Consider the following 70926-nt stretch of genomic DNA (forward strand, 5'->3'; position numbering starts at 1 on the left):
AAACTCCCTTTACCAACATGAATCTATTAGAAGACAGTTTTTCCCCATCAAAGCAAAAACTATTAAACTAAGTAAAAGGCCACAGTGTCATTTCAGTCCTGAAAGTCAGAGACCACCCTTCACTTATTTCATTTCCAGTCAAAATGGCCATTATGTTGTATGTATTTTTCTGCATCAAGGGAAAAAAGATGAAAACATATATATTTAACAGAAATTTACACAGAAGCCTCAACAACTAAGTATATTTGTTCAGTATTTAGTGTGTCCACTCTGCCTTTAATACAGATTCTATTCTTTTCAGGAGACTCACTTTCAGCTTTTCAAAAAAATCTGGAAGGATATTTTTCTACCCCTTCAAAGTTCAGTCTTAGAAGTTGGGTGCATTTTCTAATTCTCACGATCCAAGTAATACCAAACGCATTCAGTGATGTTGAGGTCTGGACTGACTGAGGTGGTCAGTCCATTGCTCTGAGAATACGAGTAGTTTTGTTTAGTTTGCAAATGTTCTTTTTTATCTATTTCTTTTCTCAGAAACAGCTTCTTGACAGCTAGTTATCCTTTCAGATCCACTACATCTGTATTTTTTTAGGTCTGAAGCAAGAGCTCGATTTTCTCCAATTTCTTAAAGATGAAAGTAGTGTTTCTCTAATGGTGACAGTTGTGGTGGTCTTACACAGTTGTTAAGACTCATTTTCTCTATATCTTTAAAGAATTTTTGAACTCCAGTTTTGGAAACATTTTTATCTTCCTTATGTAAGTGGATGACCTCCTAACTAATCTCCTCAGAAGTATCTCCTTAAAAATGAATAGCTTACACTTAAGGCTGTTCAGACTGGAAATGAAACATTTTACATAATATTTTGACATATTCTGCTTGGCATAATGTCCATTCATAATATTTAGGGTTTAATTTTGGGGGAAAAAATCATTTTTTTCACAATCATGGGCTCAGAGTTCATATCAGGGTTTATAGCTGTTTGGATAAAAAACTAATGAAGTTTGCTCCATTACCCAGTAAACAAATAAAACAACATAAGACAAGAACATAAAAATCAGGTATACAAAAAAGAAAGTACTGAGATAAACTGGTGAAAAAAGCTCAAAGCTACAGAAAGTCCATTGCAGTCCACAGGCAAAGATCCTTTCATTCAAGTGATCCTTCTCATTAAAAAGGTTTTCTTCAGCTTCCTCTTCGTTCAGTGCTCATCATTAGGTGCTGATCGGGGGGGGTGATAGAAGGCAACACTTGGCTGGTTCATTGGCACACCTTTCCCTCTTGCCCGGACCCCATCACCACTGCTCTACAGCAGTGTATCTACGTTGGTCCTGGAACACCACTGCCCTGCACGTTTTAGTGTTTTCCTGCTCTCTCTTTACCCCCCACAACTCAGGAAGGGCTTGATAATTAGCTGATTATTTGGATAAGGACCAGGAAAACTCCAAAACATGAAAACAGGGCTACTCCAGGATCCAGGACTGAATGTCTGCTCTAGACTGTGGCCTCTATCTCTTGTGGATCGTCGCCCTCTAGCAGGCTGTAGGAGGCATGACTTTGGAAAGGCCTTTGCAGCGGGTGGCAGAGCAGCTTTGCCATACAGTTGTAAAGCTCGATGGCAGGGCCACAGAGCGACACTTCAAAGCGGTAGCACATCCCTTTAGAGTCCAGATTAGAGAAGGATGCATATATATCCTGCAGAGATGACACACAGTCAGAGTATGAAGAAGAAAAATTAACTATTAAATTACCAAACATGTCCATTTGAGAATTAATGATGCATTTATAACTCTACTATCTGTTGCCTAGTAAGTTTTAAGCAAAACAAAGTTGATGCTGCAGAGAAATTTGAAATAAATTACCCTCCAGCTGTTGTCGTCCACTTGTTCATCTGCTCCATTATGAAGGTAAATGACATCAAAGAAGAAATAAGGGGAGCGCAGCATTTTCTGGAGAAAAAAAAAGAATAAGACATATAGTTTAGATGCAGGTAAGCCAAACAATATCAAAAAATGAGAAGATCATGACACAAGACAAGCTCACTTACACTGACGGCATCTGACGGGTTGAACTGTAGCTGGCCTGCATGCCGACTGTAGATGAGGAGAGTACGAACCACAAAAGGAGGCGGAATCGTCTGAACGTTGTCCATCAGTGGAAGCTCAATCTTCTGGAGACTATAAGCAGAAGTTTAAGAGCATGCAATAACACTTATTTAAGAGCCATGAGGGTCTAATTGTCCTAGCTTTAATGAGGTTATAGTACATACAACAAAACTTACATTACATTGAGAAGATCTTCCAGGTCTAGATTAAAATGTTAAGGGATCAGCAGTTTACAGTAGGTTGACACATCTTATTTCTCCAACATGCAGTATTATGCCTTTCCATTTTGTTCAGCTTAAACTCCAATGGCACAGTTAGTATCAGAGTTAACATGAAAAGGATACTGAAGGATTCACAGACATTTGTTTCCAGGTCATACAAACAGCTGCATAACTCCCGTGGATCAGAGGTGAAGCCTGATAACTACAATAAAAAACACTATTTTTAAAATCTCAAACTAGCAGGTCACGGTTTGGCTCTGCACTTGCTCTGAAACATATAACGATAGTTGTCATACTTTCTGTTGGTTCACAGAGTCACTGCAGCTTTAACAAAAAGACCACTCAATTGTCAATGTACCAATGATCCTTCAATTAACAACACTCTGATAAGCATCTCTCTGGCATATAAGGCAATGCAAGTTTAACTACATGTTCTGCTGACATCTGACTTGGTAAAAAAAGCATCATACTGTAAAAACACACAAATCACATTGGAACTCTTATATTGAGTATTTTATTTTACTGGTATTATCCTGTCCTAATTTTATCCAGTTTAACCTACAGTTGGTACACAGTTTTGTCAGACTAGATTCAGTTTTGTCAGACTAGATTCCATGCTAGAATACTCACCCATAAGGCATCATCATTGACCACCACCAAGGCAAACTCGTGTCTTTTGTCTATTTTATGCTTCGTTCTCACAAACATCTCAATCATCTTCTGGGAGATATTGAGGGCATTTGTCTTGGATCTGAAGATGAAAAACAAAGAGTTGTAATGAACATAACCAAACTGGAACCACACGAACTTGAAACATACAGATTTCCATAGGACTGGGAAAAAAGATGGGTTGAAACCAGACTGAAGCATATTACCCATTGAAGGATTCCAGTTTCTGCAGTGACATCTCCTCCGATAAATCCAAACAGATGATCTAATTAAGAGAAATAATACACCCCATCAAATAATACACCTCATCAAAAACACTCACAGCTTTCTTGGGTGCTTCAAAATGTACTCATCAGTGTTAAGTACTATTTAGACAGGTTTTCCAGAAGTTTGTGAGCAGTCATGGGCTGGTGGTTAGGAAACCAGCCCTGTGATGGGAAGGCCACCGGTTCGATCACCTGAGCCGACAATATGTGACAGAAGTGCCCTTGAGCAACGCACCTAACCCCCAACTGCTCCCAGGGCGCTGTGGATAGGGCTGCCCACCGCTCCGGGCAAGTGTGCTCACTGCCCCCTAGTGTGTGTGTTCACTAGTGCGTATGTGGTGTTTCACTGCACGGATAGGTTAAACGTGGAGGTGAAATTTCCCCATTGTGGGACTAATAAGGGTCACTTCATAATAATAATAAAGTTACCACAGGATGTCTGTTATGTTCATGACTGAGCACAATTCAATCCTGTGAAAAATCCTGGATTTTAATGTTTGGAGCTGTATTTTAGGACAGTGCATGCTGGCTTGGTTTGGGCCACAGAGAATGCAAGTAATTGCTTCCTTTGGTGCTCTAAATACTTTAGAACAATACAAAAACTCCTCTACCACAGCACAGGACAATATTTTCCAACACGTCTGAGAATGATAGAATCTGGGATTAATATACAGTTCATTTCATTTTACAGCCACATCCGAATAGAGTACTAAACTCTGGTAATAATTATGTTACCACATCTCATCATGTAAAACTAATCCTGTCCAATTAGTGCTTATCATTTACCACTTTTTCAGGGCAGTTGACTCTTGGTGCTCGTATCTGGAGCTCTGCAGGTGGAGGGATCTGGGGTGGCACAGAAGGCTGGGTGGTTTTAGGCCTGTCTTTTGCTGCAGACACTGGAGCGGTCACGCTGGCTGTAGTGGTGGCCGTAGCGGCCGCAGTCGGGGCAGGGACGGTCGTGGTGATGGTGGATGTGGAACTTGGAGCACCATCAGTGCTGGAGGCCTCTCCCTCACCCTCTACTCGACTGCCCACTGCAGGCTGGGGCGGCGGAGTGCTGTTTAAACTGCCGTTGCTGCTGCGCCTGTCCTCCGCTCCCTCAGGGTTGGAGCGGGTCCTGGGCCGCTCCTCTCCATCTGCTGGGCCTGAATCTGAAGTCTCCATAGTGCCCAGCTACTGGTCATATGCATAAAAAAACCACCACAGGTGGGTTACATGTGCTTAGTTCCACACACTTAGGTACGTATTGATCGTAATTTGAGGATTTTCTGAATGAAATAAAAATACTTTTATTTACTTTCAGTTTTTATACTTTGAGTTCATAATTCATTTGTGGGGTTGAATTTTATTCTGTTCTGTTGGTTCAGCATCTGTAAGGCTTTGCTGTAGCTCATGTGTTTCATGTTTGAGCTTCGAAAGGAAAAAAACAGCACCACGCGAACTTAGAGGCATTCATTTCTAAAACTATTTTTTGTCATGCTAGTTTGTAGCGCAGCATTGTATCCTTCAGCCTCATCGGTTTGACAGAATTCACAATTTTGTGCCATTTCTTTGTTTACTTTTACCCATCAGTGGTGTCTCACTACACTACCCAGCATGCATAATGCAAACACATTGTACAACCACTGGGAATTCCTACAACACTCAACAAGCCTGACTGATAGCCTGGCCTCTGATCTCGGTTTACAGCTGTGGAGCTTAATAACATTAGTGATGTAGCACTAATCTCAAACTTTTTTCTTGGTCAAAGGAGAAAAAAAATTCAGCCCACCACCAACTTTCCACCCCAAGGTTATTGTAAAATTGTACTTCCACCTTCAAGATACATCATCCGAAGGAATGTCACACTAGAGACTACTGCAGCCCCACTGTACGAGGTGAGTAGGCATATTTACAACAGATGCAGTCACAGCAAAGTTTTCATTTTGCTGTAGTATCCCTTTATGTTCCTGCCTTCATAAATACTGGCTGTACTGTGTGTTATATAGAGGACACTCCGTACTTGATGTTTTTTGGCCTGCTACGTTTTAATAACACTCATACTGTTTTGCACCTGTTCTTGTTGTTGGCTCATCATGTTTTGAAGTAATAATAATATTGACAATACTGCATTACGTTTGCTTGAGAAAGGTTCTAGGCTCCTCCCTCTTGTACGAGCTACCAAGACATGAAAACCACATTCCATTCAACTTGACTACACTCTTAAAAAAAAGGTTCTTCAAGGGTTCTTTTGTAAAGACAATGGTTCTACATAGAACCACAAACACTCTAAGAACAATTTGCATACATTAAATGGTGCTTTGCATAGTGAAATGGTTCTTAAAGGGGAATTCCACCAATTTTTCAAACTTTCTGAATAATTCAGTCCTTGAGATGTAAACAGTTTCATCCAGTGTGGTTTAATGTGAAGGGGTTCATTTGTAGACAAACTTACAGAAACAAATTTCTTTACAGTGGTGGTGATAGGAACCAGGGATCATGATATCAATAGCATAAATACAGCCATTTTATCTACTATCCAAAACCACCGGTGAACCTACGCATGTATTCTGAGTTTTTATATACAGTGTTCATGATGGTAAAATAGTCATAAATCTGAAAAAATAAGTTTTCTTTGGGGACTATTTTGCCTCACAACGACCTGCAACTACCCCTGCGCCATGAACGGATTAAAATAAAATACATTCTAAGCCATAACATCATAATAAAACTATTATAAAATAATGTGTCAAACATCAGGCAGTGTTTATCTAACCATTTCATGTAATAACTTCCTGTGAAGCAACTTTCACAGGCATTAAACTCGTCAGACGTGTGGTTCCTATCACCACCACTGTGAACAATTCTGATTTGACTGTGAGTTTCTCTAGAATACAGCATTTCACACCAAACCACTCTGAATAACTATGTTTACATCTGAAACATTTAGTTATGCAGAATGTTTGAAAAATTGGTGGTGTTCCCCTTTAAAACTGATGGGCATTGTGTTGTATATGGTTTTACATAGGACCAAAAGAACAGAACAGAACAGAACCTTTTCAAAAAGGCTCTATATAGAACCATATATAAAACACATCATCTCCATCAATCTGAAGAACGCTTTTACCATGCAAAGAACCATTTAAGCATGCAAATGGTTCTTTGAGTGTTCATGATTCTACATAGAACCATTTTCTTTATCCTTGAAGAACCATCTATTTTAAGAGTGTATCACACTGGATGTAGTATGAATAAACAAATCAATAAACCCTTCATATATTATTATTGCAAATTCTGCATAGCATGATTTTAAAAGTGCATGTCCCGTGTCACTGGCTGTCTTGTCAGTGACAGACATAAGCAACAAACAGGGGGATCTCCACCCATGTTTCAAAATTTCTGGATAATTAATTGGTTGAGATGTAAACAGTCACTCAGAGTGGTTTGGTGTGAAATGCTCTGTTTAAGAAAAACTTAAGAGTCAGAACTGTTCGCAGTGGTGCTGATAGGAACCAAACGTTTGAAGCATTAAGCCCTCTACAAGCTCCCTTACTAAAGGTTATTAAGCTACTTCAAATAGTTATGGACACACTGCCTGACGTCTGAGACGTTGTTTTACGATAGTTTTGAGAAGATTTTGGTTCTAAAGCATATAATTTTTAAATCCATTCCTGGCGGAGGGGTACATACAGCGAGTTGTGAGGCAAAACAGTCCCCAAAGAAAATGTATTTTTTCAGATTTAACGTTACCACTATTTTATCGTCATCAACGTTAACCTACATGGTAGTTTGGGACAGTAAATAAAACTGCTATATTTGTGTTGTAGACACGGTGAGTCTCTACAATGAACCATTTCACACAAAACCACTCTGAATGACTCTTAAGATTTCAGCAACCGAATTAAACAGAAATTTCGAAAAATCTCTTTGGAATCTGAATGGATACAAAACAAGCTAACGTTAGCTAAATATTGCCAAATATCGTTTCAAAGCGGCTGGACATGGCAGAGAATAAAGTCCAAAATCTGCACGAAGTCAAACTGATAAATTACCTCGGATTTTTTTCTGAGTAAAGCAGAAATTCACACCAAAACAGTGATAAACACCGGCTAACTGGGTTAACTAGCCTCGGTGCGCTAAGCTGACAAGCCGGGAGCCACAGTGCTGTGATATGAGCTGTCAGGAGCTTCTGACTAAGAGCAGCACGACAAAACAAGAACAAACTACTGACCACAAAGTGATTCCAAGAATATTCATTTCTACAGCTTACCTAAGCCTTTAAATCGCTCTTAGCTTCAGGAAAGATCAATTTCCACAACACTTCCTCATCAGAGTCTACTTCACTGATTCACTCAGAGGTTGAGGAGACAGATTAGAGCAGCTGCTCCACCTACAGGCCCAGAGTCCGCATTACAGCTCAGCCTGCATCAAACCAGCGCCTTCTCACAGCCACACATCCACATCTACATCACCTCTCCTCTCCTTAGCGCTCTCACGCTGTTAAAGTGAACATACAACCTGGGATGGATACCCATTCCCACTAGGCAGAAAAGGAAATTTTGACTTATTATATCGAAACACTTATTACTCTAAAATTCTGACTTGTGTAGAAATAATGACGTATTTTCTCAAAACATTGACTTCACATGTCGAAAGAATGACTCATATTCCCAATATTAATGGCTTACTTTCACAAAATTTTTACCGACTTATTATCCTGTAATAACTTTGTTCTTAAAATGTCATAACTCATCATTTTGCTACATCAACCTTTTTCTTAATTAATTAAAATCTTGAAAAATTAGGTCATTTATTTTGAGACAAAAAAAAACAATATTTTGAGAAAATAAGTCATTATTTTGAGATATTAAATCAAACCTTTGACATATTGCCATGTTGATGTTTTTTCTTGTCTACACTCTTAAAAAGATGGTTCTTCAATGTGAAAAAGTGGTTCTATATAGAATTGTGAACACTCAAAGAACCCTTTGTATGATTAAAGGGTTCTTTGCATCATGAAAGCGTTCTTCAGATTGATGGAAAACATGCATGAATGAGCTATAGATGGTTCTATATAGAATTTTTTTGAAAAGGGTTCTAGATAGCACCCTTTTCTTCTATTGTTACAAGCTTTTATGAGCAGGACTGGTAAATTATTTTTTGTCTGAAGCACTCAGGGATCAAGATTACATCAGTGATTCTTCTTCTTTCTTGTACTTGAGTATGGTGTATCTATCTTATGCAATGAGTAATTATACCTTTAAGAGAAAAGGACATCTCACTTCTCCAGTTCCTGTTTAATGTGGATTTTTATGTATTTTGCATACATAACCGGTCATATTTTAGAATAGTGATTAGTCATATTAGTCAAATTAGTCATAACTTTCAAGACAAGAGCTTTTATAAGCTGTAACTAAAAATGTTCATGAAAATAAACCAAAAACAGGCCTTGCTTTGAACGAATGCCTAGAATCAGGCTTTTTGTGTAGGTTACCTCAGTCTGAAGATTGTGCCATGCTGCTATATCTAAAACTGTACACGACAAAACTTCAAACTTGAATTTTTCTCAGTCTTTTTTTTTAGCTTTTCCCACCCTCTTCGATCCTACCTTCACCAGAGACAAGCCTTAAGCAAAACAGGAAAAGACAGCACAAGAGCATGGGTGGGGGTTGTAATCATGGCTACCATTAGCAAGATACCAGATGTCTTTATCACAATGTGAGGGGAAAGTAAACCTCTGTGGATTTATTACAAAGCTCAAAGCTGCAACTGGCTAGCAAAGAGGTGGGTTGGTCTGACAGCAGCGCATGCCAAGAGACAGGCACAGTGTGGAACTACTCAAGGCTATAATCACACAGAGCAAAAGGACAGCAGCTCCTGTTCACAAGCCTGAGGCTCTACATCTGTGTTCTCGAGCAAGGAGACAGAGTTAAACTGGCGAGAGATCAGCACAATGACAGAGGTGAGTGTCGCTTTGCGTGCCGACCTTTGGGTGACTGATGTGAATTATACTACTCAGGGCTCTCAACAGTCTATTTTTAACCTCCTTTTATTCACAATGAAGCTCATCTGGTAAAAGCAAGAGATTTCATAGAAGTCAAGGCTACACGTAGCAGCTTCGAAACCACAGCTTGAAGCTGAATGTTAGTCATAAAGCTCTTTCGCACATTCATATCAGAATGGTTACTGTGGTGTGATTGCACTGTATGATTTCAGTGTGTTTTTTTCCACCTGCCGTGCGGTGATCACCTTAAATCCGTGAGAAATTCAGCACTGTTAGAGCGCTTTATTTAGAAGTGAAACGTTTAAACTGCATGTGGCCTGTATGTGGGCCCACACTCCAATTCCTCATTTTATAACCACAAACTTAGTCACTGGAGACTTTATACTAAAAATAAGACACGTAAAATTATTCACTGAGTGATGAGCCTTCAGTTAAAGCTTCAGTGATTAAACCATAGTTCAACACATGTTTGTAGGATTGTAAAGTAGTAAAGTGAAGGTCAAGAATTTAGCATTTTCTCAAGTTTAATTTTTGTGGCTACAGAAGCAGGAAGTGGGGTTGCAGGATGTGTCTGTTTCCTCCGCTTCCTCCTCTCAAAACAACAGGCTGCTGAACAGTCTACCATCACATGTGAACTGTCTATGGCTTGTTTTCATAAACACTGTGCTGTATATATACAGACTGTCCAAATTGAGAGAGATACAAGTTTTGTACATGACTTACAACACAAGCCATTTTACCACAAGCTCCCACCATATAAGTGCACTTTGTAGGTTACAGTTACAGACTGTAGCCCATCTGTCATCAGCCACCCTCTACCCCATCCATCAATGAAAAGGAACCACCACAGAGCCACTACTGACTCGATATTACTTGAGTGTTGAACCATTCTCAGCAGAGCAGTGACGCCAACATGGTAGTAGCATGTTACAATGGTTGAGGGCTGATGAGGAATCAGGCGCAGCAGTGTCCACCACCTGAGTAGTGGTCACTTTCCATAGACGGATAAGCTAGCAGCAACAGATGGGCTACAGTCAGGAAATCTAAACAGTGCACCTATATGGTAGTTGTTTCGGATAAAATGGCCACATAGTGTAGGTACTAGGTAGGTGTACCTAATAAACATGTATTTAAAATGTTGAATTTTGTCCCACAGAAGAATGACAGACTGGCGTCTGCTGACTCAGAGCTGGCTCAGTGCGAGGCAGAGGTGGGCACTTTACTCCGAATTATAGCTGAGCTCAATGTGAAGATGGGTGCCCTGCAAATACCACGGTAATCACACAGTGAATGCCAGATTTTGCTTAGATTACACTCTTAACAAGGGCATGAACAGTACCATGCAGATGTCAGAGACCGCCCTTCTTTTAGTTAATGTTCAGTCAAGATGGCCATTAAGTATTAAGTGTTTCATTTTTAGGACCATGAAAAAAGCAGAAAGCATATATTTAATAGAAAATTATACAGAAGCCAACTAAACTACTAAAGATGTCATTTTTTCAGTATTGAGTGTGTCCATTCATTCCCTTTATAACAGCTTCCTTTCAAGAAACTTGCTTTCAGTTTTTCAAAGAAATCAACAGGAATATTTTCCACACCTCTAAGTTCAGTCTTCGAAGTTGGTTGCATTTTCTGCATCAAAATAATTGTAAACACATCCAGTGATGTTGAGGTCTGGTCCCTGGGGTGGTCAGTCCATTGCTCTGAGAACACCAGCAGCTTCTTTGTTTGATTCGCAAGTTTGCTTCTCTCAGAAACCGCTTCTTGACAGCTGCACATCCTTTCAGACCCATAGCCTTGAGTTATCTTCTCACAGTGGAAGGACAGAGAGAAACACCTGGGAGAATTGGGATAATTCCTGGTGGGTGGTAGTGCTTTAGGCCAGTTACTGTGAACTATGTATTAATTCATATCAAATCCAAGTGTATATTTGTAGTAACTTAGGGGTTAAATCAGCGGCCCCCACCTAAACCAATCGGACCCCGCTTAGCAAACTGTATCTGAGACTCGTACAGTGGATAGAGATTCCCTGAAACTGAAGTTTCTTATTCTCATTTACCGTTCCACCTTAAATGAAGTAGCAGTTATGTTCAGGTGCCTGTACTGGTGCTAGCCTGTAATGGCTGCACAATTTAAGGTGGAACAGAAATTCCACTATGAAGCTAACTTCAGCCTTGAAAGATTACTGTACCAAATACAACGCAACTGTGTGAATCTGGTACTGGCTGACACAGCAGACAGAGCTCTACAGAGATTATTATGTTTTTTATATTACTACGACAGATTGATCCCAGGCTTAACCAATTAAATTGGGAAAGAATATTTATTATGCTGAATTTTTAATGATAATGAAATTTGGTTCATAGAGTCGTTGTATTATGGGCATCAAATTATTATGCTAAACCAATATGCATTATCCACCAAGCTCTGCCTTATTTTCCTCAGTCCTCAGCCCTGCTTAGCAACCGTTGCTACCCACCATTGCTTCAAGCCAGTTTGTTATCACACACCAATTTTTGAATTTGAGGCTCCAGTTGTTTAAAAAAATGTAAGTTTGCTAGCTAACTAGGGATGTCTATCTGTCACCTTAAAGTATGTCATTTTCTACCAGTCCAGAGCTGAAAACTTCATTTGAAGCAAGACTAGAGCTTGATTTTCTGCTGCCTCTTAAAGATAAAAGCTTTAAATACTGTTTGTCTTATAGTAACAGTTTTGGTGGTCTTTCAGGTTTTACACAGTTGTTAGAAATCACAATCCAGTAACTTCAACTAAAAGCTTCACATGAAATCATGAGCTAAATGAAAAAAATTCTGATAACTGAAAAGACACAGTGGACTTACCCTGTGTTTTTTTCATAGATCCTCAGAAAATAGGTCAAAGGAAGTCAAGTGATGTCATCAGTGTGATTTTTATTTCAAAACAGATGAGAGACATTGAGATTTTTTAGTTGTGTAACACTAGTGACACAACTCCAGGGGACAACAACTTTCATTATATAGTTTATAATATTTATTTGGCATTAGTTTTCTTTTTATGCTGTTTAATTTATATATTCCATAGTCATGTATATTAAAATAACATTGTTTTATTTGAAAATGTAAAAGAAATTGTAACCCTAACATGTTTTTTTTTTAAGTGTAATATATTTGTAAACGCTAGGGACACAAAAGGGGACGTTTCTGTAGAATGACCCATCTGCTGAAAATGACTTGTACTTAATGGCTGTTTTGCCTGGAAATTAAATAAATGAAGGCTGCTCTCTGACTTTTGTACATTACTGTAGTGTTATTGATGAGAAACACTGCTCTTATGAAACATCAAAATTTATTGACTGTGTTTTGCAGCCCCTTGTGGTGAATCTTTTGCTTGCTAAATGTGAGTAAGTGAGTTACAAACTAGTTCTATGAAGAACTTTACATCTAAAACCTAAGGTGAAAAAGTTGCTCTTGGCAGTGATGCCAAAGAAAAAAAGTGCATTTTTGGTTCCCCAAAAAACAGACGATGTATTTTAAAGAACTGTTTTTGTAAACAAGATTGTGAGTGTGAAGAACCTTTTTATGCTTTTTAATCTTCTGCACAATGTGAACATTCTATAACAGTTAAAGGGTTTTTTAGGACCATTCTTTCAGCTAAAGAACCAAAGAACCAGGGATGCTTTCTTTTTTCCAGAGTGTATGTGTGAAGACCTAAAGCTGAGAATTTCTCTCCACCAGGGAAGCAAAAAATTATGAGTCACAGGGACAGGCCTGCACAGCTGTTTCAAGCCTGAACTCGAGTCCGCCAGCACCACAGCCGAGCCCAGTGGTGGACACTGGCACAGCATCTGTGGAGTCAGTAGCCAAACAAGGCCAGCTATCTGAAGGCATGTTTTATTTAAGTCTCAGCATCAATCACACTAAACTGTACATTAGAAAGGGCAGGGTACACTTTAAATCGCACCCTGACTGACATTCCTGTGCATAGTTTTCAGCTATGCAGTTTTCTGCTATGGATTATTATATATGAATATGAAACTCATATCTTGCAAATTTTCAGAAGTTGTTATTCATTTAATTAAATCCTAAAATATTTCCACATTCAGTGAATTTAGTAATACCATTTATTAACTAATTACATATGCTTCATACTGCACTTGTACAAGTATAGGTGGCAGTGGAGAGCTATGGATAAGGCTCCAGCAAGTTTTGTCCAGTCTGGAGTCTTCGGCCAGCAGGGGGAGAACACTGGTCGAGCCCTACGTTCATGATGATGGAAAAACCCAGGCAGAACATATTACCGCAGCGCGTGAGAGCTGGGTTCAGGCCACACAAGTAAGCTTCCATCCTGCTCTCTCAGGATGAGACACATCAGCCCTAAAAGAACTGCTACCCATTACTTTGCTTAAGGAAATAATTCTAACATTGGTAATAATGAAGAAAAATAGTAGTCGTTAATATGATGTCAATTAGATCGTTCCAGTAGTGACCCCAAAAGCACTTTTAGTATCTTAAACAGTGCTATAAACCCCATAAGAAAGTCTATGTGAGATTAGTTAACAATGCAGTTTGTTCAATGCTAATATGGTGGTTAAAAGCTCCTGTTAGTTGTTAGCTACTTTAGCCTCATAGCTTCAGTTTAAAACTAGTTAAGCAAACTTCAGATACCAAACACCTCAGCTGATCAACTACATTTGGGATAGTGGTGTACATTTGATTTTTAACTAAACTATTGTTTTGTTTTTAGGTTAAGCACTCTTAATAATAATAATAATAATAATAATAATGATAATACACCTTTATGTATATATCACTTTTCATTTTAGTTACAAATTTAAAACATTGCAAAGAAAAACACACAATGCTCTAAATGAGAACAACAAACATGAATGGCCGTTTTTTAGATTTTTAGGTAAAAATAAAATAATCCTCCTTTACAGTAAAATAAAGCTCTGCTGGTCGTTCTAACACAGTTTTAACAATAAATGGTCTTAAACACTGGAGTTAATGTAATTCTGCTAATTCACCCTTTAACCCTGAAAAGAGGCAAAGAGGAAGATTTAAGATGAACATCAATGGTTTAGAGACGAATGGACTTATTTGCATCTATAATCACTCAGCTGGCGAATGAGGAGCTGACTTCAGCCTCATAAAAAATCGAACGTTATGAGACATTTTACAAGAAACTATTCTACTTTTTCAGAAAAGTTTCCTGCTGGAGATGCGAGAAAAGCAGCTATAGCTGGCATAAAGCTTAAAGCAGAGCAAAGTATGTCTGCGTTTTTGTTTATGTTACATATTTTTTAGCCTTTACTAGGACATTATCACATACTGAGACATGTTCACAGCCAAGACAGTAAAACATTACTTCAAATGGACATAAAATGTTGTGGTTTGATTTTTGTTGAAAGGACAAAATGGCTCTTCTTCTCTACCGACCCCTGTTCTAGGCTTATGGTAACCTAAACAAAGATATTTTAATCGGGATTTAAATATACCCATCAGTCTTGCATTGCTAATATTCTCTGGAATGCTATTTCAGAGTAATGGAGCTAAGAAAATGATCTTCCACCAACTGAGCTATAAGTAATCCTAGGAGTTTTAAAATCTGCTTCAGGTGTTGGAGGAAATGGAGAGGGAGCTTGGAATCTCTTACACATCTGCATTGCCTTCTGAGGAGCGTCAGCGCTATCAAAAAGATGTGCTCTCGCTGGATAAACTCAACCGAGACCTCAGCGCCAACATACAGAGTCATCAGGATGAACTGAAGAGTGCAGAGGGGGCCATTCTGGAGATGGAGGAGGAGAAGAAAAAGCTTCGAGAACAGGTAAGAAGACACTTCAGACAGTAAGAAATGTCCATTGACTATGTTCACCTAAAACATATCTTTTGTCAACAGCTGGAGGAGCTCAAAAGAAAATGGCTGATTTGGGCAAGTCCTTCCCCACCCAGGAGTCCATCCTTGTCCTCTAGTAGGACCCCGAGCCCCTGCTGGTCCTCTCCTGCGTTTCCTGGGTCTCCCCTGCTGTCACGCAGGCTGCCTGTCTCACCTCCTGCCTCCCCATCCCTGCCACCCCGAGTCCATCCCTCCAGCTCCATGCTGGAGACGGAGACTGAGCGGCTCCAGAGGTGAGGCACAGGCCTGATACAGTGCCTTACAAAAGTATTCAATCCCCTACAAGTTATCACCATTCTAAATGGATGGATTCTAAATGGATGGACTCTAAACATACACTTACACATATTTTTCCTATCAGTGTTTTTATTCTGAATTCATTTTAAAGCCAAATTAAGTTCTGCGGATATTTTAAAGAATGATTTTCTTAAGAAGAAAATGTGGCCACAGATAAAAGATAGTTAAGTCTAAGTAAGAGTTTGGTCTGAATACTTAAATATAACTAATTTTGGTTTGAAAAAGTAATGTTACAGTTTCAAAATGCTGATTGAAAAGTCAATGTTTTCAGAAATTCAAAACCAATTTGGTTGCAGATAAATGTATAAAACAATTCAAAAATGCATCGTCCTAGTTTCAAACTATTAGATGATTAGACAAATATTTAGTCAACTGAATGTGTCCAGAGTGATGAATGATGAAGAGAATTATCTAGTTTGATGTTATAATAGAATATTTAGGAATGCATCATATTTTAAAAGTGGTGATCAAATCTAGAGGCAAATATATTGAAAAAATAATATAAATAGACAATTTCAGTACTTTCAGTAATTATCATTTATACCTCATAGTGCAAAATCTTATTCTATTAACTTCCATTCAAAGTCAAGAAAGTTTTTTTTTCTTCTCTGATACAGTAGATAAAAGATTAATAATACTCTGTCATGATTACTCTATTAAAAATTAATCAGTTAAAATTTACATTCTTAGTAATCATCTTAGTGATTACTGTGCAATTAAAATGATAAACAGGGTATCCTCTGCTTATTATAAAGCTGTGTTCAGCAGTTTAAACATTCTTTTTTAAATCGCTATTGTGTGCATCACTGAAAGAGAGGAAACCCACACCAGCAAATTAGCACCAATGTGGGCATTTTTGTAATTTGTAGTTACAAATTTCATGTATATGAAGTAACATTAAATGTTTGCTGTTATAAATTTGTTTATATGGTTATTCAATTAATCATCGAAATAATCTCTACTTCAGAACTTCCAAGGGGGATGAATACTTTTGTAAGGAACTGTGTCTTACTGGCTTAACACCACCAAAGGTTCTCTTCCCCATCAAACATTTCTCTGCACCGAGTGCGGTATGGAGTACGTTGTCACAGATGGTGTTGTGAACAGGTGCCTGGACAGGCTGAAAGCAAGGAACGAGCGTCTGACGGCAGCTCTGGACAGACGGAAGAGTGAGCAGGAGCAGGTCAGCATGGCTCTCAGCCGCCACGAGGCCGACTGCTCCGCGCTGAATATGGCTCTGGCTTACTGGTGCGCTGCTGTGTTCTCTGCTTCAATAGTATGTATATGGTGCCAACCAAGAGAGAGTTAAACTATTGTTCAAAAGTTTGGAATCAATGTTTTTTAATGATCTAAAACTAAACAATAAAATGATAAGAACTTGATAGGCCTGTGCATCTTCCCAGCTTCATATGTTTAATTAATTAGACAACTTGAATGCAATGTGTCCAGAGTAATGAATGCTGAGGAAGATACAAAAATGACTGAAAAATCTGTACAGTATCTAGACTGATGTTATAATAAAATATATAGAATGCCTCATATTTCAAAAGTGGTGATCAAATTTAGAGGCAAACAGCTTAAGAAAATTACTTTAAACATAAATGAAGTTTATTATTTAGCATTTAATGTGGTTGTTCATTCTTGAAAGATTGAATAAAGCATCTAAACATAACTTTTGTTGCCTAATTTATAATGTTTAAATCTACATATCAGTGCTCTCAGAACAAAACTTTCTATCTCCACTTTTGTTGATTTTATTTTGTTACAGAATTTACAGAAAATCTATTAAAATTTTATTTGGACCAATAAAAATTATCCAAAATAACTTGGAAAAAAATCTTGTTTCATTAACTGCCTTTCAAAGTTAAGAAAGTTTTTTCCTTCTCTTGTAAAGTTACCATTTTGGAGATTTTTGTCATGACAATGATGATATTTTATTATAAGATTATAATAAGTTATTGTTGCAATAAAATATGAGTTTTGAACAATACATTGAATAGTAAGAATAATAAATAATAAGTTATTCCAAACTTTTGAATGAAGGTGTGCAGGTTCTCTTTGTTAGATACTATTTGCAACAGTTTCTTTAACCTTACATTGCCTTGAAATGTTTTTCTTATGTCTTGGCTCAACTGTAACAGTGTGAAAGGTCTCTGAAGAGGTATGGGCAATGTGTGTGTGTGAGTGTGTGTGTGTGAGAGAGAAAGGGAGAGAGAAAGAGAGAGAGAGAGAGAGAGACTAACTCTGACTTGTTGACTGACAGTGAAGAGTGTGAAGAGGCCTACGGTGATCTATTGTCCCTGTATGAAGCCAGGAAACAACAGAGTGCTGCGTTGGCAGGTGCCGTACACACTCTGCATTAGTTATCTGTGTCACATGCCACACACACACACACACACACACACACACACACACATGCACACACACACACACACACCACAAACACATTTTTTCTGTTTGTCTCAGTCTCACACACCCCACATGTTTGTTTTTCTGCCTTCTCAGGATGTGGGGTCATATATAATTTACCTTATGTATAACAGGTATATCGACTCTGTAGCAACAAAACCTCTATCACCAAAATCATAAAACATTCTTAACTTTAATGAAGGAGTTCAGGAAACAAGGTGTTTTTCCAAGCAATCTTGGAGCGTTTCCAAACCTATATCTATATCTACATGTATCTATCTATATGTAATAATATTACTTATATATATCCTTTATGTATTATGTGTATTTAACTACCTTTATATATATATATATATATATATATATATATATATATATATATATTTATACACACACACACACACACACATATATATATATATATATATATCACTGTCTCTTTGCCTCTGTCTCCTTTTCTGACTGTGGCCTTTCTCTCATTACAGCACCATCTCCCCCAGAAAAGCCTGAGTGTTTGATTTCTGTTCAAGAAGAGTCAGTCTGTACACAGGTGGACACTGCAGAGTCCACACAGTCCAGGTCTGTATGCAGCTGCTTATTTATTTTCACTATAAATAAAACTGTAATTATTTAAATCTGTCAAATTCCATCCTTCTTCAACCTCTCCAGACATCCAGATTTCAGCACTGCTGTTTTTGCTATGGGATGTCATAGAAGAAGCATTTCTTGGTTCCCTAAAGAACTTTCAGTGGATGGTTCTTTAGAGAGCTGCTTTTGTAAAAGAGATTAGTGCGAAAAACTAATAATTATCAAAGAAGAAATTAATTATCAAAGATATTATTTTTTAATCGGTATTGCCAGATATAGGTTTTTGGTCATGTTTGTGCAAATTATAAGCAAATTTTAAAATTAAACATATATTTGCATGTTATAAATGCATATTTGGATATTCTATGCACATACAGTGCAAAACATGGCGTTCATTGATACTGTTTTTTTTTAATTGACATAATTAGCTACTTTCATAGTCTTTTATGTAGAAATACAGGGGATTGTATTACTGTAAGTGTACAGCAGAATACAGGTACATCACAGTAATCCTGTTTTACAGTAAACTACTAGTAGCCAGTGATTTACTGTAATTTTACAGTGGAATGTTATATAGTGCAGTTCAGTAACTACATACCTTATTTTGCTAGTTTGCCAGCAGAGGAGTTTGAAGATAAGACTGGAGTGATTCGGCAGAGGATCACCCGGCTGAAACAGGACAGGGCAGCAGTGTGTATTCCAGAGCAGACAAGGACAGGAGAAGGAAAGCTAAGCCCTGATACAGGCACGCTGGCTGGAGCCAGGAGAAACAGCAGTGCCTCCTCAAATAACCCCAAAGGAGAGAAAGCCGCACTGCTGTATGAGCTGGTCACTGTCAGGGTGAGATATCATTATGCACTATTGTTGAAATTTGGCTCAGGGTCCATAAGAACTTCAGTTTACATTTCTGATGGCTGGAGAGAAATATACAGGAAGAATAAAGTACTAACGTGGTATTTTTAAAAGGAATAAAGAGCTTTTGCACTGTGATCACTTTTATTAACACTCATTTTTAATTTATGTTCATTCACCAACATCTATCATTTAACTTAGAAATTTGCTTGTAAATAGTCTTTCTCTCAGAATATTTCAACAAAATATTTGAGCGACTTGCTCATCTATAGTGACCTCGCTGTTCATACATGCTGCTTTAGTTATGCCTTGAAAACTGAACATAATAGGGATCTGCCTGATACGTCATTTGGCCAATAAAACTGGCTAATATTGAAGTTCCACAGATTTATTAGCATCAACAGAAATCCTGCCAATAAAGCACTGATAATGTCTCCTTATAGGTTACATAAGAAAACCATATTCAAGAATATGAGGCTATTTTGAAAAAACACACGGTAATGGAAACGCAGCATTTTGATGGTTTATGTTATTTACACTCATATGCAAAAGTTTGAACACCCCGGGTCAAATTACACATTTTCTTAATGTTCTAAGTGAAAATAAGTTCACCCATCCTTTACAGAGAACAAAGTTAAAAATGGCATTTTTCTGCATATGTCAGTGTTAAGGTCTATTTATTGACATATTGAAAAAATAAAACATAAAATATGAAATGTACCATAAGACACAGCACAGGCCACATTTTATTATTATTTTTTTTCCAATAATGAAGAATAACTGTGCATTAAAGTGTACAGAAGTGTGTTCTCTGTAGAGGATGTGTGAACTTTCACTTAGAAAATCAACAAAATGTCATTTGACCATGGTGCACAAACTTTTGCACGGCTGTACTGAATGTTAAGATATAGAGTTATGTATAGGTGGCTTGTTTTACGTGTGTTATTTAAGATTTTGTGAGTGTTTATTTAAGTTTAAGAAATTTAAAAACTAATAGTAATCGGCTTTAGCTCCTTTAAAATTGGTATTGGCATTGCTGACAAAACTGTCAGGCCTTAGTACTACTGGAGTCTACACACAGTGTCTGAACTGTCTGGTTTCCCCGGGCTGATTGGCAGGAGGAGATGTCAGAGCTGCGGGGGCTCATCAGACTGAAGGAGAAGGAGAGACGCTGTCTGGAGTTCTCTTTGATGGCCCATAGGTGTCAGGACGCTGCCGGGTCTGCGATAGCAGAGAGCCTGCGAGAGGAGCTGGAGGACAGGAGAGCAGAGCAGCAGGTGCTCCATTAACTTTTGCTAAGGAAAATTAGGACATGGCATGGTCCAGGTGATTCAAACCCATCCTGCCCATGGACCTGAATAATTTTTGAAGTTGGGGTACATAACATTTTTAAGAGAAATTACTTATTCATTCACTACAGATGTACTTTAACCTCTTAGACTCTAAGGGCCTTGACACACAAGCTGATGTTAAAGAGCTACTGCCAACAAAGGCCAACACAAGACTGCTTTCACGTCTTCTGTGAAAAGCTATACGACACACCACAGTGACTATGGCTGACGGACAACATGCATGTACGGTTTGAAATAACTCTCCATACCAGGAGGTGGAAGGAGCCTCTAGCTAGTTTGCCTACTGTTGTTTGCCTTATTGTGCACTGATCAACAGCCAATCGGACAACCTCTCACTGCTGGCCTCAAAGACCTATCAACCTTATTCCTACATCTCATAATGCTTTGAGTGGCTTATGGACAGTGGCTTATGGACAAAGCTTGGATGCTTTTATGCCAATCTTAGCAATCGATCTGTCAAGAAACATGAAACTGCATGAAAGAAACGCTGTAGTCAGAGGATTCTGTTCATTGCCAACACAAATTACGTTAGTAAAATCATTTCAACTTTTTAATTTTGTTCACACTGTCAAGTACAGGCATAAAGCCAAAAAGCAATGCCATTACGATACATAGCATTGTTTAATGTAGAAATCTGTTAATTTTTACTTTATGCTCTATGCTTTACTTTGTATGCCTCAGTTTAAGGAACTTCTGTGAAGGATTGATTGGTCTTTTATAATTGGAGTGTTAGCCGGTTAGCTTTCTGCTAACTTGTTTAGCCTACTCTAGTGAGAGCAGAATATTTCCACTTACAGAAAATATAATGTGTAAACCGGTCTGTTAGCAGCAACCAGTTCTGTTCAACTGGCAATTCTTTATTTGGTCGGATTTTATGGGCACAGATTTCATTAATAACAACAGTGCAGCAGTAGCAGTGATTGTTAAGCCACGTTCATATGTCCCCTGAAGTATGGCATTTCTTGAGAGGTTTATGTCTGTCAGATTCCTGTTCTTGCTGTACTTTCAATTTCACTCAGCTGTTTCGACAGATGCAAATTGAATGCCCTCCCGGAAATGCTTTAGAGACATGGGACATGAAACAATAACATAAAAAGTAAGCACACGTTCCTTAACTTAGCTAAAACAGTACTGAGCAACACTTCCATTCCCCAGCTAGATTTTGACCATAACCTCAAAACATAGCAGTCACATGAAAAATAAGGTGGATAGATCTGAAGTTATGTCATTATTCTGTAGTATATATGTAGAAAAAAAACACATTTTTCTTTACCACAGTATGCGATTTTCAAAAACGGTAAAAATTTTCTCATAGAGAAAAACTTCTTAGAAACGAGTTCTTTATATGGACTCACAACGTCAGAGCTTTATTCAAACAAGTTCAAACAGGTCAAACAGGGCACTGTCCAACTGTCCAATGACCAGCCAATGCCAACATTGCCAACACTCTGTACGGCCAGCAGTCAGTTTGGTGTGTCAGGACCCTAAGAACCTATCGGTGTGTTCAGACTTCCATTCCTCAATCATGTGGCTACATACCTTGTATTGTAGTTTCATAGTAGTTACTGAATACATCATAGTTGTTGCTGGATAAATACACCTTAATATTTATAATTAAAAAATGTGCCAACAGTCTAAGGGATTAATTTGCCCATTTAATAACAGCACTCTGCTGCAGCTGTAGGAGTGCTGGTGCTCATGGTTTATGAGATCTTAAAAGGGCAAATGTCACACCAGTTGGAACCGAGTCTTTGTTTCTTTGTTTTAGAGGATAGATGAGAATCGGGCCAAGCTGGAAAGCGGAGGGGGAATTCCTGGGCCACGGAATCACGCCATCATGAGAGAACTCAGAGCAGCCCTGCTAAGGTGAAAAAAGGGGTCAGAGGCTACAGCCATTTGAAGAGTTCTCAAAAATTCTATAGTGAAAGAAAACGGAAAATCAGCCAGTGCTGTAAGACATAAAAAGAGGATTCTTTCATTACTTTTGGTGAAATGCTACATTTTTGCCACTGTTGTTGAATTTTTTTTAAAGATTAAGAAAGTATGTACTGATGGATTGAAATCTCTTTTCTGTTCTCTTCTGCAGAGAGCAGACACTAAAGAGGAGAGTGACGTCTTTACGAGATTCTCTGGACTCTGCCCTCTTAGACTGCACCACCCAGAGAAGAGTTAGCAAGGAAGAAGTTGCCCGCCTCTCTCTCTGTAACAAGTACAGTATCATGGTTTCTTTTAGAACATGGAGAGAATATTGCAGTGAGCATTAAAGAGCTGGATGATGCTGAGGGTTTAGAGTTTAGAATTAAAGGGCAGAGCTTCTGGGCATTAGCTGCTGCAAGTAGCAAAGCAATGCAGTTAGGCCTACTAAATATAATATTAAGCGTAGCTAACTTCTTTGGAACTGTTTCATGAGAAAGAAATAATGGCACTGTTACTGAGTAGCTATAGGACAACCATCAAATGGATGCTGCACACCTAAATGTAAGGTGAAAACTTGCTGCCTGTAGCTTAATAATATGAATAATAGATATAATAAAAAAATACTTCCAAATTTAATGTAACAAATAATTTTCTGAAGTTACTCTACCACTTAAAAGTAACTGAAGGCTTAAAGCTATAATACGCAAGATTTGGGGATTTGGAGACTGCTCTAGTGGCAATATGAACTTGCATGCAATGTGCAGAAGAACATTCTGTAATATGGGTTGTGATTTGGACCCCTTCCCTGAATGGATGAATCTGATGATTGCAAGTGCATTGAAAGAGTTATCAAAGAGAATGTAGTCAAAACTTGGTAAAGGATGTGTCTTTTGAGGATATAAGTGAATCATCTACTATTGTCATCATATCTTCATCAGTGTGATGTTGATTTAATATTTGAGACCTAAACATCAAGCTGGGCTTTCTTTTTGAGCCTGTGTGTATGATGGGGTCCAAAAATTCCTGTGAAATCCAACCTGACGCCTTGGACTTATAACTGACTATTTCAGTCATTACAGGGCGACTTTCAGCAGCACAAGCATGTTTTGTCCTTATTCAGTAATGATACTTCTTTCAATTTTACCAATTAAAAACTTACACAGTGCAGCTTTAATAAAATAGTTAACATATTCCATTGAATATTTACCACACTGTTCTGTGATAACCACAATTTACACCTTACCTCATTGTAATCGATTAGCTATGACACTTAGTGTCTGACGTTTGATTCTTTTGTCTTGCCCTGGAGTTACAGGGCTAATGTAGCTAACAAATAATGGAAGCATATGTACGTCATACATCATCATGCATTACATTACAAGTTGTTAAGCAATCTCACATAGACTTGCCTGTGTGGATTCTGACATGTTTGACATAAAAATGGACAAAAGTAGACACAATTCAGGTTTCAAGATGTAGCTTATAGGTAATGAAAAATGTTCACCCTATGTGAACTGCTGTCATGTTGGGATAAGGGGGAAATTATGTAAATCTGATTTTTTGCTGAATATTCTATCGCCTGAAAGCTCATAACACTGAATAAATGGATTATGGATGGTTGAATTAATCTCAGGCATTTCTTTCCTCAGTAAAGCCATGAGTGCGTACAGGAACGCACGCAAGAAGCACCACGAGCAGCTGTGGAGGTTAGAGCGGCAAATGACGGCCATGACAGAGCGTCACGCTGCCCAACTGGCTGAGCTCAAAGCTACACTGGAGGCACTGGAGTGGAAAAGGGAGGAAACTGTGCTCTGAAAGACACTGTGGAATGAGTGTGCAAGAACATTTCTGTGCAAAAGCACACATTTACAGACTAACTGTTTGATGAGACATTAAAAGGACATTTAAAAACATTGAAAAACATAATGATTTTGGCTCCTGTTTTACGCTGCAAAAAGGTTTCTTTGAAAGGTTTTTCTAATAAGAAATATTAAGAGAAAATCTAATTTGCACAGTTCTCAGTTTATCTAAGATATGGATCATTCTACCAAACCGGTTCTAAGTCAGAGTTCAAGTGACCTTATATCTTAATTATGTTTATTTCATTGAAACAAATGATTGAAAAACATGTCACTAATACAACAGTAAAAACACCACCTAATCTTTACCAAATGCTTAAGTAGTGACTGTTTTGTTAGTGAAAAATTCAACTCAAAAAAGCTAACCAGTACATGACTAGCAAACACAGCTTTAAACAGTTGTACACACATAAAATCATCATATTTTCCATTAAAACATAGAAAGGTTTGATTTAAGTATATGTAAGTATAATTTTCACAAGAGGAAATGTTTGGGACAGCTATCTTCCAATAGAAAGTACTACATAAATGATGATTTTGTATACACTTCGCTTATGACTATCTCTATTAATGCCTTGAGTTTAAGTAGATCATAACATAATCCTTGTACATATCTAGGGTATGAATACTTGATTGTTTTTGTAAATAATTTTTTTTTACTGTGGGATAACAATTTGAACTAATTTGGATGAATTAAAAAGGTCTATATATTCAATTTGAAAACTGTTTTTAAAATTATTCAATTTGTAGCTAACAGGTAATGACAGCTAATCTCCCATGTGAACTTTCAGGCTTCAAGACAGCTGCTATCCTGTTTTTAGCTATGCAACACACTTATATCCATTTTATAGATATAATACAGCGTCAAAAACCACATCAGCAAGACTATTTGAGATTACTAATTGACTACATTTGAAAGAAAAAAAAATTGACTATACCTTTAAGATGTTTAGTCAAAACAGTTTGCTAGACTTTAAAAATCCCTTTAAAAGTCTCTGTTTAGACAGCCTAATTGCTGATGAGTGCTCTTTTCTCAAATCCTGTCACTATATTATTAGAGGCATATAATCCTGCTCATTTAAAGAAGTCTTTGAGGAAACACTAACAAGAACACTGATCACGGGTAAGGGGAGCAGCGTTTACCAGAGGTCATGTATTTTTCTTTCCTTCATGCAAAAGCCACGTTCCCCGTGAAGATGTGGCTCTTCAGTCCGGCCAAACAAAAGAAGGACAAAAGAGGCCGAGGCCGGAGGATTCAGCTTGGCCATTTATGTCCTCCTCTTACTGAATCCACCTTTTCTCAGGGCCCCCCAGCCTCGGGCCGTCGGCTGCAGCTGTGAGCGCTGGTCAGAAGGTTGAGGCAAAGGTTGAGTGTCACACCCCCAGGGGTCAAAGGACGGCCTGCGCTGTTGTTGAAGCGTGTGAATGCAGGGGTTAGGAGGGTGTGCTGAACTGCGGCACTAGCCTGAGCTTGCCCTGCCTGATAAAGCAGATCAGAGGGTTGGGCGAGCTGTTTGGCTGCATGTAGAGCACTGATCATCATGATCCTCGATGGCTGAATCCTCAGCACACAGCAATTATTCTCAATGATCAGAAATTATGTCAAATAGGCTCACGCATACAGCGAGAAATAACAGAATAACAGTCAATATAATTGCAAGTGTATGATAATTCCAACTAAACTCATTAAAAAAGTATAATTATATAAAAGAAAAATATTTCAAATGTGACAGTGTTTATATTATGTGGAGGTCATTTAACCCTCCTGTTATGTTGTGGGTCAATTTGACCTCTTTCCACCTTTTGAGTTTACCCTCTGCTTTTCTCCATTAACTTTTCCTTATTTAGGGTCATGAAGTACAATCAGACTGATCTGTGTTGTGGAAGGTCTATACAAAATCCGTATACAAAGATGATGTTGTGGGTCATTTTGACCCTCATGCTTTCAGGTACAGATGGTTTCACAGACCTAAATTAAAAACATGTCTTTGATATATTCTGTTGTTATGACTGGTTCTGATTGTCCTGAGACGATAACATGATTGACGTATTCTTTTTTTCAACACAATATGAGGGTTAAAACTTTTGAACACTCACATTTATACTGAATGATAAAACGCAGCACATTTTACTGAGAAAAAAAATACTAAAACCCTGCAAAAAACAGGGTGGGTTGAGAGACAGAATTCCCATATTAGTATCTGGTGTGACCACCAAGAGCCTGTAGCAGTGTGACGCATTTCTAGGAAAAAATTCTGGATTTTTTTTGGTCAAACTATTGCAAAATGGGAGCATTTAGATTTTTGTTCAGTATACAAAGATCTCTTCTAAGAATCATCTAGTGCATCTAGTGAACATCATTTAGTATATTTATTACTTTTGGAATCAGCTAACTAACTCTTCATAAACTCACTGTTTTTCAGCTGTGAGGTATGAAGTGGCTAATAATATCAGATGAGGTAAAAACAGATGATTAAAATGTGTCTGTTTGTCTTAAATGCTTAAGATTGGCTGCCTTTCTTGGTGTAAATTTCTGGGTCTGGGTTTAATACAGTACAGTAGTATTGAAATGCTAAGTGGCAATGCTGAGTGGTAGCCTTAGATTCCTATGCTTCTTCTTTTTTTTTGTGTTGGGGTATTATTTGAATATTTTTTGAATAATGTCAAATTTGAATATTACTAAAACATGCGTTTAAATGTATTTGTCTTCTCTGAAAATTGAAGTAAATTGAATAAAAAAATGTTAGCATGTTTGCCAATAATAAAAAAAGTTTTTACTTCTGTATCAAAACTATATTGTATTATAGTGTAAACTCCACAATACATATTGTACCATGAAATTGTTGTATCATTACATGCCTTATGAATATATATGTAATACATCTATGAAAATAAGTTAACACATCCTCTACAGAGAACACAACTACTGCTTATTTGATGAATTTAACATATTGGGGAAAAAATAAAACACAATATCTGGCCTGTGCAAAAGTTATGGCACCTTTTGTATTTTATGTTCAGCTCAGCAAATTAATAGAAATTGTGCAATAAAATTTGCAGAAAAATGCTATAAGTTTGTTCTATGTAGGAGATGTCAACATATTTTCACCTAGAAAATCAACAAAACATAAGTGGCCAGGAAATATTAAATTTTTTGCATACAACTGCATATAATACATGCATATGTTTGAGGTAAAGAATACAGCCCAAGTGCATGAGTAAGCTAAGCAAGGGAGCAAATTGAAAAAGAGTGCTGGGAAAACGAGGTGCCATAAAGCTCCAGCATCTGTTGAATGTGAGGAGTTTGGTGATTCTCAAATGCCTGGGAAAAATCCTCAGTGTTGGGAAACAATGACAGAGGCTGTCAATCACAGGGTGGGCAATGGATTAATACGGACCCCCTGGTTCTAAAGCATACTTACTCTCTCTCTCTTTCAAACACACACACACACACACAAACAGGGCACTGACCCACAGGGTTAAGGTCAACTCATTTACTCCAAACATCCGTTTCTCATTTAAATACGTTGCCCCCACGAGTCGTATAAAGAGATCATGCTCTGGCCCTTCACTCTCTTTTTTTCTCACAGATGTCAATACAGCCTGTTTCATCTCTTCCTCCTCTTTTCTCTCGTCTCCCTCCCTCCATTTTATTAATCTCTCACACTCATCCTTTACATTCACCTTTGCACCTCTCGCATTCTCCATTCAGAAGAAAAGTGCTGTTATTGAGATAAAAAGATAAAAAGAGGTTTGACCTCCATCAAGCGACCAAACATGCCTTGTCATTCTTACACACTCACTATCCTGCATACAATGGTGTCCGTCCCATAACCCTAACACCAACACATCAATGCAACAGTGTAGAACACAGCATGAGAACTCCAAGGCCCATTTGTGTCCTCAATTAGCTCAAGCCTGAATACAAGGCCTTCACTGCCTTTAACCACAGAGAGGCGGATTAGCAGACTTTAAAAGTAAAGGGTAGGAGAGGTTGTGTTACTGCTGTTGGAAACAGCTCTCCAATCCATTTATCTAAAGAGATATCTTCATTAGAGTCCATTAGAGCCCGAGTGTAGAACCTCAGCTGACCCGTGAACTCGGCCTTAACCACAGCCGCATCCTCAGATTGTGTAGTGATACACATTCACAGTTTACTTCAATGGTTTATGGGAAAAGGAAGGCCTTCAGTGAGTCGCGACCTAAATGAGTCAAGACAACTGAAAGTGCAACAGAAAAAAATATTTCACAGTTCTGCTTATAATGAGAACAATTTGCATTCAGCATTTATTTTGTTATATATGATAACATATCCTGCTTTTTATCCACTTATTCCATCTGTGTGGGTTTATGTAACAAAAACAGTCATCATTCATTTTTACATGACCATTTTCCAACATCTCTTTATACTTTAGAATTACACAGACTGTGCCTTTAGGACTGATACAGTCAAATGCAAAGGTGTGGGCACCCCGGTCAAATGACATGTTTTGTTGTTTTTCTAAGTGAAAATAAGTGAGTACATCCTCTACAAAGAACACATTTCTGCACACTGTAATGCACAGCTACTGCTTGTTTAATGAATTTAACATATTACAGAAAAACAAAAGTTATGGCACATTTTACATTTATTTTTTCCAATATGTTAAATTCAGTAAATATATAGATATTATGCACTAAAACATGCCATATTTAATTCTGTTCCCCATTTCCCACATGTAATTTGAACGGGTGTGTTCAAACGTTTGCATATGACTGTATATATAAATCAGCTCTGGTTGTATTGTACCTCATTCAAAATGTTGTGCAGGCTGAAACACTCTTTATAACTTCAGCAAGAATGCTGTAGGCTCAACAGGTAAATGTGTAAACACATTGGTTTTCATGACTGCTTAGCTTCCATATATAGACTGAAGAGTGAATGTACAAACTTGTTTTTCCATGATATGGAGCCTAATTTACACAAACTTTTTAAAATTCATGCTTATTATGTCATTATTACTATAAATTATTCAGCAAACAGTGTAAGTTATTACACTGAGGAACTGAAATGTGGGCCACATATGGCTTAAGGGGTCAATAAAGAAGTACTGTAAAACTCTAAAACAAAATGCTTTTTGCAAAAGGGAGAACTTTATAATGTACTTATATCATGAAAAGCCTGACTGTAATTTACTTTAAAATTACACAAACTAACAATGTCTTGTAAAACTTTACCAAAAAGTCATTGTAAATAACAGCAAAATCTGTCTTTAACTCATTCAGTTTTCCTTTTCAAATCAGATCCTCAATTCATATCAGATCCCGATCAGCTCATTTAAATAACAATCACTGGAGTGTGACTTTCCCACCAGGCGAGTGCATGTTTGATTTGGAGTTAAAGGTGATATTGATCGTCTTTGCTCTGTCGACACCCCAGCAGATGTTTGGTTTCAGCCTGTTGCAGTGCACTGTTTATTTCCTGCTCCTCGTCCATTCTCTTGAGGTCAGAGGGCCTCCAGAGCGGAGAAGAGGACAGCCAGAGCCTCATGTTGCACAGGCGAGTGGCTCATGAGCCCATGAAATGGTTAAAGTTTAAACACATTGGCTGCATTCTTCCACACCTGAAGCAGCAGTGACATTATGGCTGTTGTGCTCCGTTAACTTTTACTAGGCATGGCTTCCTCTGCCTCGCTGCTCTTGTAAGGTGAAATGTTGACTTTGTTGTTTTTTGAAATATGTAGCAGAACAACATGCTGTTATTCTAGGCAACCTTAAGTTCAGCATGACAAGACTTTATGTTCCAATGGGTAGATATCAGGAGAAACTGATGTGACCCCATTAAAACCCCTTAAACTGCAGTTATTATTCAGTTAGTAGTAAAGGTAAAAAGCACTGATATATTGGTGCATCAATCTGAGGGGGATAATCAGATCATAATCAATTATAATAATATTCAGTAAAGTATGTGCTCAATTTTGTCGGTCAAAATAAAGGTAAAAATCCAAAAACAAAGGCTTTTATTGTTTTTATTGTCTATATTCCACTGCTGTATAAATAATTCCTCCACTCACATTTGTGTATTCAGTCCATTTTTAAAAGTTATTCTCCTTTGTTTTAAAATGTTCAAATCTGTGGTGAAATTTCAGATTTCATGATGCTTTGATTAATTTCCTAAATAATCACAATTAAATCAATTCTTGTGATGTCAGAAAGTTATACCACTACTTATTAAATGAATGATTTGGTGAAAAATCAAATGTACACAATTTTCCACTTTCTTCAAATGCTTTTGATCAGTCAAGACATGTTTGGTGTCCAAATTTTGTTTCTTTAGTTTAGTGCTGCACTTACAACGCTAATGTTGCTAACAAACACTAAAAGTCAATAGTCATCCAAATCTTTTCTTTTAGTACATGTCCAAAACTTCTCTCAACCTGCTCAAGCCTCATCCAGATCTTTGATAAGGTTGCACAGATTTATCAGTGTGGTTTAGAGACCCAGTAAATGCAAAATATTCGGATGCATCAAAACTATACACAAGTTGCAAACCATTTTTTTTTGGAATTTTGCCAAATTCGAACAGAGGGTGAATAAAAAAATTTTGCTTATTCGCTATGTGAAAAATCGCGTTTACTGTGCAAGATACTGTCAGTTATACATATGTTCAAAATAATTTCATTTACTGTCGCCTGAATAAATCACACAAATAAATTGCGCTGTGTAAAGGCCTTTACTGTGAGCTGTGAAAATAAACTTAGCCTTTTAGGTCCAGTTTAAAACTAAAAAAGCAAAATTTGGACACCAATAATGCCTTGGCTGTTTGCATCAGGAAATCGTGTAAATTAGATTTTTAGCCAAATCATTCCTTTAATCTTAAGCCATATTATTTAATAACTACTATGTCTTATTTGCCAACTATCATAAAATTTGTATGTACATTATGCTATTATGAGAGTGAAGGACTGCAGTGTGAACGTATACAGGTCCTCATAGTTTACGAGGTTAATTAGTTAGCATAAAGTGTTTGCTGGGGTTGGTCCAGAAAGCATGGACTACTGTACGAAACTTTGGTGTACATAAACCGTTTGGTGCACCATACAAAAAGGGTCAACTCAGTACCAGTAGAGTGACGATTCCTTTTGCCAGTAAGTGACTGCTCACTGTGTAAGAATGCAAGAATGCACAAATCCAAACTTACCAGACTCCAGCAGAGAGCAGCTGCATTCCTGTTGTGCAGTTCAAAGGCCAGCAGTCCAATCTTAAGAAGACACACACACACACAACCGCAGACACACAGTCACAAAACAAAGCAAACGAAGAGGATTGAAGACAAACTAGTCCCAAAGAAAAGCACCATCTACAATTTAAACGTCTGATAAATATCTGTAACACCTATTTTTTTAGGTTTTCAGTTCTATGTTTGTTAATCACATCTGACAACTAATATGTATTATTGCAAAAGTTTGAACACCCCAGTTAAATTACAGGTATGGTTGATTTTCTAAGTGAAAATAAGTTAATACCAGTTAAGTTAACCTTTGCACAGGCCACATTTTAAGTTTTATTTTTTTTTCCTCAAGATGTTAAATTCAGCAAATTAAGAGTATTTGTGAATTAAACATTAAACATGTACATGTGTGTCTTCTGTTTGTAGAGATTGCACACTTATTTTCACAACACAACATGTAATTTGTCCAGCGGTGCCCAACTTTTGCATAAGACCGTATACTACACTGTAATAAAAGATGAGGTCAATTCACCTCAAAAATGTATTTCATGTGCTAATAAGCATTTTAATTTCAAAGTTTTACTCTAGTCAATAAATAAACATATGTGTGCAAAATAACTGCTCAGAATTTTCAATACAAATCTAACAAACACTTCAAATCAATCACTACTATTTATTTGTGAATTATTTACTTTTTTATATACATTATATTCTAAACAGCATTGTATGTATTTAACCAAGAAAATTAAATATCTAATCTTGAAAAAGGGCTTGTTACCAGTGCAATAGGCATCTACATTGAAATGCATTTTAGGTTTAGAAAAAAGGACAGACATTGAAAAGCTCTGCCTGGGTGGTTAAATGAAGTTTTAGGATTAGAATGTAATTCATTAGAGCCTCAGTGAGGAGTGCAGTCAGGTCTGTTCTCCCCTCCTCCACACATGCTTAACTCAAAGAGCTGCTGTAATTCAGATTAACACTACAGAAGGCCCTCTGATGACCTCCCTCCACAACAAAACAACCACTTCTGCACCACGACATCGAGATGTTAGAAAGTGAACATCGTTTTAGCTTTTGTATTATATAAGCTGACATGCTTCAAAGCTTGAATGCTAAAGTTATGGGGCCATTAGAGGGACACACCACACAGGTCAGGAGAAACTTAACTTAGCTGTGAGCTTCTCTCTTATGCTTACTGCTGAAGATGAAAGTGAAGTGACTAAACAATTCAAAAATACATGCAGTTCGAGCTACACTGACGTTTACACAACTCAATCTTTATGCACGCTATTAATCATCAAAATGGAAATAGAAAAGGTCATGCTTCAAGATTAGCACTTCTGAAAGCCCACTGATGACCTCCCGCTACACTGAAACATACAATTCGGCACGATTAAATCAGTATGCTGGAAAGTTAACACCATTTTAGTTAGCTATTTTGAAAATATGCAAAAATATAAGGATCTATTCTCGCAACAAGATTTGAAATCCAAATATGCAACAGTTCTACTGGTTGGTTTAAGCAAGGGTACAAACATGATATGATACCACTTTTCTTTTCCTGTAGGGTTATCGAAACCTATAGTATCAGACGAGTACTGATGCAATCTGCTATTTCTTCTTTAAAACTATTATGCTTTAAAATAAGCTATTTTTAATTGCTAATTGACAATATTATTACCAGCAATTACATATGTGGATGTGTAGTGTAGACAGAAAATAAGCACATAATGTTGATATAAATAAAATGTAGTGCACTTAGATGTTAGGCTATCTGCTTCACTAAGTGATGCTGCACACTGATAGGGACTCCTATTTGGCATAACTTAAACAGTTGCCCTATGTTTTGGGTCATAACAACAATGCAGTATGATTAGTGTGGGCAATGCTGGAGTGGATAATCAGGAGAGTCTGGAGAGTTCTTGGTGGGCCAGTAGCGTTTGGATGGAATACTGTGAAACTGCTGTTCTATTTAAGGTGGAACAAAAATAAGAAGCTAACATCAGCCTTGAAGCTAACATCAGCCTTGAGAGATTTGCGTATCAAATTCAGCATTATGATGTGAATATGATAATATGGTACACAACAGCAGTGCTGTACAGAGTTCTTCACTTTTTTTCATTGTTGATGTAGCAATTTTCATATGTGAACAATGTGAAGATAGACAGACAACAGCAGAGAGAACTGCAGAAAAACAAGGGGGCACCAAGAAGACAAGAATGAAACATATACTTAAGGAGGACATATTCTAGCAGGTGGGCAGCAAATAAAGCTGATCTTAACTTACTTAGCATTAGTGTGTAGCATATTGACTGTCGTGATTTCGGCACATTTAAGATAAAAGCTTTTGCCAGTTTTCATTTTAGCACTAGCTTGGTTATCTCAGTGTATCACAGAAATAATAAATAAGAGTAAGAAGTGAAGTAGATTAAAAAGTTATTTTCTGCTGTATGTGTGTGTGTGTGTATGTGCATGCATGTGCGCAGCGGGAGAAATACAGACTGGTCTGCATTATGTAACTCCCAGTCTGAGAACAAGTCCTACTTTGGCCCAGTTTGTGGGAAATGTATTGGGAAATATTACCAATAATATTAACTATGTACTTTTTTTGACAACCATCTTATCCTGCAAAAATTAACTCACAAGAAGTAAAGGTGGATGGGACATGCCCCCACTGTCCCGCTTTACATGACATAAGGGATATAACAGGGTAAACTTTTATCAAAAAGGAATTCCATTGATTTCTCAATGTGTAATTAAACTGGTAAGATGTAAACAGTCATTCAGAGAAGTTTAACGTGAAATGCCATTGTAGAGACTATTACTGAGCCATAACTGTTCACAGTGGTGGTGACAGGAACCAGAAATCTGAAGCATTTAAAGCCTCTAATAGCTCCCTTACTGAAAGTTATTACATGAAATGGTTATGAAAATGCTGGCATCATTTTACAATAGTTTTGAGATAAGATTTTCAGCCTAGAATCTATTTTTAGACTTCATGCAGGGTGTTGAAAGGTAAAACATGTACCCAAAGAAAACTTGCATTTGAGATTTACCACTATTTTAGCATTCTACATTACATAAAATTCACTGGTGAATAAAATGCCTGCTTTAGACACCAAGACTCCAGGTTCCTGTCTCTACCACTGTAAAGAAATCCGAGGGGGTGAGTTGGGCCTACTTGCACCATGAGCTATTTCACAGCAAAGAACTCTGAACGACTGTTTATATCTACGACTGTTTACATCTTAACGATTGAATTATGCTGAAATTTAAAAGAAAAAGTGGAATAAGCATTTAACACTCGTTAGATAAGTACAACCGTGGTCCACTATTTCTAGGAGGGTTGGTAGTGGGCACAAATAGACATTGACGAAAAGAAATCATCCTGTTTTTTATGAGAAACAGGCGGTTTGCTAGGCTATGATACGGGCTAGTTTAGCCTACTGACTGCCCGCCCTGTTATGCTGTGGCAGCGTCGGGGTTAATAGTCTCTGTAAGTGTGTGTGTGTGTTTGTGTGTGAGCGTGTGTGGGGGGAGGCAGGGCCGGGGTCAGGGCTTTAGCGTGGACGGCAGCAGCACATTCTTCTCTCTGGCTGTGTGTGTGTGTGTGTGCGTGTGTTGAGCCCTCAGCAGCCCACTCGCTGCTCTTTGACTCCAATGGCCATATAAGGCAGGCGGCGCCATGGCAACCGCAGGGCTTGAATAGCAGTGTCAAATCCCTGAGCACACACACACACACACATACACACACACTCGCTCGCTCGGAAAGAGAGAGCGAGAGAGAGAGAGAGAGAGAGAGAGAGAGAGAGAGAGAGAGAGAGAGCGAGCGAGCGAGCGAGGGAGGGAGGTGGGGGAGAGAGAGAGAGAGAGAGAAACAGACCAGGGTTTGTTGACCACTCGCCGCCACAGAGCCAGCTCGGTTTTTCCTCTCTCCTGACCGTCTGAGGGACTAGCGTTTGTCGGTTAGCTTCTTAGCCGCGGACGGAGACGAGAAGCGAAGACGCAAATTGGCTCAACTGCTTCGGTCCAGCTTCCGGGAATGCGAGGAAGCTGAAGCCCTGGAGCCGTTTCTGCTGGATGGGCGAGCGCTGACAAAACAAGAGGGGGAAGGAGGGAGAGAAAGAGGGAGGCTCCAGAAGACGGACCTGAGGTCTGCGTGCTCAAGAAAATAACCGTCAGTTTTAGTGGCCGAACGCTGCCGTTCTCCTTCGGAACGTTGTCGAGAGCGAGAGGGAGCGCGAGCGCGAGGACGAGCCCGCGAGAGAAAGATCCAAGACACGGCGCGAGCGGGAGGGAGGGTGTATGTATGAATGTATGTATGTGTGTGCGTGCGTATGAGTGTGAGTGTGTGTTTATGTGTGTGAGAGGACTTCCTTGAACTTTGATCCTTCAAAGAGAGCGGGGCAGACAGAGAACTCTGTTTATCATTAGCAGGTTTTCTCAAGCTGTGTTTTGAAGATATGCTCTCATTGTGTGCCCTGTAGTCCCCAAACAGCTCTGGGAGTCCAGCATGACTACTTTATGTGAAGCTGAGGTACAGCATGCACTGCTGGGTTGACACAAATGTGCAGAAGCTGCTGAGAAGACTTTGAAGTTGTGTGATCAGTGTTTGGTGGCTTTCTTGAAACAGCTGTGTGGCTGAACAAGAGCACTCTGAACACACTCTGCTCACCCTGCACACAGCAAGAACTGGTTTGACTTGTTGGTGACCCTGTGGGTAGGGCAGCTGTCCTTTGCAGGCCTGATAAAAGTGCCACAGGGTTTGTGTGCTGAGATGTGCTGTTTCGGTTCGCCTTGAGAGGCGCTTCACTTTTGCCCCAGTTTCCGAGTGGTGTTCTGTGTGTGTGTGTTTTTTTTTGGGGGGGGGGTGTCTGTTCTCTGGCATGTTGCAGGTTTATGTGTAATTTATTGTTTCCTGTTAAAAGACCAGACTGTGCATTTCAGGCTCTGAACTCTGAACCTCCTGGTGAACCTGGCTGTTTTCAAGAGCCGAGGAGGATTTGGTTTGAAGTTGATTAAAGAGCACAAGGAGAAAAAAGAAGTGCAAAAAGTGTGACTTGAAGAAGAGTGTTGAACAGCTGTGAAGCTGTGAGGGTATTTAGGCCCATTTTTGAAGGGGGTTCTTAGGTTTAGAGCCAGTTTCACATTCGAAAAGCTGCAGGCTGTTGTCCACAGGCTGAACCCTCACACACACACACAGTTTTGGGCGAGTCAGAACACTCAGCACTGTCTGGGGGGGTCATTTCTAAAACCCTGGTGGTGCAACACAGCGATGGCCATGGTGGGTGGGGGATGGGGCAACCCTAATGGGAGCACCAATGGCCTAGGGGAGAAGGGCTACCTGCAGGGGGAGGAGGATGAGAGCTCCCCGCAGGCAGGGAACAGCGATGCAGAGGGGGGAGAGGACGACAAGGCCTGTGTGGTGGACTGCGTGGTCTGTGGGGACAAGTCCAGTGGCAAGCACTACGGTGTCTTCACCTGCGAGGGCTGCAAGAGCTTCTTCAAGAGGAGCGTCCGCCGCAACCTCAGCTATACCTGCAGGTAAGAGAAGATACCCTACTCTTAGTGTAATTATATAGCTACATATGTTGATTAAAATATTCCTTTTAATTAAAAAAATCATTAGTCAATATGCTCACAGCCCACAGCAAAATACACTGTGATTGGTCAGCGAGTCCATTTGGCCATTGCAGCCTTTTGCAATATCAATATTGCGACAGCCAATATTGCAATAATGACATACTGTGCAGCTTTACTGCAGAGTGCTGTTTGAACCCTGATCACACCTTGTGATTCTCCCAGTCAGTCTCTTCTGAAGAGCTAGATCAGGTGTCTTGAGTGTTGCAGCTGAACTCTACAGGAAGGTGTATCTCCCAGAAAAGGGTTGGTGAGCACAGTCTTGGTCTGATGCAAAACAAAGCACTTCAATGAGGGGTGTAATGTAAAAATCCGGGGGTGGCTATTCACCAGTATTGATTTTGGAATGTCAGAATGGATGATGATCAATTATGACAGTCTTCAGTATGTTCTAATGTTTTCGCCAAAATAAAATTGGACTTGAAACGTAAAAAAAGTGTGAAAAAATTCCAATTTGTACCACAAGAATTAAATCCAGTCCTGGTGAAGTTTAATATTTCATGGGCACTGAATTTCCTAATGAATCATATTTGAATCATGAGATTAGAGATTTATACTAATTGTTAACCACAATATATATAGAACATACATAATTTTACTTCATAAAATGCTAGCAAAGTTGTGGGAAATACTAGCAAATGGTATTCGTCCCACGACTGAAGGGGCCCATATTGTGGAAAACTGAATTTTCCTCACTTAAAGAAAAGACTTTGATGTAGTATGTAAACATTACTTCAAAACATACAGTTCATTCCTCAGTCCATAGTCCGTACATGGAAACTAAAACAGCTTGTTGTTAATTCATTGTTTCTGCACTGTCACGAAAATCGACACATTTACATATATCCACTTATTCAGCCTACAACAGTGTAGCCCTGCCCACTCACACTGAAGTTATAAGGAGTGTTTCAACCTGGAGTGCTTTTTGAATGAGGTGCTATACAGGGCAGCCAATCAGAACAGATCTTATTTACATATATCAAACTTGAAAACACTATAACAAAAACAGCCTGTTTTATTTTAAGAGATAATGAGAGGAGGGAAAATGGTCAACTAAAAATGAATTATGATTGTTTTTTGATATCTCTACCATTATAAGTGGACCTCAGGCAGGGGATAAAATGCAAGAAAATTGTAGGATACGGACCTTCCAAAGCCTCCTGGGTTGGTAACCAAATGCCAAACAGAGTGACTAAGGCCTGATCTGTTGCTGCATCAGTGTGCACTAGCGCTGGGTTCAACATTGACCTTTTCCTCCATGATCACCTGATCTAACAGTGTATTATTACACAGACCTTAAAGGAAATTAAACTAATTGAGCCAATATAGCAAGGGATTGCAATGAATCTAACACTTTAAAAACAAAGTAATACAAACTTTTGTGACCTTTCAATGAACTCTGGATATCTGCTGGGTTTTGAATCACAAAGTTAATAGCTGTTTGAGCTGACTAATAAATAATCCTGTCAGAGTATGTAAATAGTGTTATATTTGCAGAAATATGTCACTTTGATGCCTTTATCTATTTACTAAAATGATACAGTACTTGTGAACGTGTATTAAATTCAAAGCTGGGTGGAATACTTTGAAAAAATAATAATAAATGAATAGTGAATACACTAGTTGGAAATGTGTTTGGTAACATATACATGCATAAAAAGTAACCTATTTACAATATAATAAGAATATGAGTGTCATGAAAATTTTGCAAAATTGCCATTTAAATGATGACAATTTCAGAACTTCATTCATTCATTCATCCAATGTAAAATGCATATACATGTCCAGTACAGCACCGATGCTAAGCTTATCACTCAAAAGTGCTCAGCATTGCGAAGGTAAATAACTGGCTCATCACATTGATCGGTCTACTCAGGCTGTAGCAGCAGTTGTAAAGAAGCTGTTTGTTCCATCTAGAGTCTGTCTAATGAGTATGTCTGCTACACACGTTGTGCTTATTTTAAAATAGTTCATAAACATGCATTGAGTGTGTTTCTTTGGAATATTGCATGTTTTTTGTAAATTTATTGGGTTAGTATCCTAACAATATTCTCCTTAAAATGTAAAAGTAATTATATTCTGAATACTGCTTTTTAATATAATGTGAACTGTGTACAAATACTTAATTTCCAAATTCTGAGCACTTGTTTTTCACATCCCAACTTTGTTTACAATTAGGGATGTGCTCAGGTACTTGAATACTGTTCAAGGTGCCACTATTCAATTACTGAAATCAATATTCAGGTACTTGTTTCAGCACAGCAAGACGGAGGAAATACACAGGCTAACAAATAAGCAAAACACCGCTTTCATGCTTTTACAAGACCAAAATATTACTGTTCAGCTCATATTTGTAAGTGTATATACACTGTGCTACTCAGAAAAATGAATGCCTAAGAGTGATCGTGTTGCCAAAGATTTGTGGTTAAGGACATCTATAGTCACAATATGCCAAAACATATCAAACATATAAACCATATATTTTTCCAGAACACAGAATAAATTGTTACAGCTGAAGGAAAAGACTATAGATATTTTCTCCTGTGACATTCATGTAATATATGAATATAGATTCATGTATTAGATGCATGAATGAACTTCCAGTGACCTGAAACATCTTCTGCAGCCATAAACTCTTTGTTTACTTCATTGCTCAGTAACACTGGCAAGAAAAAATCATTGTATTTTAGCTCATTATTGGGTAAGAAAGCTACTGTTAGCTCTCGAGGTCATGCATTGGTCAAAGTGTACAGAGGAGGTCATATTGTCTTCTGTAATAAAGGAGTACACCATAAAGCCTCCATCACTGGCTTTGAGCGACATTCCTGGTTCCTTGCAGTTCATCTACTCCTCCTATTCGTCACATTAGCATGCCCAGTTTGTCATGTCCACAGAGACGTTGCTCTTCGAGCTTCCTGTGCTGTTTCAGAATTGGTTTTCACCAGTGGATAAAGAAGCCTGTGGCCATGGCAGCTACAGAAACGTCCAAATGGAAGCATGTTCTTTTAGCCGTGTCAAGGTTGTGTGGGCTGATGATTTACCAAGGCCAGTTATTTGATAACTTCTCTAACACGACACACCACCAAGGCCAGTCATCTCAGGGGTCGATTCATGGGGGTGCGTAGCAACCCGGCTATGTCGTGTTCGTAGAATTAGAGCCAGGGATCAGCACTGACTCTTCAATTGCCTTTCGCTGGAATGCCTTTATCACAAGCTGCTCTGCTCATTACTGGAGTGGATGTTCTTTGTTGCTATTACTGAATATGATGTGTTATATTAACATGCTTTTACTGGCGTCTCACCAGCAAGTACACATTCACATTCATTTAAAAAAAAAATTCATGTTAACCTTGTCAAGAGCAATCAGTTGATAAAAGAAAATGTGCTTTTTGTGAAAATATCAGTGCAGGCATTGTGTATCCTTGACATATCAGTTCTGTAGTGGCACGATAAAATTTGCCATTATGTCTAGATAAATGCTAAAGGGCAGATGCTACATAGAGAAGCCACTCTTAACTGAGAAACGGCAGTAAATGGCTCGTCTAGTGATATTAACCTGAAGGATAATGAGATTCATCTCGATGGCAATACAATAAATGGAAAAAAAATGCAGCACTGATATGCTGACTGTAGATTGTGGTCTATAGAACCAGAGTTGGTCAAGAAGTGCAAGACTCATGCTGACTTCATGCTTTTGTTGTGTTTTGCAGATCAAACAGAGAATGCCAGATCGATCAGCATCATCGCAACCAGTGCCAATACTGTCGTCTGAAGAAGTGCTTCCGTGTTGGCATGAGAAAAGAGGGTAAGTATCTCATCTTTCACTGGAATGTTGATCTGCACTCTTAAAAAACATACTTAGTTTGAAAGTACAGTTCTAGGAAAACAGTTTAATTGGTGCATTATATAGTACTGTGCAAAAGTCAGTGACCACCCTACATTTATTTAATTTACATTCACAGCGGTCATTCATTTTCTGCATGAGGAAGCAGAAAACATATTAAACAGAAAATTACACAGAAGCCTTAACATCTATATATGATGTAATTTTTTAGTATTTAGTGTGCCCACCTTGCCTTTATTTCAGCTTCCATTTTTTCAGGAGACTTGCTTTCAGGTTTTCAAAGAAATCTAAAGGCATATTTTTCCACACCTCCAAATTTCAGTCTTAGAAGTTGGTTCCTAATTACAAATTTAGACTCATCAGTCCATAAAGTCTTCCACATTTCACATGTCCAGCTTTGATGTTCTAGTGCAAAGTGTCTTCTTTTTTGTCTGTTTCCTTTTGACAACTGGACATTCTTTTAGATTCATAGTGTTGAGTTGTCTTCTCGCAATGGAAGGACGGACAGAACCACCTGTGGATTTTTTTCAAATCTGAAACAGCTTGATTTTCCCCTCTCTCTCAAAGATGAACGCTTTAAGTGCTATTTATCTGATGGTGACAGTTTTTGGGGATTTGCATGTTTGTTAGGAGTCCCATTTTCTCTATATCTTTTGAATTTTTTTTTTCAAAAAAAATTTTCTTTTTGAAATCAATTCTGTTTTGAGTTTTTATTTTATTTTGCAGTTTTGGAGTTTTTCACTTTTTTCACTATTCTTCCTTTGCTTTTCCATTTGCATATGAAAATGGATTATCTTATCTAATGTATGCAGAATTATCTCCTGAAAAAATGAATAACTGAATTGCAAATTGCATAAATCAAAGGTGCTCTCTGACTTTTGCACAGTAATGTATTTTAAAGGACGATTCATTGAAATGTTCTTTATGGAACCGAAAGTGATTCTTTTATGGCATCACTCCAAATAACACTTTTTGGCACATTTATTTTTAAAGAGTGAACTGAGACAGTGTTACATACTCACAGGAAAATTGCCAGATACAGTTTTGTATGGTCCTAAAACTGCTTTTGTCTCTAGAATAAGAGAATCTGTGACTGAGTATCGTCTGTGGAGTTTGGACTATGGGAGAGCTATTTGTTTTTCAAAATCTCAGCCCTTAAAATAATCCTAAAAGGGATTTTGTGTGTTGTCGTTTGGCCCTTGTTTCTCAACTGTAGTATTTGGGCAAGCAAATCTAGGACTGAGAAATATATAACACATATATGTTGCAGTCTTAATAAGTGTGAAAGTATATAAATGGCATTATGGTGTATAATTCTCAAAGATTAGTAAAACACCACCTAAAAATCCTTTTTCTGATTGCCTGTTATTGAACACAATAAGAGTTGTTGGGTTAGTAGTTTTAACTGCATTTATCTTGAACAGAGAGATGCCTTTATACATTTTTTCCTTTGGTGCTAAGTATGATGCTTTTCTGATGGTTCAAAGTCAATTTGTTTGTTTAATTAACATCCAGTATCCCATTATGAGACGACCTTGGCGTTCAACCAAAAGTCCAGAGCCTAGCCCTCTGTCCTTATGTGACCTTGGCAGGCTCAGTGCCAGAGGCAGTTCTCCTCTCTAAGCCGTGCTGTCCAACACTGAACTGCCAACTATAAATCCACATGACCACAAGATTAATGCCATGGTGGAAGTGTACAAAAAGGTCAACATCGCTTTGCTGTTCTCTGGAAGTTACAGTGCACCCTTGACCAGGTTATCTAGGACACCAACCCTTAGAATAAACAGATAACAAAGGGTTCTTCTATTCTCAGAAGCTGATGTCAGCAGGATCCATTCTACTAGCTAACTAGCTGGTGTCAAGTTAAATTGATAGTCTGGTAAAAAATGTAAACGAATGTACATAATTTCTCTTTTATCCAAAATACAACTGATCAGCTAAGACAGGTTTAGTGTCTGAAGTTTGTGCAGATAGGTCAGATGTACATTGCATAGCTTAAAAATAGTAGTATTAGCCGTCCTGTAGCTTGAATTTTGTTATATTTTAGATAACAGTTTGATTGATGATTAAGTATCTTCTACATAATCTTCCATGACTTTTTTATCTTAATTAACCACATAGCTCCAGTGCGAAACTAAAGAAGCAAACTTTAAACATCTCTTGGCTGATCAATTAGATTTGGGAGTGGACTTAAGTGGACTTAAATTTGATGTTTGCTTGAAGTACTCCTTTAAGTTAATTGGATTATCTTTCTTCATTTGCACTTCTTCCTTGCAGCAGTCCAGCGTGGGCGCATCCCGCCATCCCACTCAGGCATCAGCCCCACCTCCATGGTTGGTGGTGGTGGTGGTGGTGGGGTCGGTGGACCGGCCATGGGGGGTGACTTTTTCAACGGTCAGCCTGCGCCCGAGCTTATAACCCAGCTCCTGAGAGCTGAGCCCTACCCCAGCAGCCGCTATGGAGCCCAGTGTGGCCAGCAGCTCGGGGGAGGCAACAGCGCCGTCATGGGCATTGACAACATCTGTGAGCTGGCGGCCCGGCTACTCTTCAGCATCATTGAGTGGGCCCGGAACATTCCCTTCTTCCCTGACCTGCCTGTGTCGGAGCAGGTGGCTCTGCTGCGGCTCAGCTGGAGCGAACTGTTCATCCTGAATGCGGCCCAGTCGGCCCTGCCGCTCCACATGGCCCCACTGCTGGCTGCCGCTGGATTCCACGCCTCGCCCATGTCTGCCGAGCGTGTCGTCTCCTTCATGGACCAGGTGCGCGTCTTCCAGGACCAGGTGGACAAACTGACGCGGCTGCAGGTGGACTCCGCCGAATACAGCTGCCTCAAAGCCATCGCCCTCTTCTCTCCAGGTAGCTGATATATATTTTTTTTTTTGATGCAAATTAACCATATGTTAAAGCGACTGTTCAACCGAAAATGTTCACTTTACTCCAAGTGATTGTCATATAATATCCATGATGATTTGCCATATTAACAATTGCAATTAACAGTTATTTTTTTTTGAAAGAGAATTCAATTATATTAATGTACAAACTAGAGGTGGGCAGTATGATATATTTTCATGATGATACATGTTATGTGAAAGCAGTATGATTTCCTAAGCCTTTCAAGAATATCTTCTATATATAAAGAATTGTGCAGTACAATATGTGAAATGTTAAATAATAATCACTGCACCTGCAAGTTTTTGATGGCAATTCTTAAATCTGGCACTACTAGCGCATTGTGTCTGTCTCAAAATATTGTAATACATATTTTTTCCATATCGCCCACACCTAGTACAAACTTAAAATTGCAAAATCAACAGATTAGACAGTTCTTCTTAGCTGTCAGTACTTAATAGCTCCTTACTGAAGACAGAAACAGCTTGAGCTCAAATAAACAAACATCACCCCTGCCCTCTAAAGGTGTTACAGCACTTAGAACTTTTGTTGTTTTCGTAAGACCAATGACATGTCTCAATAAATTTGTTTTCTGTTGTTTTTTTGGGGTTTTTTTTTGTTTTGTTTACGTGTATTTGCCTCAAATTGTACATGATGTACATGATTAAATTCTATTTGTTGTGATGTAAACATATGATTAAACATAGAATTGAACCGTGGAAGCTTAAATAATTGCAATCAGGCAATTATGAAATAATTATGACATACCGATCAGCCAAGACATGTTTGGTGTCTGAAGTAGTTCCAAAGCAAAATTAAGGAAGAAAACAAGGTTAATTTGAATAACAAGTAAGGGAAATTTATAGCCATCAGTTTAGCATTGTCCAAACTGTATACCTATTTCATCACACACTTGCCTCAAACTGCATTTAGTTGTTAAGTAATCTCAGATATACTTTCATGGTTTTGACATATTGTTTAAAACTAATGCTAATTGATCCAGTGTAAGTTTGAGATTTAAAATTACTTGCTATCTGCAGTAGCTGAGAAGTGAAACATCAACTATGTCTTTGCTGGTCGATTGTATTTGGAGTAAAGTAAATTGGTGTCAGGTTTTTTGTTTTTTTTTTTACAAAACATCATATCAAAAGGCACTACTTATCAAAAAACAGCTCAAATTGCACAGTATGAAAAATATGAAAACCTCCAGTGAGACCTTATACATTCATTGCTCACGAAATGGCCACTTGTTGGGTCTGCAGCATTTTTTAAAAAATGTGTGGGCTACACTTGTTCAGAATTACAGCGTCTGCTGATCACATATAAACATTCCACTCCATACATCTGTATTTTTTGCACCGGCACTTACAGTCTAAAAGTCTGCAGGTGGCCTGTGAAGCCAATAAGTTGACCTTGTGCTGAATGGGAAATTACAGTTTATTGAAAAGCAAAGATTAAAATAACCTCTTAAACTGCAGGCCTGTTACTCAGTCATGAATTATTCTTATTATTAAGAAGTATTATTTCATAACTACTGTGTACTATGTAAGTTGTGTAGTTACACAGAAGAATTGAAGTGTGGACCCACATATAGGCCTTCAGGGTTTAAGAGGTTAAAATGTTGCTGAAAATTCCACTGTCTTTGAATTGAATTGAAATATGATTCTATAGGAGACGATTTAATGCATCATGTGGTCTCAGATTTCACCATGATTCTATGTGACTTTCATTCAGATTTTTTTAAACACATTGAATACAGATGTGACTAGGTGCACAACTTAAACTGGAATATAAACAAATAGAAACTAAAAACTAAAGTTACAAAACCAGCCAGATAAAATTATTTTGGTTTAATTATTTTTTTTTTTTTGCATAAATCAAACTTGATGTAGTTGAATCGCTACCTTCAAGTTGATTTTCACACATACAGTTGTGTGAAAACCCCTGAAATTACATGTTTTGTTGATTATAAGTGAAAATAAGTGAACGTATCCTCTGCAGGGAACTATGTAATTTTTTTTACACCCCTGTTACCTAATGTGAACCACTGTGTGCCAGCTGTGGAATTTGCCCCTGAACCTCTGTATGTGTGTCTTCAATAGATGCGTGTGGACTGACAGACCCAGCCCATGTGGAGAGTCTACAGGAGAAGGCCCAGGTGGCCCTGACCGAATACGAGCGCATGCAGTATCCCACCCAGCCGCAGCGTTTCGGCCGTTTGCTGTTGCGCCTGCCCTCGCTCAGAGCCGTGCCCGCTAACCTCATCTCTCAGCTCTTCTTCATGCGGCTGGTTGGCAAGACGCCCATCGAGACGCTCATCCGAGACATGCAGCTCTCAGGCAGCTCAATTAGCTGGCCTTATGTGCCCGGACAGTAACCGAGTTGACTAGCTGCAGTCAGCTGCTCAGACTGACTTCCATGTTTTGTGTGGGCTTTATAGGTTCTCAGTATGTGATTTCTTAGTCGCTGCGTGAATGTTCATGTTGTGTTATATTCTGCAACACCTCTCTGCTCATTTAGTGTACATGGTGAAGGATAAAAGGTCAGTACGCTGTCATGTGTCCTTAGGCGCATTTATCGAGTCACTCAAGTTTGGGATACCTCAGGTTTTTTACTTAAATGGCAAAACTCACAGAGGTGACTCTATCATACATGCACAAGCACAATGGCAGACCATTGACTACGAACAATGACAGAAAGTATTGTAAGGTAATTACAAAGGAAACTGATAAAATGATGGGATTGCAGCCCTAAAGAGCTGATTAGTCTCAGTTCTGTGATTATGTAAGACTGATCTCGGTCCAGCTTTAAACATGAGATATTACGGGAGATTTCTTGGTACCTTAAGAATCATAATTGCTATATTATAATGAGTGTAGTTTAGATGAAGACTCATGAAGGTATTGTCATGGACTGCAATGCTAGGTCATGAAATTTGGGAAGCCTGACCAGTTACTTGAAAAATCAGTGATGAATAATGTATTGTGATGATCGCATTGTTGGAAAAGTTCTGTGTACTCCTACTTAATTGGGTCCAAAAAACCAAACATTTCATACTGACGACCATGAAAAATATCCAATATTTTTGCATACTAATAATAAAGACAAAATATTAATTCAAGAATTTATTCTTTGGTCATTGAATTCCATGGGATTCTACATTTTTTTAAGTGCTCATATCGTTCATAGTATGATTACTATTTCAGGCTGGGTTAAATACCAACAAAGGCAGATATTTTAGAGTATATTAAAGTACTTGTGTAGTGACTAAGCCCATTTGTTGAGGACATGTCAACTGCACGATTTTTATTTTTAAATGAGTACTATTTTTGCACTACGTGGGTGAACATCTTGAACACACATCTTCACTCCTAGATAGGCTAAGACGGTAACAGTTTATTTCACAGGCAAGCATTTCACCTGGAATTATTTCTTAATATCTATGAAATCAACCCTTGCCTGCTTTTTTTTAAATAACCATGATCGCTATGGACTGAAATAGCCACAAAGATGCAATGAGGTGGGATTTAACATGTGTTTGACTGATATTTGTCCAAAGTGAAAGCAAGTATTGAATACTGAATCAAGAGGTTCTTATGGAGCTCAAAGCCTCCATTAATGGCACCATCACCATATCATAGGGCACCAAAATGGGAGCTCTACTAGACATAAACACCTCCTCTCTCCTCTATATAGACTCCTTAAACAGGTTTTTGTTGGGGCTCTTTCTCTACACAAAGATTCTAACATGTGGTGCAGTAGTTAAGTGCCTCACATCGATACCCACATGGTTGCTGGCTTATATTTGACATGGTGCCCTGAAATTTGAGGAAGCCCTGGGGAACAAGGACTTCTGCTCAAGCTGAAGAATAAAGAAGTGAAATCATGCCAAAAAGCAGCTTGTCCACTTAAATGTGTGCATAAGGGATTCAATCCTAGCTAAATTTGATTATTAAAATACTTGACAAATGGTGCTTGACCCTCTTAGTTTGTTTAGTGGTTTGCTAGTGGTTGTGTTAGCATGTGGTTACACCCAGCTATCTAGCTTTAGATCTGTCCTTCGCTGACTCATAACTAGCCAACTAATATAATTACTTGCCTATTTTGGTGAATCAGACAAAAATTAAAGTGTTTGTGTTCTATTGCTAGCTAGCAAACAGGCAACTACAATGCTAGCAGGTAAAAAGCTATTTTTTTAAGTCTCCTTTTCAATTTAAAGTTTATTTTTTTTGTTTATGTTTCAGAAATGAAAAATAGTCTGTCTAGTAATTGATATGGCAGTTATTTGCTAGGAACATGACCTAATTCACAAATATTAACAAATTAGCTCAGAGCTCGAGCACAATCTTCCAGTGTTTTAAGGGATGTAACCGTGTGACTAATAAGAACAGGCAGCTTAATGGATAGTTGTTCCACTTATATTTTAATTTTAAGGGTAACTGCCATAGAAGAGCAGATTACAATGCCTCTCTTGAACCACAATGCTTGTGTATTGTGCTGAAACACACGTGGCCAAACCACCTCAGTCTAATGCAGATGCACAGTGAACACAATGGAAGGCCAAAGGGCGACCCCAGTGTGCCCCCTGCTGGCGACTAGTTTATCGCATTGAGGCCACAGTGAGTTCAGTCACATTTACAGCCTGTCTGGAGCTCAATGCCTTCAAGTCTTTTGTTCGGAGCAGCTAAAGACCAGATGATGAATGTCACCCTATTCTCTGCCCACTCAAAGACCAACATGGTATATCTCCCCTAATTTGCATTATCATCACCCTCCCCCACCATCACCACCACTTCTTGTAACCCGAATGTGGTGTTTTGTGTTTATTACAAACGATAAAATATGATTGACATTTTTATCCCGCAGACTCGAGTATCACTAGACTATCAGCTTTTTCCAAAGCTAAATCAAAGTGCAGCTGCCACTTTGTATGCGATTTCACGGTATGTTTTTTTTTCCACAAAAGGCCTGAAAAGATTAAGCTCTAGACTGGCTGTAAATATGAGTTCACTGTGGCCTTTCGCCGGCAGGGGGCGCGATGGGGTCACTCATAGACCTTCCTTTGTGTTTTTCTTTTTCTGTGCATCTGCATGAATGTTAAGTGTGGGGTATTTTTGTCATGTTTTCAGCGGTTGATGCATTAAAACCGCTAATCCTAGGAATCTGCATGCAAACTCACAGGCGAAATGTTTTAAAATTTAGTAATCAGCCCATTTTTTCAATTAAGCGCATCACTGTTTGAATCACACATTTAACGGTGTTAACACAGAGAAGGAGTGACCGTGTGTGAGTGGGTCACGGCGCTCCCTGTTTTCTGGCTCTGCCCCCAGCATGTCATCTGCATGTTGTCATTCATGGGTGTAGCCGCAGACCCTCGGTCCTAAAACCTAGCGGGAGATTCTGTTCGCTGTAGGCTGAGGAAAAAAGAGGCCTCTGTATTTAATTTTTAATATGTCTTACATACCAGGACAGCCTGTCACAGCTGTAGTGGTGAGTTCTGTTTGATGCTGAACTGCACAAAGTTTCGTGCTCTTAGCTAAGCTAGCCTAGCCGTCTAACGCTATTCATTCAAGCTAAGCAAAGTAGCGAACACTTAACGTTATCGCTCTGTCGTGAAGCTAAAACTGCTAAACTGACGACATAGCAATAGATATGTATATATTAGCTAGTGCTTGTCGTGGGCTTTTATAGTTTGCAAGTTACTTTACTTCGTAGGCTAACGTAGTCGGAGCTGCCCGTGTTGTTACGTTAGCCAGCTTTAGCTACCCGGGTCTGTAACTGACTTCGAGTTGTTCTAGAAGTAAGCTAGCTAGCTAGTAAGCTAACGTAACTTACCTACGTGCATTTCTAAATCGAATACAAGTTAAACTAACTTTTGTGAGTGGACTGGGATAAAAAAGTGTCTCTCCATTTGTTTAACTAGATAGCTTGCAAGTAGACACAGCAAGCTAACAGTTAATGTTACCAAGCAAGAAACTATCTGTAACGATTAGCATCTCGCTAGCCAACTAACGTTAACTAACTGGGCAGCCTGTGTGTGTATTTGTCTTTGTAGCTCAGTCGCTGAGCAGAAAGGTAGTTGTTGCCTTGTTTTGTAGTGAATAAAAGCACACAGAGGTACTTTTCTGGAATTGATTATATTGAAAATGTAAGGGAGACCGTTATTAGTAAATTAAACGTTTTGAACTGACATTACAGGTAATGTCTAGGTGTGGTTTGAGTGTATTACTCAGGTAGTGTCGTTATAGCCATATAAGGAGAGCATAGCTGAGGTTTGATTGTGTCACTGTGTTAGAGATAAGCAGCAGACTCTAACTCTTTTTTTGTTTGTTTCTTTCAGCAACGGATTGAGATTCATAAACTACGAGACGGTGATAATTTAATACTGGGTTTTAGCATTGGAGGGGGTATTGACCAAGATCCATCACAGAATCCATTCTCAGAGGACAAAACAGACAAGGTGAAAAGTCTCAAACATGCGTCTCAAACAAACAAACCCTCAGTCTGTGGGAATAGTACAAAAATATTAACCACTTGGAGAACCATTCAGTTCATGAATATTACTGTTTGCTTTTTTTTTATAGGGCATCTATGTCACAAGGGTGTCAAAAGGAGGACCAGCAGAAGTTGCAGGCCTTATGACAGGGGATAAAATAATGCAGGTAGGAAAACTGAAGAACTTTTCTTTTTGGTTGTTTACCCATACAGTCACATGCAGAAGTTTGGATGCCTCTGGTCAAATCATGTATGAAAAAGAAGTTACATGTAATTTACAGAGAACACACTTGTGCACAGATACATGCACAGTTACTTTATTTCTGCTGACATTAACATATTGGAGAAAAATACACAAGATATGGCCTGTGCATGTATAATGGAACATTTTATATGTTGTGTTTTCTTTTTTTCCGATATGGTAAACTCACCAAATAAATATAAATTATGCAGTAAAATTTTAAAAAATGCCATATTTGTGTGTTTCCTGTAGGGGAGGTGTTAACTTATTTTCACTTAGAAAGTCAATGAAAAATTAAAAATTACTAAAATAAATTTTACAATGAGTTTCTTGATATTTGTTTAAGTACACATATACATATTTTCTGTATTATTCAATTGATTTTTTTAAATGTTCTTTTTATTCTTTCTTTTTTGTTCTGCTTTAAATTTCTATTCCTATTCAGTTTATTAAGTATTTTCATTACACAATCAGTCCACCAGAGGCTGCTACCAACCCTTGGTTTATATTTCTGGCTTTGCCTCAAAATTGTAAGTCTCATCAGCAAGATTTAGTGACACGCGTCCTATACGTTTCCTATACACAATATGAACACTAAGGACATATTCGGTGCCTCTTAGTCAATGAAATCGCTGTGCTACTACATGCTTTCTGTAACAATATCTGACTTGTCAGCTGTGTGCCTCCTGTAACAACTAAGAGTTAATTTAGTAGCACATACATGTGACTTCAGTTTCTACCATGCTTCTTTCCAGCTTTTTTTAAAAACAGCCAAACAGAGAAGGGTTCCACTTCTTATCTCTTAGTCACGCTCTGAAAAAACAAAAAAATACAATTTTTTTTTCTCAGTAATTCTATCTTGTGTTAGTTTTGCGGTGGACCATACAGTTTTGATTTAGCTTTCGTGTTTTTGAAAACTCAGTTTTATTTTTATTACAGTTCATGAGAACATTTTTCACTGCTAGTTTTTGTTTTAGTATCAGTTTTGGTTAACTGTAATAACCCTGGTTCGAGTGTGTGTGTACGTACACAACAGTATAGTGTAAACATAACTGGGATGCAATATAGCTATATTAGCTAATTTGGCAACTTATAGGTTTGTACTTTAATAGTTAAACAGTGAACAAAAAAGACAAATCATTAATGACAATTATTTATGAATTTAGAATTTCATGTTTGTAACAGCCCTAATTCCATAAAAGGACACATCTTGGAAAACTAATTTGTGTTGTAACTTTTTAAGGTGCATCAAAAGCACAAGTAACATTGTAACAGTTGGGCTCAGTTTTTCTTTAGTTTTCATTACACTGCATTAGGGCTGCAACAAAAGACTAATTTGATAGTCAAATAATCTGTCGATTACTGAAACGAATAATCAGTTATTCGGCTTATGAATCACTACATTTCCAAAGAGTACTTATGTAGCTATCTAAAAAATCAATCTAAAATTTAAATATAAAAATCTAAATTTAAATATAAACTGTGATTTGTGCATTGTGCTGGCTGTCTACACTCTGTTGCAACTAAATTCTACAATCCCATGTTTTGAAACGGAGGAAAGTCAGCATCTCTCCGTGCTCCTGTGAGAGGCCTGATCTCCTCTGAGAGCAGATATTCCCCACAGCAGAGTAGATGCACTCTGATGGAGCGGAGGGGAAAGTGGCGATTGTTTGTGGCAAACTTCTCTATGAACAGTTAAATTGGAACGATTTTGTGTAAACATTTCATTTCCACGGTAACCCTTCGTCCAGCTGCCTTGTATTTCCGCTGAGAACTACATTGTGAAACTGCTTGCGAGTGGACCCGAATTTGAGCGCACCGGTGGCCTTGACGTTAAGACGACGAAGCAGTGTTTAAAAGTGGAAACTTTATCTGCAAAGTGAACAGAGTCGCTGTGAATAATAGTTACATGCTTCTCTGTTCCAGCTCCATTAACGATTCCAGAGAGCAGCATTTTGAAACAGAAAATGTTACAGCTCGGCTCACAACACTGAATTTTAACATTTACATTAACTAACTAGCTCACTAGCACAACTATCGCCGCGTCCCAAACCACACACTTCTGCACTTCACACACTACACTAATGAGTGCACTTCTAATGGTATATGCACTATTTTTACACACTATTTAGTGTTTGGGACGCGGCGTATCTTACCGAGATAAATCTCTTTCACCCACTGAGCCGACAAGTTAGCCAGCTAAGTTCGGCTTTACAAACAGCATAACTGACAACCTTTGTTTCGGAGTTTAGGGTAAAATGCTCCCATACTTTTAAGGATTTTGTTCTTGAGACTGACATCACGCTTTTGTTAACTCTTCAGTAAGCGCCAATGTCAAAACATTGCTCATGAGCGCGAGAAAGACGCGTAATGACGTTACCAACCATTCGACTATTAAATTAGTTGCCAACTAATTTGAGCGTCGATTTTAGTCAACTAAGTTGAATAATTGTTGCACCCCTACACTGCATTAATGCTTTTGTGTGCTAAAACATTTGTCTAATTGTGTGTTGTATGATCTTAATAGTGAAGTTCTGTTCTCTTGAATCCTCTGTATGTTTATAACAGGTGAACGGCTGGGATATGACCATGGTGACACATGACCAAGCACGTAAAAGGCTAACAAAAAAGGCTGAAGATGTGGTCAGGCTCTTGGTGACCAGAAAATCTCTGCAGGATGCGGTTAGACAGTCCATGATGCCACGCTAGTGGAAATCTGAAAATCCTTTATTTGAATGTCATTCGTTGATCATGCTGCAGAATGTACTTTTCATATATACTGTAAAATTAAGCCAAAGAACATCAGCTATCGTTTCCTTGTAGCATCTCCAAGACGGATCGGATCTTTCGTTTAAGGTGGTTTTCCAGGTGCAGATTAAGCCTAGAGACACATTTTCAACCAGTGATTTTTGATTTCTTTGCAGCTGTTTTTTATGTTACAGTATACTGGTATCTGTATAAGGACTTCATATGCGTTTCATCGCTTTGATTTTACATCACTTTCAAAACAGCAACAGTAATGATGAACTACATAATGCAGCAGTGTTGCAATATGTGAAAACGTGGATGTGGTTGATTATTGCATATATGTAGGCTTCTCACTATCTGATAACACATAGTAGTTATTTTATTGATTGCAAAGGCTGTACACAGCTAAACACAAAACACTAAATCATTAATTATTGCCCTCAGTGTCAGTTATATTTTTATCTTTGAAGTTTTGAGCAAAGCCAAGGAATCTGTTTCAGCAATGCCTAAAGACCACTAATTATTTTCCTTTAATTTTTTATTTGATGCCTTTTTCTTATACATATCCTTCTTATCTGCTTGTTTATGCATTGTTTTGTCTTTTTTTAATACCTAATCTGTTTCATACCTAATCTTATTTTGTTGTAAATTACCAAATTAACTCAATTACTGTCTGTATTTGAAAAAAGAACATAAAGGCTTTTTTGGTGCCACACAGTAACAACACTACCTTTGTTTAGTTGACTTTTACAGATCATACAACTCCCCAGGATTTTCTACACTGTCTTGTTCAAAATCTTTTTGATAGATTTTGACATGTGATTGTATTAAAATATATATTTTTTCCACTTTAATAAACAGAAGAATCATTAGCCTATTGCTTCTTACTTATTATATTGATTGACAGCCATAAGGTAACCATACCATATCATAGACTCTGTCCTGTAGTAGTAATTTAGAATGTGGAGAAATATTCTGTTTAATATTGTGTTTGTTGTCATGGATCCAGGTATATGTTGCTTGCCTGGTGTCCCTGACAACATTTCACACTTTGGCCACTAAAAATGCAGAGCCTGTGACCCCAGTGGCCATGTGTCCTGGAGATTCTTTTCGCTTCTTTTTCTGTCTTATCAAACCACCAGAATAGTTGAGATCCAGAGCCTGTTCTGTCAAGTCAGATTTTGCTGTAATTCAGCTGTAACCATTGCAAAATTTTTACAAAAAGCAACACCTTGCTGTTTTTGGGCTGAGTCATTAATACAATGTGCATATGATACATATATTTCTGTAATTCCGGCTCTTAATTTTGGCTACAAGGTTCATTGGCTTGGTGGCCCTGATGGCCAGTGCAAATGTTTATACCTGTGACCCCTGCTTGGATCTAATTTTGGCCTCCACTGTGTTTTTAGCTCTGGAGAGTCTTCATGTGCGGCTGAAAGTAATCAGGTGACATTTCAAAGCATCAAATCTATTGCCTGACCTTTCGCTGTTTGCTCAGTCATTGCAGTACAGTGAGGTCCTTCACTTTCATCTCTTAATGTGGCTAAAGGCATCCTCCTTTTGTCATATAAGTCCAGAGCTTTTACTTGCATTTTATGTTGTCTATCAGAATAAAATCACGTTGGACATTGTTACAGTTTTATGTAAATGTTTATTCAACAATAATGAAAAATACATCAATAAGGCATGATAATAAATTGCATTATAATAGTGTCACCTTTTTATCTCTTTCTGTGGATATGAACTTCTAACATGTAAGCTATACGCTGATCGATCACTTCATTAAGTACAACTCCTTGTTTCTACGCTCTTTGTCCAATTTATAAGCTCCACTTACCAATTAGGAGCACTACAATTACAGACTGTAGTCCGTCTGTTCCTGAGCATACTTTGTTAGCCCCCTTTTGGCCTGTTGTTCAGTGGTCAGGACTCCCATGGACCCTCACAGAGCAGGTACTATTTGGGGGGTGGATCATTCAGCACTGCAGTAACACTGACATGGTGGTGGTGTGTTAGTGTGTGTCGCGGTGGTCTGAGTGGATCAGTCACATCAGTGCTGCTGGACATTTTAAACACCTCAGTGTCACTGCTGGACTGAAAATAGTCCACCAACCAAAAATATCCAGCCAACAGCGTCCTGTGACCACTGATGAAGGACTAGAAGATGACCACCACAAACTGTGCAGCAGCAGATGAGCTATCGTCCCAGATTTTACATCTACAAGGTGGACAAACAAGGCAGCTGTGTCTAATAGAGAGGACAGTGAGTGGGCACAGTGTTTAAAAACTTCAATGGCACTGCTGTGCCTGATCCACTCGTACCAGCACAACACACACTGACACACCACCACTACGTCAGTGTCACTGCTGTGCTGAGACTGATCCACCACCCAAATAATACCAGCTCTGTAGTGGTCCTGTGGGATCCTGACCATTGAAGAACAGGGTGAAAGGGGGCTAACAAAGTATGCAGAGAAACAGATGGACTACAGTCTGTAATTGTAAAGCTACAAAGTGCACTTGTATGGTAAGTGGTCCTGATAAAAAGAATGTCCAAAGATACAAAGAGGTGTACTTAATGAAGTGGATGGGTCAGTGTGTAATTACACTAGTTGTTTTTGGAGATTACCTAAACCTTAAATTGAATAAATAATTAATTTTTTATGACAGTTACATGTGAATATGCATGTATCACTGTACAAACTTGTTTACTTGTTGACCTTCACACATTCACTCATGCATTCATTAACTAGAATACAACATCAACGTTTACTGTAAACTCCAGTAACACTCCATTAATGCTTGCTACCTGCATTCTTTGCTTCTGCAGGGGAAGCATGGTCCATTCCACTTGCTTAGGCTTTCCTGGGTGCGTAATATGTTACAGCAATGCTTACACCACAGACTGTATGACTGTAGTCTTATACACCATACATGCAAGTGGTTCTTATAAAATTGAAAGCTATGAGGCATAAAATGACAGCCTAATAGCAGATTATGAAGACCGCATAGTTCATCATAAACCACATACAGAGTGTGTGCAAAGGAAATAAACTGTGTAAAAGAAATGGACATAGGATATTATATATGTTATAGTCCAATGTAGATACATTTGTGGAGCTTCATAAAGAGTGGGTGACATACTAGTGAAAAGTAATCAGTGTATTAACTGCACATAATTCACTTAACACATGCATACAATTCATGCATTAGTTCTAGCAGCTGAGTGCATAATTACTACGGCTAAATGTAGATCATACGTGCTTTACGCCTCCCACACTTTGGCAGATGCATTGTGTTTCCATAGTGATACAATCTGTTACCATCACATTCCATAGATGATGCTGGCCTTATGGAGAGAGTATGGCAAGCTACATAAAAAGACTGGGGATTCTAGTTGGATTTGATATGGACCTTTCTACTGAAATAGTAAAAAAAAACTATAAATAACAATCAAGGATTTAGACCTTAGATATTTACAGTGATTATGTTATGATCTATTTAACTTTAAAGCATTCACTGAGGTAGAAATAAGCTATGATGTATACATATATATATAATACATTTATATAAAATCATAATTTATAGTGCACTTTCTATTGTGTAATGTCCCAAAACCATAACCCCTAAATTTAAATTTGTCAAATAATACTTTTTTGGAAAAAAAAAAAAAAGATTTATTGGTAAGTGGAGATTGCTCATTCTCATTCGTAATTTAGTTTAATTTTAAATAAACATTTAAAAAATGCTGTCCCACGTTTCATTGTCACTACCGAAACACAAAGTTTTAGTCCATAGGCGGAGCCTTATTTTAGCCCCACCCCTGCATGTCAGAGCAGGAAGTAAAACTGCATGGCTGTTTCTCAGTTAGGTCCCATTGTTTTGAAGTAAATATGTTCTACAGTCTGAAAATCAATGTGTAACATTAAGAAATGTCACTACTGAGACAAATATTTCTGCAATTATGTTTTTATAAAAAATATTATGATTTTATATGTGTACTGTTACAAGCTGTGTGTGCTGGTCATGCACTGGCTAGTGTTTTTAAGTTCTGCTGAAAATTAGCTAAAGTTGTCACTACCGAAACAGTCACTGCTGAAACATTTGGTAAAGTTTTGGAGGCATTATTACTGTATTGGTAGTGACAAAATGAAATGTTCAATTATTTGTTTTAAAAAAATTAATTATTGCTTATAATTGTTGCATCTTTATGCAGTTTGTATTTCAGACCATTTCCCTTTTTTAGGACTATTCATACAGAATGAACCATGCCATTTTTGTGTTTATTACATCTGTATTGTTGATCTAAGTATTGGGACAAATTCATTTAAAGTTAGTATTTGGTTATTTATCCTTTGCATGCAACCGTGTTGTAACAGTGCCATTTTTTATTGCCTCAGTTTCGCTGAGCCTAAGTATTGGGAAAAATGAATTGGTATGTGTTTGTTTACGCCTTACATGCAATATCTGCCTCAGGTCTGCGACTCAAAGATATCACCAGACTCCTGATATCTTTTCTTTTGCTCTGCTAAGCCTTAACGGCTGCATCTTTCATGTGTTGCTAGTTTCAGAGCTTTATGACGTCAGGTTCCTCTTCAACAAGTGAAGTGCAATATTAAATCAGGAAAATTATTTATAAATTTCCGTTGATTCTTTGAGATGTACCAGTGACTCAATCTGACCTCTTTGTTTAACCCCTTAAAATCCCAGGCTTATTAAGGCTTATTATATAGTAACTACAGGGACTTCAAGGCAAACTAGCTGAGTTATTCTTAGGTTATAGAAGTGTGTAATAAACCTTTGGGCTCACTGGTGGGCCCTGGCTTTTTAAGGGGTTAAGTGCAACGTTATACTTTGGATTGTTGTCTAGCTGCACTGTAAACTTCTGACAAATGAGTCAATTAAAACCAGTAATGCAGTAGTAGATGCAGCCTTTCATTACATGTTCTTCTTTTCATCACTTCACATTCACAATTACATTCACATATTCACATTTAATTTACACAAAGATTTAAATGCTATATGAGTAGCCTAATATCAATTTAAATATATTTCCTAAACTGCATGCTTATGCCTCATGCAATCAAGAATGGTGTCAAAAAGACAGTCTATCCAAACAAGGTGGGGCCGCAGCACACTAAGCAGGCACTTTATCTGCAATGTGAGCCCAAATTTGAACATTGTCACTTTAAAAAAAAAAACAAGCTCACACATATTTCCATTTTTTTTATTTTCATTTTCTCCATTTGAAGACATTTGCTCTTTACATCATGTGACAAATGGAACATACTTTGAACAAAACCTTTTTACATTATGTTACATTAAAGTTAAGTTAAAGTTAATTTAAATTCAAATATGAGAACACTTTGCAATTTTACTTATTGCATTTTAATTTTGCTACATATATGCTTCCATAACTTTGGTGCTTATTATGCTTTCCTGTTATTAGTTGCAGCAGAGATTCCATTTACCAATATTGATACAGATTCCATTTACCAATCCAGCGTCAAAATTGTTGACAAACAATGTATTAGTATAAATTATAAAATTTGTTGTTTTAGCTTAAGAATGTTAGTAACCTGGCTGCCTTACAATTTGAATTTGATTGAATTTTTAAAAATACGGTAACAGAATATAACAGAATATTGTTCTGTAATTTATTATTATTACAGGTTTGATTAACTAAAAATTTTAAGGTAGACAATTTTCATTCAATTGTTTTATGACAGACTCTAAAAAGCACATTGAGTTCAGTGTAGCATCCTCACTGGCCATTTTATCTGGTACACCTACAAGAGGTGCACACAGTTTTATAGTTATTGAAGCAAGCCCACCCACACTATTTTTAATTTATTAGCCACCCCCTCCTTATACCCCTTGTCAATAGAAAGGGACCACCATAGAGCCACTGCTACCCAGATATAGTATGGTAGTGCATGTGATGCTGGCACAAGGTGCACCAGCATTGCTGCGCTTTTTAAATTGTGACATTAGTTATTAAATTGAATCACACACACAAGACCTGGGCAGCATTCAGTCTGTCTCAGTTCCTACATAAAAGGTGGACACATAATTAGAAACTGGAGCAGGACCCCATAATGTACTGTTTGCTTCCTCTATTGCCATCGAAACTGACACTTTTTGGACTTTTTGGCTTTATGTTCTTCTCATATCCCAGTCAATCCGCTGATAATGAATAATTTGAAAGAAGTCTATAGGCTTTGATAGACGGTTAGGTTAAAACAGTTCTGGAAATTGCACCGAATATGTAACACCCCATATGGGAGCTGAGTCTGACTAATAGAAAGGCAACTGTGAGTACTGTACTATACTGCATTTTCACATACAACCTTCCCGTGTCATCACTTGTCATCAATATATTTGTTTTTGGTGGTATCCAAAAATGATATGAGAAAATGTCAAAAAAAAATGCAAAAACGACATAATCAGAAAATTAAGTTGCTGAAATTAGCTTGCTTTCCACATAAAGCAGTTTCTAACCCGCTTTCAGCCAATATGCTTATTTTACAGTCCCCATTTTACAGTGCATGACCATAAAGATGCATGAATGCCACGCAAATAAACCATTAAAGGTTTCTGTTCTCCAGTAGTCACTAATGGTTTTCCTGGTGGGCTGATATCACAGTGTAAGGGCTTCTAACGGTTTAACAGGAATCTAAAAGTGTCCTACAAGACTTAGTGGTCTACAATGGTAACCATCAAGTCAATTCCCATTAAAAAAGCAAACAATCAGGATTTAATTCTAATGGTATGAAGTTTATCCTCACATACATGAAGTCTTTATGGTAACATTGCATGTAACGTGAGTTCTCGGCAGCCCTCAGGGAGCTTTTTTAGAATGCACAATAAACAGGCCTAAGACGATGCGTAGGCGGATGAGTGGGAAGATGGGGGTCCAGGGTCATTAATTCATGAACCCTCTAAGCCACTGAGGCTGGACCTTAAGGAGAGCATGGAAGCCGGTTGTCATGGTAATGGATGATGGTAGTATGTTTTCCCCTCTCTGCCCTTTTTCAACACATCAACGCATTAGTGACTTTTCCTGAGCAAATAAGCTTTTTGGACACATAACCACGTTTCACTCCCCTCTGTGGCCCGTGCGAGTGCAACTGTGAGAAAGTGAGAATTTGAATTGTGGGTAAACGCTGGAACCTGTGCGCTCCATAGCTTAGTGTATGAGCAAACCATTAGCGCTCCCTGCTACAAATGAACCGCCTCCCACGAGCTCACTACTAACGGGATTTTTTCAATTGTGCTCCTTTTTTTCTTTTCTGACGGCAGCAGGTGGCTTTACTTCTCGCCTGGAGAATCCTTAACCTCCTCTTCCCACGCAAACTGTTTTTTTTCCTGCTCGTTTTCTCCTCAAGCTTCTCAAACCGCGGACACACTGTTATTGGCGTCACGCAGAGACTTGTTGAAGCCACTTTAAGGCTACTTCGGTGAGCTTTGTTTGCCACAACGCGTTGAGGTAAAGAGTTCAACCTAGCAGGGGCCCGTCTCATCAGGGTAAGTCTATTTTTTTTACATTTATATTAAAATAAACCTGTCGAAATTCATTTGTGACGACGTTAAATGCTACACAACTCCTTTAAAATGTAGTTTCTTGCCATTTCCGAACGAGGAAATCGCATTTAGCCAGTTCAGTTACGTTTCGGTACAGCTTTTTTGAAACGAAGTTTGTTTCTTATTCTAATTTCACGGTCCACCTTAAACCGTGCAGCAGTTACATTGTGGCGCCTTAGGAGGCACGTCATACATGCAACCCCATTTAAGGTGGACTCGCTTAAGAAGCCACTTCTACATCAGTTCACACAAAGCTGCTCAGACAGAAATGTTGGATTAAATAGCTGAGGAGCTGCTATTTTTGGAGTTTTGCTAAAAAAAAGAGAAAAGTGCTGGGGTGGGGGCAAGATTATGACTCCTGGCTTTGTAGCCAGCCTGGGGTTTTGGTCCAAGCTGCCCCTTTTTACACTGACCTGAGACCGGTCAATATTGTTAAAGGATATAGGATTTAAACAGGTGCTCCTGATCCACGGTCAGTTTGGCCCAGACTGCTGCCCAGCGTGTGATCATGTGGAGGGAGCATGAGCCTTGTGAAGGTCAGGGCAGGGGAGATGACACACTGTTTCATGTTTATCGGCACATGAGTTCAGTAAAGTGTAGCCTGTGGTCAGTTCAGCCTCGAGCTCCTGTCTGAAGGGCAGGGCCATCTATTCTTTCCCAGGCAGGCAAGTGACAGCAACAGCAACATGAGTGGTGAGTACACTGGAGAAAAGATTCATGCAGAATAGTGCCTGAGCTGAAACTGTTGTACTATTGTACTGTACTGTAATGTACTGTAATGTAATTTATATAACTGTCCCTAGAGCCTTTGGCAATGAACAAGTTGGCCAAGAAGTAAAAAAAGAAAGTTATTACAACTTATATAAGAAAGTTGATGTTCATTTGTTGTTTTGTATAATTCAAATTGTATCACTGTTTCATTTCCAAATTAAATGCCACAGAACTCAAATTTGGCTGTTCTTTTTGAAATAACAATGCTTTTGTTGTTTTGGTTGTTTCTTTTTTTTATTGCTTTGCTGTTATTTAACCGTTCCTTTTCTACAGTCATTGTAAACTATGGTTAGTAAAAGTTTAACTGCAGTCTATACAAACAGAGCATGACCAGCTAAGTAAGTACACATACGCAAATGCCCTTTGAAAAATTATAACATAGATTTTTAAGTCTGGCAAAGAATGCTGGGGTATATGCAAATGAAAGAGAAACTTAAGTACATGAGATCTATGAGATCTAGTCTCTGGTAGGAGGTAAAATGGGTGGGATTGTCCAGAAGAAGGGTGCCAACAAACATGGAGAACTGCTGGATGTTAACAGTGTTACATGCCATGTGTGCAAAATATAGTTATCGTTATGAAGAAAAAAATCATATTAGAAGCTAGACCAGTTTCTAAATATATCAGGGAGAATACAAGCTATAGTGTTTGTCTAAATTTATATCACTGTCTAAGCTTAGTTGCTATAATATGAAATGCTCAGTCTTCAGCTTTTAACATTTAGTGCAAGACACATATCTTATTGTAGACGAGCAAAATGATCACCTGTGAGTTTTGTGTCTGAAATTAGCCAGCATATTCTGACACGGCTTTGTGAAGAGGCTCATGCATCTCACCGCATGTGTGACATACCACCTCTCCAAATGACTGTGTATTGTAAACATCAACTGCATGTTATTTGAAAAGAACTCATTTTGATGAACTTTCTTTGAATCTGCAGTTGAGATCACTCTACACATATGAGAATCCATGAGATTGTAATTGCATTCATTGACTCACTTCATTATTCTTCTTAGCAAATACCCGTTGGCACAGATCAGCTGCAGTGTATAAGCCTGTGCCTTTTGGAGACTCACCAGGGACTCAAAGCAGAATACAGAGCAGCAGCTTCTAGCCAGGGGCTCATGCAGCTTTAATTCGACCCTGTTGGTCATCTAAAACAGAATTAACAATGATTACCTTGGTGGAAATACTGTGCATGAGTAATTGAGAACAACATTGTGAGGAAGGAAAGAAGCTCATCACTCAATCACTGTTCAAGAGTGTGTATGAGCTCATCATCACTTATTATTAGTATAATTTATTAGTTTTCAGACAGTTGGAAATGATTGACAAATCGAATGTTAACATCTTAAAATCCCAGACTTATTACATCCCAAGGCTTATTCAGTAATTACATGGACTACAGTACAAACTGGCAGTTTTTCCAGAGTACTAATAGGAAAGTCTTTCCACTCGATGGCCATCTTGGCAGTGGCCCCAGGCAGTTATTTCCACTCATACAAGACCAGGGCAGAGACTTTGTGAAGGAGGAGACGGGTCAGTGTTTGGAAAGCTCCTAATGCTCAACATGGTGTCCGTTTACAGTAACTGAAGTAACCTTCAGTAAAAAGAGCCAATCAGCTTGCTGGTTACACTGCAAGTGGGAAAAGCCCCCTCTTTTTCAGTTGTGGAGATCTGCCCAGGCACAGTAACCAGAACAACCCAAAAAATTGAGCCAAATGGTACGAACTATTTACGAGATGTTTGTCAGATTTTAACAGTGATGTCAGATATTGTTATGAACCGGTCTAGGGTCAGGCTGTAACGAACATTGAGAGTGGGCTCTCTCCCCAGACCTGCTGCCAGACCAGCCAAATGCAATAGCAGGTTGGTATGATGGCATCGGGGATAAGCATACACCAAAATAATAAACAAAATAACTAAGGTCCGTTCTGTACTTTTCCCAAATTCACAAAGTCTAGTAAAGCTCTCACAAATTTAACAATCGAAGCAAAACAAAGCAGACTGGAGTAAAGAGTTCCGGGCTGGTCTGGACAAGTGTTCTTCCAGGTCACGTCAGAGGTCATTTTAAAAACAGTAATTTTGCTTTCAGTTTAAAGTTTTTAGCCCTCTCCCCTTTCAAATAGATAGGAGTCTGGTCTTGTACGACTAAAAATAACTAGCTGTGTTGCCAAGATGGCTATCAAATGGACAGGCTTCCTAAAAGGACTTTGACTATGCTTATACCTCTCTGAATCCCAAAAACCAAACTGATGTTTAAAAAAAATACTTGAAATTGGTTGTAAAATCAGACAAAAACAACTAAATAGTGTTTGGCTCAAATAACGCACAAAACAAGATTTTTATGTGAATATCTGTACAAGGAGGGGGTCTTTTCCCACTTAACCAGCAAGTCAATTGGCTCATTATTGATGGGCAGGACTTTCCCCGTCAGCAGACGCCATGTTGGACATTATGGGCTTTCCCGTTCATTTTCCCACCAGCGAAATGCCAAAAATCAGATTTACACAATTTCAACTTTATCCCAAATGTAGTCAGTCAATCAGTGTTTGGTTCTTTAGTTTTTCATCCAAGCTACAAGGCTAATGTCGCTAACAAGTAATAGAAGCTTGTACCCTCTAATTTGCAGCATGCTAACTCACCAAACACTTGCTTCAAACCACACACAGTTGGTGAGTAATACTAAATTTGGTTATGTGGTTTCTGACACAATGACATACTGTTATCCATAAAAATGGCAGTAGCAGCCATCTTAGAGTTTTGTCCACACCTTTGTCCACTTAGATTTATAAACAGTATGTCATACTGTGTCAGAAGCCACACAGACTCAATACTCTGTTTGAGATCACTGGAAAACTCTACACGGTTTGAAGTGTATGATGATTTACGCATGCAGTTTGCATGATGCTAATTTGAGGGTAGCTTCCATCACTTATAAGCTACATTAGTCTTGTAGCCCCAGTGAAACAAAATTCATACACCCAACCTGCTTTGGCTGACTGATTGATTGAACTATTGCTTTAATAGAAGTATGTGGCCTAATAGTGTTGCTCAGTGTTATTGCGTGTCAAGTACTGCTGCAGTAGTGATTGAAGGAATGAATGTGTTTAGAGTAAGAGAGGAGCCTTCCTAAGATTTCAGCCAGGGTTCAATTCACAGCCATCATGCCAACTGTGTGTGGGAAGGATGTCAAAGATACCCTCTCTTTGCCAACACACAACGATGTTGTAGTGACTTGAGATCATGTGCTACAAACGGAAAAGTTAACACTGTCCTCCAGGCACATTAATGTGCTTTATGACATAGCTATGGTTGAACTTTCTAAACTGGACAACGCATGTAGGTTATTTTCACATGATTAAGATATGTTATATGTTGTATGTTATATGTTTTATTATTACATCAGTTTTGTTTTTAAGTTCACGTACTTGTGGCAGGAATTGTGCTGATATAATATACTTTATTCATGTGAAAATTCTGTACACATTTCAATCAGTAAAGTTCAATATATTTCCTTTTTGTGGTGTAGAAAGAAGTACAGACATGTTCATCAACAATACAGTGTATTTGGTAGACTTCAAATATCACTTATAAAGTAGTAAATAATAGCCAATGACACAAACCGTGTAATACCACAATATTGGAGTGATTGTATGACATGTATCAATTGATTTAACTAGTAGTGAGATTTTAAAGATTGCAGAAACTTTTAAAATCTCATGACTGGTTAAACCAAATGATGCATCTTGAAGCTGGGAGAAACCATTGGAAGCTGCTTTTGTGTGGATTTTAGAAACCACTATATAAGTAGGAGCTGTTTATCTGTTTTATCACTTATGAAATCCATAATACATTGGCATCAAGGTAACGGTGGTCTTTTTTCATGCATCAACACAAAAATGTATAATGTGTATAATGCGGCAGCAACCATTTAAAAGAAATAACACACATACCAAAAAATACAAAAATATGAGCTGAGCATACATCGATTTGAGTGCTAATTTGAAATGATGCATCTTGAAGTTGGGAGAAACCATTGGAAGCTTCTTTTGTGTGGATTTTGAGGGGTTTGAAAGGCTGATAGCTAACATTACTGTTAGGAAGCTGAAACTTTTAATGCAGACTGTAGTAACTGTCTTCAAGTAATCTTTAGAATGGGGAGAATGAATAACTCAAATGACAGAAATGGCTTGTCAGATGAGGAGGGCGACAAGCTAAAAGCTAAAGTTAGTGAGGTAGCTGCCTATCTATCTAGATACCTTTCCTCAGCTCGGCTACTTTTCTCTGGTGCCCATTTTGTTCATGAATAAAGATAGAATCACTGCTTTCAGTAGGATTTTGTTCAATGACCAAAATTAGAGTTACACTGAAGTTAGCTTGGTTGTATTTATTAGGCTATAGATCATGTCTAGGCAGTCAGGACTGTTTGACACGTCAGAGATTCCCAATGGTTGTATGATACATTTGCGTTATGCATGCTGGGTATTGTAGTGAGAGTACCCTGATGAACGAGAACTTAACAATGATTTTCACATTGTAAATCAGTTTTTAATGCAGAAACCACTATATACGTAGGAGCTGTTTATCTGTTTTATCACTTATGATAATCCTAAATCCATAATACATTGGCATCAAGGTAACGGTGGTCTTTTTTCATGCATCATCACAAAAATGTATAATATGTATAATTGGGCAGCAACCATTTAAAAGAAGTAACACACATACCAGGGGCTAAAGAAATACAAAAATATGAGCTGAGAATCTCATTGTACGCATACATCGATTTGAGTGCTAATTTGAACCATATAATGTTGAAATTTAGCATAGAAGGAGACAAAGACTGGTCGTTTATCACTCCATTTACATTTGTGGATAAAAATTTTGGACATAAGAACCAGTGTTAATAAAGAGATAATAAGGTCACTAGAATGGTCAAAAAACACAATGTCTTCGTACTGAAAAGCAGGTAAGTTGGAATGAAAGGTGGCAAGGCATTTTTCAGTCTCAGTCCAAAAGGTTATCACATGTTCACAGGAAAATAAATAAGTAAATAAATAATAAAGTAAATGATCAGTTTTCACACTGTGAATGACAGAAGCTGCAAGGAGTATTTTCATAACAAAATCTACCACAATGAAAATAATTAACAGAATAAATAAATAACAGAATCTTAAAGTTAGTTTCCTTTACATTGGGAGGGACTGGATGCTTGAGGTATTCTGTAGTAGCCTTGACCCCCATAATGGGTTGTTCACTGTTACAACAAAAAGCTCTGTTGAACCCGGTGAATAAAGTTTCATTTATAGCCCTCTTTATCCACACATTGTTACACCATCATAAACTCATTAAACCCAGTCCATCAGTTTGTAGTCTAGGGAGAGACAGATATACTAGAATGTTGCATGGTACCTTTTTTAAGCAGAAGCAAGGCTGAAGGAGTAGCTTTACATATTTTTGTGAATTTTCTACTGTCAACATTAAATAGAAATTTAGTCATAAAATCAATAATAGACAAGAAGTCACCATTTTTATCCAGTAAGTCAAAAACAAATTCAACCTTCTGCTCAAACCAAATTAGTTGATTTCCAGTTAATAATGATACATTTGTTATTCCAAGTATTGTGAGATGAAAAACTGCACTTAAAGATCATTTTCCAGAAATGTTAAAGATCATTTTCCAGGAAAAGCTTCCTGATAAAACCTAGATAGCTTTACTGAGAGTTTAGATAAATCAAAAATCACATCTCAGTAAAAAAATGAAGTCCTCTAAACTTATTTAATAAACTGTTTGGGATATGGAACCACATAGAAGTGTTCTTCCTTAGGCAGGATTTGAGCCAATTAATTGTAAATGTCCTCACTAATGATTCAAAGCCCAAATTCTTCAGCCATCCCATTTTGGAATTTTTAATAAGCTGAGCTTTACAGATGTAATGTGTGTAGTTCCTCCATATAATTGAAATATAATAGAGTTTAATTTCTTTATATATGATGGGGATACATATACAGAATTAGATGGTTAAATAACTCTCAACAATTCTTCCATTTTAGATAAAAGTATACGTCCAAAAATAGTCAAACCAACAATACATGCATAACATGACAGATAACATATTAAATGCTAGTTTTGAATCAGAAAGATGTTTTAATCTTATTTCTTTCTCTTTTTCTTTTCCTCTTGGTCAGTTTCACATGAAACCTGCCTCCTGGACCAAGTCTTGGAGCTGATTATGAATGAGAAGCCCCCCAACAGCAACAGCCTCTTCCTGAACGAGGACTCCGAAAAGCCCCATCACTCTGAGAAAGACCTTCATTGGCTGCGCAGAGCCATGCAGAAACGAGTATCTGGAGCTAAGGACAGGATGTGTTCCATCACGAGAGACAACATCAAAGCCTTTTTGCGCCGCAACACCTTTGTGCTCTTTACCGTGGCAGCAGTTGCAGTAGGTAAAGCACGTTTAGGATGGATGTTCAGGCACACCAACATGAAAAAAAAACAAAAAAAAAAACAATGACTTAGTTACTTCATCAAGTTTCTAAGTTCCTAAGACAGTTATTCCTTGGTTTTGGAAGGAAGTTCATTCAGATGTGTTCATAAAGACAGCATGTTAGCATGTTCCCACATGTTGAGTGGCATCTTGTTAAACTTTAACTGCATGTTATGTCTTGTGCCTTGTGATGTTCAGGAATCGTGTTGGGATTTGCTCTGCGTCCTCACAACTTGTCTGCGAGGGAAATAAAATATTTCTCCTTCCCTGGAGAGCTGCTGATGAGGATGCTACAGATGTTGGTTCTGCCACTCATCGTGTCCAGTCTTGTTACAGGTACATGAGCAAAATCAGTGAGCAGACTGTCTGGTATGTTCATAGATGCAGTGTTTCTCAGTATCTGGCAGCTGTAGATTCTTGATTTAAACAGGCCCGTAAGTTCATGCTGCTCTTTTTTATTACCAGGAATTTCATCTTTGGACAGTAAAGCCTCTGGAAAGATGGGAGTGCAGGCCATCATTTACTACATGCTGACCACTTTTATAGCTGTGTTCATCGGCATTGTCATGGTGATCATCATAAGACCTGGAAAAGGCAACAGAGACAGTCCAGTGTCCTCTAGTGGTAGCATTGAGTCAGTGCAAGCTGCTGATGCCTTTCTGGATCTTATCAGGTAAAGGGAAATACTTGAATTTGGTCATTTGATGGCAAATTTCATGTTGTAACATGATGCAAGCATATGTCCACTGTTCTTACAGAAATATGTTCCCACCTAATTTAGTGGAGGCCTGCTTTAAACAGGTATGAAATTTACACTTTTGATTCATTATATCTGACAGCTGACAGAAGCAGAGTCAACATCTGAAGGTTGCCTTTTTCCCCTGTTTATATATTTTAGTACAAAACCTTTTACAAGAAAACAGTGTTCACCAAGAACATCACTGTTCTGGTCAATGCAAGTGAGGGCATCAATGCTACCGAGTCCAGTTCTGTTGGGAATTTCAGCACAGTCCTGCAGACCATCCAGGAGACGGTGGAGGAGACAGTTCCAGTGTCCGGCTCCTCTAATGGTGTCAATGCTCTGGGCCTGGTAGTGTTCTCCATGTGCTTTGGCTTGGTGATTGGGAATATGAAGCAGCAGGGCCAAGCTTTGCGAGAATTCTTTGACTGCCTCAATGACGCCATAATGCGTTTAGTAGCTATCATTATTTGGTGAGTGTCCGTTCATGCTCTGCTATGAAATTATATTATTAAGGATGAGTTTTCCAACCTCAGTCCTACCATGAAGTACCCCTTTGTGCAGAGTTTAACATTTGCCTTGTTCCACTAAATATGATTCAATTCATTGGCTACTAATTAAGTTCTTAATGTGTTGAATTGTGTCAATTAATGGAGACTACAGAACTAAAAAACTCTATTTAGATATTAGAAGGGTAGACTTGAGACTTTTACTCAAGGCGTACACATATGTAACTTAACCCTCATTTCCCTCACTTTTCAATAACATTATACATATTTAAAGACAACGATAGGGTTAACAATAAATGGAAGAGTTTGAGTAAGTCAATAAAAAGCATGTGCTTTGTCATACTATCTCTTGAAACTTTTTTTAAACATTGAATATAAGTTTTTTTGTTATTAGATTTTGCAAAAAATATTGTGTGACAGTGGAATGGATTTAGCCAGTCACAAGCCAGGTCTCACCACTTCAGGGAACACGTCTCTATATCATTTTATTATTTATGTTTGATTTATTCCTAATATGTTAACTAAACAGTAATTGTGCATTAAAATGTGCAGAAGTATTTTCTGTGTTTTGGATATGTTCACTTATTTTAACTCGACAACAAGCGAAAACATAAGGATAATGAGTTGCTAGCTTCTTTGTCTTGGTGGCCCTCAGCACACCAAAAACATAATTTGGCGCCCAAAGACAAAAAGTTTGGGCATCCTGTTAACACCCATAAAACATTGTTTATCTGAGTCATTATTATTCACTGAAGTTTCATCAGCTGTGATGTGATCTCTACACCTATCTCTTAGGTACGCACCCATTGGCATCCTCTTCTTGATCGCTGGGAAGATTGTTGAGATGAAGGACCTGGCACAGGTTGGAGGGCAGTTGGGCATGTACATGGTGTGCGTCATCATGGGTCTGCTTATCCATGGCCTTTTTGTTCTGCCTCTGCTCTTTTTCCTGGTTACGCGGAGGAACCCCTACATGTTTATTGGTGGTCTGCTGCAGGCTTTGATTACCGCTTTAGGAACATCTTCCAGGTAATGAGAATGATCATACAATATGGAATACAGCTATATTATTTGTAGCATCAGCTGCATGGAGACTGTTGAAGAGTAGAGTTCTCCAGTACAAGGATTCAGGGACTCCTGAACAGCTCACATTTCTGTTCAAGCCCAGCTCTCAGCACAACTGTATGAGTTATCAGTGTTCTTGATTGCTTGGTTCAGTTGTGTTCAATTTCATAAAATAATATATAAAGTAATTAGTTGTTTGTATTTTTTCCCGTAGTTCAGCCACCCTCCCCATCACCTTCCGTTGCTTAGAGGAGAACAACCATGTTGATAAGCGCGTGACACGCTTCGTGTTGCCAGTGGGTGCTACCATAAA

The 70926-nt window shown here is 38.2% G+C and overlaps 5 protein-coding genes and 1 long non-coding RNA gene across 11 annotated transcripts in view; 4 read left to right on the plus strand and 2 right to left on the minus strand.

Moving 5' to 3' along the window:
- Positions 1–448: 448 nt before the first annotated feature.
- Positions 449–7621, minus strand: babam1 (BRISC and BRCA1 A complex member 1). 2 transcript variants are annotated; one of them, XM_036587202.1, is made up of 9 exons: positions 7509–7621; positions 4043–4432; positions 3197–3255; positions 2952–3072; positions 2445–2523; positions 2277–2301; positions 2043–2172; positions 1858–1944; positions 449–1690 (listed from the first exon to the last, which is right to left on the minus strand). In XM_036587202.1, the coding sequence occupies exons 2-9, from the start codon at positions 4421–4423 to the stop codon at positions 1490–1492; spliced, it is 1083 nt and encodes a 360-aa protein (XP_036443095.1). In that variant the 5' UTR covers positions 4424–4432; positions 7509–7621; the 3' UTR covers positions 449–1489. The 2 variants fall into 2 exon arrangements, with proteins under 2 accessions (XP_036443095.1, XP_036443093.1); XM_036587200.1 differs by having other exon boundaries at positions 4043–4435; positions 7509–7602.
- A 1263-nt stretch (positions 7622–8884) lies between these two features.
- Positions 8885–24514, plus strand: ushbp1 (Usher syndrome 1C binding protein 1). 2 transcript variants are annotated; one of them, XM_036587226.1, is made up of 14 exons: positions 8885–9200; positions 10399–10452; positions 12956–13104; positions 13389–13552; positions 14835–15044; positions 15117–15346; positions 16518–16658; positions 17674–17750; positions 18305–18398; positions 19019–19247; positions 20378–20536; positions 22380–22477; positions 22698–22820; positions 24178–24514. In XM_036587226.1, the coding sequence occupies exons 2-14, from the start codon at positions 10403–10405 to the stop codon at positions 24341–24343; spliced, it is 1890 nt and encodes a 629-aa protein (XP_036443119.1). In that variant the 5' UTR covers positions 8885–9200; positions 10399–10402; the 3' UTR covers positions 24344–24514. The 2 variants fall into 2 exon arrangements, with proteins under 2 accessions (XP_036443119.1, XP_036443118.1); XM_036587225.1 differs by having other exon boundaries at positions 10399–10517; positions 24178–24502.
- A 46-nt stretch (positions 24515–24560) lies between these two features.
- On the minus strand, positions 24561–35704 carry LOC118819434. The gene is made up of 3 exons (XR_005008150.1): positions 35481–35704; positions 31568–31627; positions 24561–28607 (listed from the first exon to the last, which is right to left on the minus strand). It is a non-coding gene; the product is annotated as an uncharacterized LOC118819434 (long non-coding RNA).
- A 727-nt stretch (positions 35705–36431) lies between these two features.
- Positions 36432–47094, plus strand: nr2f6b (nuclear receptor subfamily 2, group F, member 6b). 2 transcript variants are annotated; one of them, XM_036587227.1, is made up of 4 exons: positions 36432–37141; positions 40948–41042; positions 43359–43937; positions 46073–47094. In XM_036587227.1, exons 1-4 carry the CDS (start codon positions 36873–36875, stop codon positions 46345–46347), a joined length of 1218 nt encoding a protein of 405 aa, XP_036443120.1. In that variant the 5' UTR covers positions 36432–36872; the 3' UTR covers positions 46348–47094. The 2 variants fall into 2 exon arrangements, with proteins under 2 accessions (XP_036443120.1, XP_036443122.1); XM_036587229.1 differs by having other exon boundaries at positions 43362–43937.
- A 2205-nt stretch (positions 47095–49299) lies between these two features.
- On the plus strand, positions 49300–54326 carry tax1bp3 (Tax1 (human T-cell leukemia virus type I) binding protein 3). The gene is made up of 4 exons (XM_036587186.1): positions 49300–49460; positions 50311–50430; positions 50555–50632; positions 53275–54326. The coding sequence occupies exons 1-4, from the start codon at positions 49422–49424 to the stop codon at positions 53413–53415; spliced, it is 378 nt and encodes a 125-aa protein (XP_036443079.1). The 5' UTR covers positions 49300–49421; the 3' UTR covers positions 53416–54326.
- Positions 54327–60618: 6292 nt separating this feature from the next.
- The window catches only part of slc1a6 (solute carrier family 1 member 6), an 11756-nt gene continuing 1448 nt past the window's right edge, over positions 60619–70926 (plus strand). Inside the window, exons 1-8 of one of the 3 annotated variants that reach the window (XM_036587033.1) lie at positions 60619–60981; positions 67999–68259; positions 68499–68636; positions 68766–68973; positions 69059–69101; positions 69199–69512; positions 70344–70577; positions 70828–70926. The exon at positions 70828–70926 is cut by the window's right edge and continues 96 nt beyond it. In XM_036587033.1, the coding sequence (XP_036442926.1) occupies positions 68043–68259; positions 68499–68636; positions 68766–68973; positions 69059–69101; positions 69199–69512; positions 70344–70577; positions 70828–70926 (1253 nt within the window). In that variant the 5' untranslated portion in view covers positions 60619–60981; positions 67999–68042. Of the gene's footprint in view, positions 60982–61272; positions 61732–67998; positions 68260–68498; positions 68637–68765; positions 68974–69058; positions 69102–69198; positions 69513–70343; positions 70578–70827 lie in introns of those variants that run through there. The other 2 variants (XM_036587032.1, XM_036587034.1) reach the window with 2 other exon arrangements.

Source organism: Colossoma macropomum, unplaced genomic scaffold (genome assembly GCF_904425465.1).
Source record: "Colossoma macropomum unplaced genomic scaffold, Colossoma_macropomum, whole genome shotgun sequence".
Classification (NCBI taxonomy): domain Eukaryota; kingdom Metazoa; phylum Chordata; class Actinopteri; order Characiformes; family Serrasalmidae; genus Colossoma; species Colossoma macropomum.

Excerpts from the sequence above, each read along its gene's own strand:
- babam1 (XM_036587202.1), bottom strand. The coding sequence starts at position 4,423 with ATGGAGACTTCAGATTCAGGCCCAGCAGATGGAGAGGAGCGGCCCAGG. Across the intron at positions 2,173-2,276 it reads GAAGATCTTCTCAATGTAAT|TCTCCAGAAGATTGAGCTTC; the intron begins GTAAGTTTTGTT and ends TTCTGCTTATAG. Across the intron at positions 1,691-1,857 it reads TGGACGACAACAGCTGGAGG|GATATATATGCATCCTTCTC; the intron begins GTAATTTATTTC and ends TCATCTCTGCAG.
- ushbp1 (XM_036587225.1), top strand. Across the intron at positions 15,045-15,116 it reads AGAAAAAGCTTCGAGAACAG|CTGGAGGAGCTCAAAAGAAA; the intron begins GTAAGAAGACAC and ends TTTTGTCAACAG. Across the intron at positions 20,537-22,379 it reads ACAGGAGAGCAGAGCAGCAG|AGGATAGATGAGAATCGGGC; the intron begins GTGCTCCATTAA and ends TCTTTGTTTTAG.
- nr2f6b (XM_036587227.1), top strand. The coding sequence starts at position 36,873 with ATGGCCATGGTGGGTGGGGGATGGGGCAACCCTAATGGGAGCACCAAT. Across the intron at positions 37,142-40,947 it reads AACCTCAGCTATACCTGCAG|ATCAAACAGAGAATGCCAGA; the intron begins GTAAGAGAAGAT and ends TGTGTTTTGCAG. Across the intron at positions 41,043-43,358 it reads TGTTGGCATGAGAAAAGAGG|CAGTCCAGCGTGGGCGCATC; the intron begins GTAAGTATCTCA and ends TCTTCCTTGCAG.
- tax1bp3 (XM_036587186.1), top strand. The coding sequence starts at position 49,422 with ATGTCTTACATACCAGGACAGCCTGTCACAGCTGTAGTG. Across the intron at positions 49,461-50,310 it reads AGCCTGTCACAGCTGTAGTG|CAACGGATTGAGATTCATAA; the intron begins GTGAGTTCTGTT and ends TGTTTCTTTCAG. Across the intron at positions 50,431-50,554 it reads CAGAGGACAAAACAGACAAG|GGCATCTATGTCACAAGGGT; the intron begins GTGAAAAGTCTC and ends TTTTTTTTATAG.